The sequence below is a fragment of the Passer domesticus genome, chromosome W (genome assembly GCF_036417665.1).
Source record: "Passer domesticus isolate bPasDom1 chromosome W, bPasDom1.hap1, whole genome shotgun sequence".
In the NCBI taxonomy this organism is placed as follows: domain Eukaryota; kingdom Metazoa; phylum Chordata; class Aves; order Passeriformes; family Passeridae; genus Passer; species Passer domesticus.
The window spans coordinates 36,015,582-36,085,983 of NC_087511.1; positions in this window are offsets into that span (position 1 = coordinate 36,015,582).

Sequence of the window (70,402 nt, forward strand, 5' to 3'; positions counted from 1 at the left end):
GTGCCACCACAGGCAACTGTGGCTGGTTTCACAGTGCCAAGTGCCACCTGCAAACTGACATCAGGAACCTGGCCTGGTGAGTTTTGTTTCTCTGGGGAAAGGCCATGGTTCATGTCCAGGTCCCGGTGGCCCGGAGTGGCCAGCTGCATGCTGAAATTCCGCACGGATCAGGATACCTCCCACACGCAAGGTGCCCCCACAGGCAACTGTGGCTGGTTTGACAGTGCCAAGTGCCTCCTGCAAACTGACATCAGGAACCTGGCCGTGTGAGTTTTGTTTCTCTGTGGAATGGCCATCGTTCATGTCCAGGGCCCGGTGGCCCGGAGTGGCCGGCTGCCTGCTGAAATTCCGCACGGATCCGGATGCCGCCGAGATGCAAGGTGCCCCCACAGGCAACTGTGGCTGTTTTGACAGTGCCAAGTGCCTCCTGCAAACTGACATCAGGAACCTGACCTCGTGAGGTTTTTTTCTCTGGGGAAAGGCCTTAGTTCACAGCGACGGCTCGATGGCCGGAGTGGCCGGCTGCCTGCTGAAGTTCCACACGCAGCAGGATACGACCCAGAGGCAAGGTGCCCCTTCAAGCAACTGTGGCTGGTTTGACAGTGCCAAGCGCCTCCTGCAACCTGACATCAGGAACCTGGCCTGGAGTCTCCTGTTTCTGTGGGGAAAGGCCATCGTTCGTGTTTAGGGCCCGGTGGCCCAAAGTGGCCGGCTGCCTGCTGAAATTCCTCACCGATTAGGATTCCTCCCACACGCAAGGTGCCCCCACAGGCAACTGTGGCTGGTTTGACCGTGCCAAGTGCCTCCTGCAAACTGACATCAGGAACCTGGCCTGGTGAGTTTTGTTTCTCTGTGGAATGGCCATCGTTCGTCTCCAGGGCCTGTTGGACCGGAGTGGCCGGCTGCCTGCTGAAATTCCGCGCGGATCAGTATGCCGCCGAGATGCAAGGTGCCCCCACAGGCAACTGTGGCTGGTTTGACAGTGCCGAGTGTCTCCTGCAAACTGACATCAGGAACCTGGCCTGGTGAGTTTTGTTTCTCTGGGGAAAGGCCATCGTTCGCGTTTAGGGCCCGGTGGCCCAAAGTGGCTGGCTGCCTGCTGAAATTCCGCACGGACCAGGATGCCGCCGAGATGCAAGGAGCCCCCACAGGCAACTGTGGCTGGTTTGTCAGTGCCAAGTGCCTCCTGCAAACTGACATCAGGAACCTGGCCTGGTGACTTTTGTTTCTCTGGGGAAAGGTGAGTGTTGATAGCCAGGTCCCGGTGGCCCGGAATGGCTGGCTGCCTGCTGAAATTCCTCACCGATCGGGATGCCTCCCAGAGGCAAGGTGCCCCCACAGGCAACTGTGGCTGGTTTGACAGTGCCAAGTGCCGCCTGCAAACTGACATCAGGAACCTGGCCTGTTGAGTTTTGTTTCTCTAGGCAAAGGCCATCCTTCGTCTCCAGGGCCTGTTGGACCGGAGTGGCGGGCTGCCGGCTGAAATCCCGCACGGATCAGGATACGTCCCAGATGCAAGGTGCCCCCACAGGCAACTGTGGCTGGTTTGACAGTGCCAAGTGCCTCCTGCAAACTGACATCAGGAACCTGGCCTGCTGAGTTTTGTTTCTCAGGGGAAAGGCCATCCTTCGTGTCCAGGGCCCGGTGGCCCGGAGTGGCCGGCTGCCTGCTGAAATCCCGCACGGATCAGGATACCTCCCAGATGCAAGGTGCCCCCACAGGCAACTGTGGCTGGTTTGACAGCGCCAAGTGCCTCCTGCAAACTGACATCAGGAACCTGGCCGGGTGAGTTTTGTTTCTCTGTGGAATGGCCATCGTTCGTGTCCAGGGCCCGGTGGCCCGGAGTGGCCGGTTGCCTGCTGAAATTCCACACGGATCAGGATGCCTCCCAGATGAAAGGTGCCCCCACAGGCAACTGTGGCTGGTTTGACAGTGCCAAGTGCTTCCTGCAAACTGACATCAGGATCCTGGCCTGGTGAGTTTTGTTTCTCAGGAGAAAGACCATCGTTCGTGTCCAGGGCGCGGTGGCCCGGAGTGGCCGGGTGCCCGCTGAAATTCCGCACGGATCAGGATACCTCCCAGCTGCAAGGTGCCCCCACAGGCAACTGTGGCTGGCTTCACAGTGCCAAGTGCCTCCTGCAAACTGACATCAGGAACCTGGCCTGGTGACATTTGTTTCTCAGGGGAAAGACCATTATTTTTGTAGCAGGGCGTGGTGGCCCGGAGTGGCCGGCTGCCTGCTGAAATTCTGCACGGATGAGGATGGCGCCCAGATGCAAGGTGCCCGCACAGGCAATGTGACTGGTTTGAGAGAGCCAAGTGCCTCCTGCAAACTGACATCAGGAACCTGGCCTGGTGACTTTTGTTTCTCTGGGGAAATGACATCCTTCTTCTCCAGGGCCCGTTGGCCCGGAGTGGCCGGCTGCCTGTTGAAATTCCGCACGGATCAGGATGCCGCCCAGATGCAAGGTGCCCCCTCAAGCAAGTCTGGTTGGTTTGACAGCGCCAAGTGCCTCCTGCAAACTGACATCAGGAACCTGGCCTGGTGACTTTTTTTTCTCTGGGGAAAGTCCGTGGTTCATATCCAGGGCCCGGTGGCCTGGAGAGGCCGGCTGCCTGCAAAAATTCCGCACGGATCAGGATACCTCCCAGATGCAAGGTGCCCCCTCAAGCAACTGTGGCTGGTTTGACAGTGCCAAGTGCCTCCTTCAAACTGACATCAGGAACCTGGCCTGTCGACTTTTGTTTCTCTGGCGAAAGGCCATGGTTCATAGCCAGGGCCCGGTGGCCCGGATAGGCCGTCTGCCTGCGGAAATTCCGCACAGATCAGGCTGCCGCCCCGATGAAAGGTGCCCCCTCAAGCAACTGTGGCTGGTTTGACAGTGCCATGTGCCTCCTGCCAACTGACATCAGGAACCTGGCCTGGTGACTTTTGTTTCTCTGGCTAAAGGCCATGGTTCATAGCCAGGGCCCGGTGGCCCGGAGAGGCCGGCTGCCTGCTCAAATTCCGCACGGATCAGGATGCCGCCACGATGAAAGGTGCCCCCTCCAGCAACTGTGGCTGGTTTGACAGTGCCATGTGCCTCCTGCAAACTGACATCAGGAACCTGGCCTGTTGACTTTTGTTTCTCTGGGGAAAGGCCATGGTTCATAGCCAGGGCCCGGTGGCCCGGAGAGGCCGCCTGCCTGCTCAAATTCCGCACGGATCAGGATGCCGGCCCAATACATGGTGCCCCCACAGGCAACTGTGGCTGGTTTGACAGTGCCAAGTGCCGCCTGCAAACTGACATCAGGAATCTGGCCTGGTGACTTTTGTTTCTCTGGGGAAAGGCCATCGTTCGTGTCCAGGGCCCTGTGGCCAGGAGTGGCCGGGTGCCTGCTGAAATTCCGCACGGATCAGGATACCTCCCAGATGCAAGGTGCCCCCACAGGCAGCTGTGGCTGGTTTGACAGTGCCAAGTGCCTCCTGCAAACTGACATCAGGAACCTGGCCGGGTGACTTTTGTTTCTCTGTGGAATGGCCATCGTTCCTCTCCAGGGCCTGTTGGACCGGAGTGGCGGGCTGCCTACTGAAATCCTGCACGGATCAGGATACGTCCCAGATGCAAGGTGCCCCCACAGGCAACTGTGGCTGGTTTGACAGTGCCAAGTGCCTCCAGCAAACTGACATCAGGAACCTGGCCTGGTGCCTTTTTTTTCTCTGGGGAAAGGCCATGGTTCATAGACAGGCCCGGTGGCCCGGAGTGGCCGGCTGCCTGCTGAAATTCCGCGCGGATCAGGATACCTCCCAGATGCAAGGTGCCCCCTCAAGGAACTGTGGCTGGTTTGACAGTGCCAAGTGCCTCCTTCAAAATGACATCAGGAACCTGGCCTGTCGACTTTTGTTTCTCTGGCGAAAGGCCATGGTTCATAGCCAGGGCCCGGTGGTTCGGATAGGCCGTCTGCCTGCGGAAATTCCGCACAGATCAGGCTGCCGCCCCGATGAAAGGTGCCCCCTCAAGCAACTGTGGCTGGTTTGACAGTGCCATGTGCCTCCTGCCAACTGACATCAGGAACCTGGCCTGGTGACTTTTGTTTCTCTGGCTAAAGGCCATGGTTCATAGCCAGGGCCCGGTGGCCCGGAGAGGCCGGCTGCCTGCTCAAATTCCGCACGGATCAGGATGCCGCCACGATGAAAGGTGCCCCCTCCAGCAACTGTGGCTGGTTTGACAGTGCCATGTGCCTCCTGCAAACTGACATCAGGAACCTGGCCTGTTGACTTTTGTTTCTCTGGGGAAAGGCCATGGTTCATAGCCAGGGCCCGGTGGCCCGGAGAGGCCGCCTGCCTGCGGAAATTCCGCACAGATCAGGCTGCCGCCCCGATGAAAGGTGCCCCCTCAAGCAACTGTGGCTGGTTTGACAGTGCCATGTGCCTCCTGCCAACTGACATCAGGAACCTGGCCTGGTGACTTTTGTTTCTCTGGCTAAAGGCCATGGTTCATAGCCAGGGCCCGGTGGCCCGGAGAGGCCGGCTGCCTGCTCAAATTCCGCACGGATCAGGATGCCGCCACGATGAAAGGTGCCCCCTCCAGCAACTGTGGCTGGTTTGACAGTGCCATGTGCCTCCTGCAAACTGACATCAGGAACCTGGCCTGTTGACTTTTGTTTCTCTGGGGAAAGGCCATGGTTCATAGCCAGGGCCCGGTGGCCCGGAGAGGCCGCCTGCCTGCTCAAATTCCGCACGGATCAGGATGCCGGCCCAATACATGGTGCCCCCACAGGCAACTGTGGCTGGTTTGACAGTGCCAAGTGCCGCCTGCAAACTGACATCAGGAATCTGGCCTGGTGACTTTTGTTTCTCTGGGGAAAGGCCATCGTTCGTGTCCAGGGCCCCGTGGCCAGGAGTGGCCGGGTGCCTGCTGAAATTCCGCACGGATCAGGATACCTCCCAGATGCAAGGTGCCCCCACAGGCAGCTGTGGCTGGTTTGACAGTGCCAAGTGCCTCCTGCAAACTGACATCAGGAACCTGGCCGGGTGACTTTTGTTTCTCTGTGGAATGGCCATCGTTCGTCTCCAGGGCCTGTTGGACCGGAGTGGCGGGCTGCCTACTGAAATCCTGCACGGATCAGGATACGTCCCAGATGCAAGGTGCCCCCACAGGCAACTGTGGCTGGTTTGACAGTGCCAAGTGCCTCCAGCAAACTGACATCAGGAACCTGGCCTGGTGCCTTTTTTTTCTCTGGGGAAAGGCCATGGTTCATAGACAGGCCCGGTGGCCCGGAGTGGCCGGCTGCCTGCTGAAATTCCGCGCGGATCAGTATGCCGCCGAGATGCAAGGTGCCCCCACAGGCAACTGTGGCTGGTTTGACAGTGCCAAGTGCCTCCTGCAAACTGACATCAGGAACCTGGCCTGGTGAGTTTTGTTTCTCTGGGGAAAGGCCATCGTTCGCGTTTAGGGCCCGGTGGCCCAAAGTGGCTGGCTGCCTGCTGAAATTCCGCACGGATCAGGATGCCGCCGAGATGCAAGGAGCCCCCACAGGCAACTGTGGCTGGTTTGTCAGTGCCAAGTGCCTCCTGCAAACTGACATCAGGAACCTGGCCTGGTGACTTTTGTTTCTCTGGGGAAAGGCGATTGTTGATAGCCAGGCCCCGGTGGCCCGGAGTGGATGGCTGCCTGCTGAAATTCCTCACCGATCGGGATGCCTCCCAGAGGCAAGGTGCCCCCACAGGCAACTGTGGCTGGTTTGACAGTGCCAAGTGCCACCTGCAAACTGACATCAGGAACCTGGCCTGTTGAGTTTTGTTTCTCTAGGCAAAGGCCATGGTTCTTAGCCAGGGCCCGTTGGCCCGGAATGGCCGGCTGCCTGCTGAAATTCCGCACGGATCAGGATGCCGCCCTGATGAAAGTGGCCCCCGCAAGGACCTGTGGCTGATTTGACAATGCCGAGTGCCTCCTGCAAACTGACATCAGGAACCGGGCCTCGTGACTTTTTTTTCTCTGGCGAAAGGCCATGGTTCATATCCAGGGCCCGGTGGCCCGGAGTGGACAGCTGCCTGCTGAAATTCCGCACGGATCAGGATGCCGCCCCGATGAAAGGTGCCCCCTCAAGCAACTGTGGCTGGTTTGACAGAGCCAAGTGCCTCCTGCAAACTGACATCAGGAACCTGGCCGCGTGAGTTTTGTTTCTCTGTGGAATGGCCATCGTTCGTGTCCAGGTCCCGGTGGCCCAGATTGGCCGGTTGCCTGCTGAAATTCCGCACGGATCCGGATGCCGCCGAGATGCAAGGTGCCCCCACAGGCAACTGTGGCTGGTTTGACAGTGCCAAGTGCCTCCTGCAAACTGACATCAGGAACCTGGCCTGGTGAGTTTTGTTTCTCTGGGGAAAGGCCATCGTTCGTGTCCAGGGCCCGGTGGCCCGGAGTGGCCGGCTGCCTGCTGAAATCCCTCACGGATCAGGATACGTCCCAGATGCAAGGTGCCCCCACAGGCAACTGTGGCTGGTTTGACAGTGCCAAGTGCCTCCTGCAAATTGACATCAGGAACCGGTCCGGGTGAGTTTTGTTTCTCTGTGGAATGGCCATCGTTCGTGTCCAGGGCCCGGTGGCCCGGAGTGGCTGGTTGCCTGCTGAAATTCCACACGGATCAGGATGCCTCCCAGATGAAAGGTGCCCCCACAGGCAACTGTGGCTGGTTTGACAGTGCCAAGTGCCTCCTGCAAACTGACATCAGGAACCTGGCCTGGTGAGTTTTGTTTCTCAGGTGAAAGACCATCGTTCGTGTCCAGGGCGCGGTGGCCCAGAGTGGCCGGGTGCCCGCTGAAATTCCGCACGGATCAGGATACCTCCCAGCTGCAAGGTGCCCCCACAGGCAACTGTGGCTGGTTTCACAGTGCCAAGTGCCACCTGCAAACTGACATCAGGAACCTGGCCTGGTGAGTTTTGTTTCTCTGGGGAAAGGCCATGGTTCATGTCCAGGTCCCGGTGGCCCGGAGTGGCCAGCTGCATGCTGAAATTCCGCACGGATCAGGATACCTCCCACACGCAAGGTGCCCCCACAGGCAACTGTGGCTGGTTTGACAGTGCCAAGTGCCTCCTGCAAACTGACATCAGGAACCTGGCCTGGTGACTTTTGTTTCTCTGGGGAAAGGTGAGTGTTGATAGCCAGGTCCCGGTGGCCCGGAGTGGCCGGCTGCCTGCTGAAATTCTGCACGGATCAGGATGCCGCCCAGATGCAAGGTGTCCCCAGAGGCAACTGTGGCTGGTTTGACAGTGCCAAGTGCCGCCTGCAAACTGACATCAGGAACCTGGCCTGTTGAGTTTTGTTTCTCTAGGCAAAGGCCATCCTTCGTCTCCAGGGCCTGTTGGACCGGAGTGGCGGGCTGCCGGCTGAAATCCCGCACGGATCAGGATACGTCCCAGATGCAAGGTGCCCCCACAGGCAACTGTGGCTGGTTTGACAGTGCCAAGTGCCTCCTGCAAACTGACATCAGGAACCTGGCCTGCTGAGTTTTGTTTCTCAGGGGAAAGGCCATCCTTCGTGTCCAGGGCCCGGTGGCCCGGAGTGGCCGGCTGCCTGCTGAAATCCCGCACGGATCAGGATACCTCCCAGATGCAAGGTGCCCCCACAGGCAACTGTGGCTGGTTTGACAGCGCCAAGTGCCTCCTGCAAACTGACATCAGGAACCTGGCCGGGTGAGTTTTGTTTCTCTGTGGAATGGCCATCGTTCGTGTCCAGGGCCCGGTGGCCCGGAGTGGCCGGTTGCCTGCTGAAATTCCACACGGATCAGGATGCCTCCCAGATGAAAGGTGCCCCCACAGGCAACTGTGGCTGGTTTGACAGTGCCAAGTGCTTCCTGCAAACTGACATCAGGATCCTGGCCTGGTGAGTTTTGTTTCTCAGGAGAAAGACCATCGTTCGTGTCCAGGGCGCGGTGGCCCGGAGTGGCCGGGTGCCCGCTGAAATTCCGCACGGATCAGGATACCTCCCAGCTGCAAGGTGCCCCCACAGGCAACTGTGGCTGGTTTCACAGTGCCAAGTGCCTCCTGCAAACTGACATCAGGAACCTGGCCTGGTGAGTTTTGTTTCTCTGGGGAAAGGCCATGGTTCATATCCAGGGCCCGGTGGCCCGGAGTGGCCGGCTGCCTGCTGAAATCCCTCACGGATCAGGATACGTCCCAGATGAAAGGTGCCCCAACAGGCAACTGTGGCTGGTTTGACAGTGCCAAGTGCCTCCTGCAAACTGACATCAGGAACCTGGCCTGGTGACATTTGTTTCTCAGGGGACAGGCCATTGTTTTTTGTAGCAGGGCGTGGTGGCCCGGAGTGGCCGGCTGCCTGCTGAAATTCCGCACGGATGAGGATGGCGCCCAGATGCAAGGTGCCCGCACAGGCAACTGTGACTGGTTTGAGAGAGCCAAGTGCCTCCTGCAAACTGACATCAGGAACCTGGCCTGGTGACTTTTGTTTCTCTGGGGAAATGACATCCTTCTTCTCCAGGGCCCGTTGGCCCGTGAAGGAGTGTAGGGGGATGCCCCCAATGAGAGAGGGACAAACTAGCCTTTGTCCCCCAAAAAAGGAAGAAAGCCCAGAAGTTTCTCCCAACGATCAGGTGAAAAGCCACCTTATAGGACCCCAGAGACTTCACTAAAACCTTGGGGTCACCTAATTGGATGAGAGCCAAAAGATCCCGCCTGGGCCATCAGGTAGAAAAAGAGAAGACAAAAGAATGACGAGGCTTTTGTGAAGGTGTTTTACCAGGAGCAGACCTCTGTACCTGGATCGGATTTTCTGTTTATTGTTTTTCCTTTTATTAAACAGTTTGGTTTCCAACACTGCAGCAGAAGCCATCCTGCTCATTATTTGCCTCCAAAGGTAATAGCTGAGCTATCCTTTGTGTGTATTAAGTTTTCTTTTAAAGGCTCATAAAACCCTGGCCCGACGAAACAAAACTTAATACGTGGCACCTGGACAGAATTTCTCATATTGAGGAAGATGGTCTAGGAATTTTTGATTACCTCAATCAAAATAGGACAATTTTCCTTGGTATTTGCGTTTTTGGGGAAGCAGGCCTGCACCTGAGTTTTTTGTCGCGTTAAAAAAGAAAACTCAGAAGAAGAGATTTGGGGTTTAGAGGGAATCCCAAATCGAAGCCTCATACCGGTGAAGAAGAGGCTATAATTCAGACGGGACGGGAGCAAACGGCGCACACCCTCAGAGGATACTGTGAATCGGCTAAGCTGAAACTGTTGCACCCAGGACCCGGGAAAAAGTCTATACCAAGAAGGACGACCAGAAGACTCGGTGAGTTTCACCATGGGGAATCGGTTGTCAGTAGCTGAGCAGGAATTTTTTTCGTATTTTAACTATAAGTTGGAAATCCAAGATATTCAGTTTGACAAAAAACAGCTTAAAAAGCTTGTAAAATGGGTCTTACAAGAGTTTCCAAACTCAGACATGTCTCAGAAACTCGATCCAGACTTCTGGGATTCAGTTGGACTGAAATTATATAACACAGAAAAGAACAAGAAGTCCAACTTAAAGCTGCGTCCAATATTCAGGACGGTATTGAAATTTGTAATAATGGAAAATGAAAAGCAAGCAAAGACCAGGGAGAGAGCAGAATGCAGGCAGGACAGAGAAGACAGGAGAAAGCGAAGTTCTGAGGGGACCCAAAAACCTTCCTTTATCCCAGCCGAGAAACCCCGGTGGAGAGGCCGGGAGGCAGCCAGGCCAGCTGCCCCCCCGCCTGCCCCACCGACCCCATCCCGAGACAGGGGGGAGCAGACCAGCCCTGGCCAGGCTTGTCTGCAAAACCCGTCTTCCAAAAACCCTACCAGAGCAAAGTCCTCTCTATCTCCTCTCAAAACCTTGCTTTGGCGTTCAAAATCGGTGAATTTTGACAGTAAAACTGGAAAAAGCCGAGCCGATAGAATCCAGTCTGAGAACAATAGAGCACGTGGCAATCGCCATTATAGCCCCGAGCCCAGCTCTGTCCTTCGTGGGCGTGGCTCGCCATCCTCGTCGGACTCCCAGCAGTCCCTGGGTGGCTGCTCCCTGAGCTCCTGTCCATCGGAACAGGGACGCACCCCTTTTGTAGGCGGTGCCCGGTCGGTGTCCCTGCCCCTGCTCCCCGCCCACAGCCCGGGACGGCACACCCCCTCTCTGCCGAGCGTGGGAACCGGAAGTGATGCGCCGGAACTGACCCTGTCCAAAATGGCGGCGCCCATGTCCGATAACTTACCGGAACAAAAAACAAACTATTCCTATGCTCCACAATGTAATTTCAAACAATCTAAGGAAGAGTTTAACACACAGGGAGTCACAGATACCTGGCAGAGGATAAGAAAGGATGCAGTTCAGGAAGGAGAGTGGGAAATTGCATCGAAATTGAAGGTTTTTCCTGTGAAATACACTGCAGGTCCGGGACCCAGGGCTACATGGCAACAAATTAACTTTGCTGAGTTAAAAGAGATTTGCAAAGCCTCTCGTCTGTATGGTAGAGATTCTGCCTATTTCAGAAGCCTATTACAGGCCACCTTCACAGCAAACATATTCACTCCACATGATCTAAAACAGCTTTGCACATCCCTGCTATCTCCAACAGAATTTTCTTTGTGGGAACTAGCATGGAAACGTTTGTTAAACGACCTTTTAAGAGGTTATGCAGGAACTCCAGCTACTGCAAATTTGACTATAGATCAGCTCTCAGGTGAAGGAGCTCATACAGATCCTCAAATACAAGCCCGAACTCTTAGTAGACAAGTATTGCAGGATGTCAAAGAAGCAGCAAAAACAGCTTTGTTACAAGTCCCTGATGGCAACAAGCCAGAACTAGATTTCACAGAAATAAAACAGGGCATAGATGAGCCTTATATTAAGTTTTTGGACCGTTTAAAAATGGCATTAGAAAAGCAGATTCCAATAGATCGAGCCAGACAAGAGTTATTAAAACGGCTTGCAATTTCTAATGCAAACCCAACCTGTAAAAAGGCATTACGTACATTACCACAGGATCCTGAGCCCACCCTGACACAGCTAGTAGATGCTTGCAACCGCCTGAGCACCCCTGAGCATGCAGCAGCCATGCAGGCAGAAGTATTGGCCAGTGCCATCACAACAGCTCAAGAAAACACCCTAAAGCAGCAGGAAAAAGCAGTAGAAAGGCAAACACAAACCCTAGCAGAAGCTTTAATAGCATTCAAAGGTGCAATTGAGAACCAACAAATTCCAAGGGACTCGTGCCATTCGTGTGGTCAGAGAGGTCATTTTAAAAGGGGATGTCCTAGGACCCGCAGAAGGCCATTGCCAAGAAACAGTGGATGCAGAGGTTTCTGTCACAATACTAACAGCTTTTACCCAGCACAGGGTTTTTCGTACCATCTGCCGGGAAACGTGCAGTCCAGCACGGGGCAGTGGCGTGCAATGATACAAAAACCACTGCACCAGAGGCCAGAGACCACCACAGGCCACCAAGTTCAGAACTGCAACACATCCTTGCAGGACTTCCGACCACAATGTCCCCAGGTACCAGACTGGAGCTGTCTACAGCCCAGCCAGTGATGCTAACCAATGCTGTTGCTTACACAGTGTCTACAGGACAGCTGGGACCTGAATCACAACCACGTCAGTTCTTAATAGTGGGAGTGAGCAGATCCCATGCAGAAGGTTTTTATGTCATTCCAACTGTGCTGTCTGTCACCTGTTCACAGGAAATTACAGTCTTAGCTTTGTGTCTAGACCCTCCATGTTTTTTACCCAAAGGGTTAACCATAGCGCAAGCTTTCCTCCTACCAGAGTCACAGAACAACACAGCTGTCATCGCTTGGACCAGGCTCATCAGCCGCGGGCGGCCTCAGCTCACCTGTGTCCTGAAGCACCTCGGGCAAGCCATCACCCTCACTGGCCTGATAGATACCGGAGCAGACGTCACTCTGATATCGAGATCGAAATGGCCACAGGACTGGACCGTCGTGCCTACGCTGGATCAGCTGGCAGGTATTGGTGGTCACTGTGAGAGCTTTCGAAGCTCGCACGCAGTCACATTTGAGGGGCCTGAAGGTCGTGTTGCCACCACAAGACCATTCATTGTAGGAGCTGATATAGTTCTTTGGGGACGGGACATTTTATCACAATGGCATCTCAGGTTAGAAACTGGATTTTAACAAAAGCTGTTGATGGACATAACACTTTAAAACTTACATGGACATCTAACACACCCATTTGGGTCAGCCAGTGGCCCTTACCTGAAGAGAAACTTGCTGCTTTAGAGCAGTTAGTGCAGGAACAATTAACCAAAGGTCATTTAACTCCAACTACTAGTCCCTGGAACACTCCAGTTTTTGTAATCAAAAAGCCAAACAGTGGGAAATGGAGGTTGTTACAGGATCTCAGAAAAATTAACGAAGTAATTCAAGAAATGGGTTCTTTACAACCAGGTTTACCCTCTCCTGTTATGATTCCAAAAGATTGGAAGCTAACTGTTATTGATTTAAAAGACTGTTTTTTCAATATTCCCTTGCACCCAGACGATGCACCAAGATTTGCATTTTCCATCCCATCCATAAATCAGCAAGCACCTTTGAAAAGATATCATTGGCTCGTTCTTCCACAAGGAATGCGCAACTCGCCGACTATATGTCAGTGGTATGTTGCAAAAATACTTTCCTCAGTTCGTGCACAATATCCAAATTCTCTCATATTACATTACATGGATGATATCTTAGTAGCAGCAAAGGACCAAGCATCAATGCAGGAGACAACAGATCAGGTCATCTCAGCAGTAGAGAAAGCAGGACTCACTGTAGCAAAAGAAAAAATACAGACACTTCCTCCCTGGAAATATTTAGGATACAGGATCACAGAACAAACGGTAACTCCGCAGCCACTCCAGCTAAGGACAAATCCAAAGACCTTGAATGAAGTGCAGCAGCTTGTAGGCACTCTGAACTGGCTTCGTCCACTACTAGGCCTTTCAAATCAGGACTTGGCTCCTCTGGCAGATTTGTTAAGAGGAGACACAGCCTTAAACTCACCGCGAGAATTCAACAAAGAAGCTCAAAATGCTTTAGAGAAAGTGATGAGAGCCATCCAGTCACGTCAGGCTCATCGGTATAATCCTAACCTGTCTTTTTTGTTTGCAGTTTTAGGGGAGAGTCCACAACTTCATGGTTTGATATTCCAGTGGGATCTAGAGAAGAAGGACCATCTGATAATCTTAGAGTGGGTTTTCCTATCGCGTCAATTGGGTAAAACTATAACAACTTGCCCTGAAATTATTTCACAATTGATTATCAAGGCTAGATCTCGAATGCTTTCCCTTGCAGGAAGAGATTTTGCAGAAATCTTTCTGCCTGTCACAACCATCTACTTAGAATGGTTAATTCAAAATTCAGAAGTTATGCAATTTGCTTTGGAAAATTTTGCAGGAAAAATTTCAGTCAATTGTCCCAAACATGAGCTATTAAGTTCATCTTTAAAATTAATTCATAAGCCTTTAAGAAGTAATGTACCCCTTGAGGCAATCACATTTTTTACAGACGGTTCTGGGAAGTCTAAAAAATCTGTGATTGCTTGGCAGAATTCAGAGACAAAAAAATGGGAATCAGATATTGAGGAAGTAGATGGTTCTGCACAGATTACAGAGTTGGCAGCAGTTGTACGGGTCTTTTCAAAATTCACATTTCCTTTTAATTTAGTAACAGATTCAATTTACGTTGCAGGTGTGGTGGAAAGAGCAGAAGGATCTCTGCTAAAAGAAGTTGCTAATGATCAGTTATATAGTTTGCTCAAACAGTTAATCTTACTTCTTTCCATTCGACAAGAACCTTACTTTGTAATGCACATTCGCTCACATTCTTCTCTTCCAGGTTTTTTAGCAGAGGGAAATGCCATGGCTGATTTGTTAGCCATGCCAATCCAGCACACACTTCCTAATGTTATTGAACAAGCAAGAATGAGCCATGCTTTCTATCACCAAAATGCACCTGCTTTAGTAAGAATGTTTAACATCTCTCAGAATCAGGCAAAAGCAATTGTTCAGTCATGTCCAGATTGCCAGAAATTAGCTATACCAGCAATAGCAACAGGAGTTAACCCTCGAGGCTTAAATAGCCTGCAGATATGGCAAACAGACATCACTCAATATCAGTCATTTGCAAGGTTCAAACATATACATGTATCAATAGATACCTTCTCAGGAGCAATTTTTGCTTCTGCACATCAAGGAGAAAAAAGTAGAGATGTGATTAAACATTTCTTACAAGCATTTGCATCCCTAGGTATTCCTCAAGAAGTCAAAACTGACAACGGACCAGCCTACATTTCTAATAAATTGCAAGAGTTTTTCAAAACTTGGGGTATCAAACATACCACAGGTATTCCACATTCTTCCACAGGCCAGTCTATTGTAGAAAGAGCACACAGGTCATTGAAAATGATACTAGAAAGACAGAAAGGGGGGACAGAAGTGCTTTCTACAATAGAGAGGCTGAATAAAGCTGTATATGTTTTTAACTTCTTAAACAATTCCTTTATGGAGCAGGTACCACCAATTTTCAGGCATTTCAGCAATACCAGTCAAGCAAAGCTCAAGGAAAGACCACCAGTCTTCATCAAGGATCCAGAGACAGGACAGATTTCAGGACCCCATCCTCTTGTAACATGGGGCCGAGGGTTTGCATGCATTTCTACAAACACAGGTCTTCGATGGATCCCTGCAAAGAATGTCAAGCCACAAGTGCAGCCGATCCGAGAGCAGCAGACGGCACCAGAAGAAGAATGCACAAACAACTGAGCCACGGATAGAAGCAAAGACTGTTTTCTAAGTTTGCATTAGTTAAAATTGTTTACAAGAAAGTTTTGCATTGAAAAAGTTTTGTAGTTATTGTTGTGATAAAAAAGTTGTTAAACCTACCTCTATGTAAAAGTCACACATATAGCCAGAAATTTGAAGCCTACCTGGAAAAACACTTCACCAAAGTTAAGATAGAGAATTGGCAGCAAAAATTATTAGCATTCTAATCTATACTCCTTTCTCCTCTTTCTTTCTAAATGTATAGTAAAGGGTGAGATGAAGGAGTGTAGGGGGATGCCCCCAATGAGAGAGGGACAAACTAGCCTTTGTCCCCCAAAAAAGGAAGAAAGCCCAGAAGTTTCTCCCAACGATCAGGTGAAAAGCCACCTTATAGGACCCCAGAGACTTCACTAAAACCTTGGGGTCACCTAATTGGATGAGAGCCAAAAGATCCCGCCTGGGCCATCAGGTAGAAAAAGAGAAGACAAAAGAATGACGAGGCTTTTGTGAAGGTGTTTTACCAGGAGCAGACCTCTGTACCTGGATCGGATTTTCTGTTTATTGTTTTTCCTTTTATTAAACAGTTTGGTTTCCAACACTGCAGCAGAAGCCATCCTGCTCATTATTTGCCTCCAAAGGTAATAGCTGAGCTATCCTTTGTGTGTATTAAGTTTTCTTTTAAAGGCTCATAAAACCCTGGCCCGACGAAACAAAACTTAATAGGCCCGGAGTGGCCGGCTGCCTGTTGAAATTCCGCACGGATCAGGATGCCGCCCAGATGCAAGGTGCCCCCTCAAGCAAGTGTGGTTGGTTTGACAGCGCCAAGTGCCTCCTGCAAACTGACATCAGGAACCTGGCCTGGTGACTTTTGTTTCTCTGGGGAAAGTCCGTGGTTCATATCCAGCGCCCGGTGGCCTGGAGAGGCCGGCTGCCTGCGGAAATTCCGCACGGATCAGGATACCTCCCAGATGCAAGGTGCCCCCTCAAGCAACTGTGGCTGGTTTGACAGTGCCAAGTGCCTCCTTCAAACTGACATCAGGAACCTGGCCTGTCGACTTTTGTTTCTCTGGTGAAAGGCCATGGTTCATATCCAGGGCCCGGTGGCCCGGAGTGGCAGGCTGCCTGCTGAGATTCCGCACGGATCAGGATGCCGCCCCGATGAAAGGTGCGCCCTCAAGCAAGTGTGGCTGATTTGACAGTGCCAAGTGCCTCCTGCAAACTGACATCAGGAACCTGGCCTGGTGACTTCTGTTTCTCTGGGGAAAGGCCATGGTTCATAGCCAGGGCACGGTGGCCCGGAGAGGCCGTCTGCCTGCGGAAATTCCGCACAGATCAGGCTGCCGCCCCGATGAAAGGTGCCCCCTCAAGCAACTGTGGCTGGTTTGACAGTGCCATGTGCCTCCTGCCAACTGACATCAGGAACCTGGCCTGGTGACATTTGTTTCTCAGGGGAAAGACCATTGTTTTTTGTAGCAGGGCGTGGTGGCCCGGAGTGGCCGGCTGCCTGCTGAAATTCCGCACGGATGAGGATGGCGCCCAGATGCAAGGTGCCCGCACAGGCAACTGTGACTGGTTTGAGAGAGCCAAGTGCCTCCTGCAAACTGACATCAGGAACCTGGCCTGGTGACTTATGTTTCTCTGGGGAAATGACATCCTTCTTCTCCAGGGCCCGTTGGCCCGGAGTGGCCGGCTGCCTGTTGAAATTCCGCACGGATCAGGATGCCGCCCAGATGCAAGGTGCCCCCTCAAGCAAGTGTGGTTGGTTTGACAGCGCCAAGTGCCTCCTGCAAACTGACATCAGGAACCTGGCCTGGTGACTTTTTTTTCTCTGGGGAAAGTCCGTGGTTCATATCCAGGGCCCGGTGGCCTGGAGAGGCCGGCTGCCTGCGGAAATTCCGCACGGATCAGGATACCTCCCAGATGCAAGGTGCCCCCTCAAGCAACTGTGGCTGGTTTGACAGTGCCAAGTGCCTCCTTAAAACTGACATCAGGAACCTGGCCTGTCGACTTTTGTTTCTCTGGCGAAAGGCCATGGTTCATATCCAGGGCCCGGTGGCCCGGAGTGGCAGGCTGCCTGCTGAGATTCCGCACAGATCAGGATGCCGCCCAGATGCAAGGTGCGCCCTCAAGCAAGTGTGGCTGATTTGACAGTGCCAAGTGCCTCCTGCAAACTGACATCAGGAACCTGGCCTGGTGGCTTCTGTTTCTCTGGGGAAAGGCCATGGTTCATAGCCAGGGCACGGTGGCCCGGAGAGGCCGTCTGCCTGCGGAAATTCCGCACAGATCAGGCTGCCGCCCCGATGAAAGGTGCCCCCTCAAGCAACTGTGGCGGGTTTGACAGTGCCATGTGCCTCCTGCCAACTGACATCAGGAACCTGGCCTGGTGACTTTTGTTTCTCTGGCTAAAGGCCATGGTTCATAGCCAGGGCCCGGTGGCCGGGAGAGGCCGGCTGCCTGCTCAAATTCCGCACGGATCAGGATGCCGCCCCGAAGAAAGGTGCCCCCTCAAGCAACTGTGGCTGGTTTGACAGTGCCAAGTGACTCCTGCAAACTGACATCAGGAACCTGGCCTGGTGACTTTTGTTTCTCTAGCGAAAGGCCACGGTTCATATCCCGGGCCCGGTGGCCCGGACAGGCCGGCTGCCTGCTGAAATTCCGCACAGATCAGGATGCCGCCCCGATGAAAGGTGCCCCCTCCAGCAACTGTGGCTGGTTTGACAGTGCCATGTGCCTCCTGCAAACTGACATCAGGAACCTGGCCTGTTGACTTTTGTTTCTCTGGGGAAAGGCCATGGTTCATAGCCAGGGCCCGGTGGCCCGGAGAGGCCGCCTGCCTGCTCAAATTCCGCACGGATCAGGATGCCGGCCCAATACATGGTGCCCCCACAGGCAACTGTGGCTGGTTTGACAGTGCCAAGTGCCTCCTGCAAACTGACATCAGGAACTTGGCCTGGTGCCTTTTGATTCTCGGGCGAAAGGCCATGGTTGATAGCCAGGGCCCGCTGGCCCGGAGAGGCCGGCTGCCTGCGGAAATTCCACACAGATCAGTCTGCCGCCCCGATGAAAGGTGCCCCCTCAAGCAACTGTGGCTGAATTGACAGTGCCTAGTGCCTCCTGCAAACTGACATCAGGAACCTGGCCTGTTGACTTTTGTTTCTCTGGGGAAAGGCCATGGTTCATAGCCAGGGCCCGGTGGCCCGGAGAGGCCGGCTGCCTGCTCAAATTCCGCACGGATCAGGATGCCGCCTCGAAGAAAGGTGCCCCCTCAAGCAACTGTGGCTGGTTTGACAGTGCCAAGTGCCTCCTGCAAACTGACATCAGGAACCTGGCCTGGTGACTTTTGTTTCTCTAGCGAAAGGCCACGGTTCATATCCAGGGCCCGGTGGCCCGGACAGGCCGGCTGCCTGCTGAAATTCCGCACAGATCAGGATGCCGCCCCGATGAAAGGTGCCCCCTCCAGCAACTGTGGCTGGTTTGACAGTGCCATGTGCCTCCTGCAAACTGACATCCGGAACCTGGCCTGTTGACTTTTGTTTCTCTGGGGAAAGGCCATGGTTCATAGCCAGGGCCCGGTGGCCCGGAGAGGCCGGCTGCCTGCTCAAATTCCGCACGGATCAGGATGCCGGCCCAATACATGGTGCCCCCACAGGCAACTGTGGCTGGTTTGACAGTGCGAAGTGCCTCCAGCAAACTGACATCAGGAACCTGGCCTGGTGACTTTTGATTCTCGGGCGAAAGGCCATGGTTCATAGCCAGGGCCCGGTGGCCCGGAGAGGCCGGCTGCCTGTTGAAATTCCGCACGGATCAGGATGCCGCCCAGATGCAAGGTGCCCCCTCAAGCAAGTGTGGTTGGTTTGACAGCGCCAAGTGCCTCCTGCAAACTGACATCAGGAACCTGGCCTGTTGACTTTTGTTTCTCTGGGGAAAGTCCGTGGTTCATAGCCGGGGCCCGGTGGCACGGAGTGGCCGGCTGCCTGCGGAAATTCCGCACGGATCAGGATACCTCCCAGACGCAAGGTGCCCCCTCAAGCAAGTGTGGCTGATTTGACAGTGCCAAGTGCCTCCTGCAAACTGACATCAGGAACCTGGCCTGGTGACTACTGTTTCTCTGGGGAAAGGCAATGGTTCATAGCCAGGGCCCGGTGGCCCGGAGAGGCCGTCTGCCAGTTGAAATTCCGCACAGATCAGGCTGCCGCCCCGATGAAAGGCGCCCCCTCAAGCAACTGTGGCTGGTTTGACAGTGCCATGTGCCTCCTGCAAACTGACATCAGGAACCTGGCCTGGTGACTTTTGTTTCTCAGGGGAAAGACCATTGTTTTTTCTAGCTGTGGGCGGTGGCCCGGAGCGGACGGCTGCCTGCTGAAATTCCGCACGGATCAGGATACCTCCCAGATGTAAGGTGCCCCCACAGGCAACTGTGGCTGGTGTGACAGTGCCAAGTGCCTCCTGCAAACTGACATCAGGAACCTGGCCTGGTGACATTTGTTTCACGGGGGACAGGCCATCGCTCTTCTCCAGGGCCCGTTGGCCCGGAGCGGCTGGCTGCCTGCTGAAATTCCACAGAGATCAGGATACCTCCGAGACGCAAGGTGCCCCCACAGGCAACTGTGGCTGGTTTGACCGTGCCAAGTGCCTCCTGCAAACTGACATCAGAAACCTGGCCTGTCGACTTTTGTTTCTCTGGGGAAAGGCCGTGGTTCATAGCCGGGGCCCGGTGGCACGGAGTGGCCGGCTGCCGGCTGAAATTCCGCACGGATCAGGATGCCGCCCAGATGCAAGGTGCCCCCTCAAGCAAGTGTGGTTGGTTTGACAGTGCCAAGTGCCTCCTGCAAACTGACATCAGGAACCTGGCCTGGTGACTTTTGTTTCTCTAGCGAAAGGCCATGGTTCATATCCAGGGCCCGGTGGCCCGGACAGGCCGGCTGCCTGCTGAAATTCCGCACAGATCAGGATGCCGCCCCGATGAAAGGTGCCCCCTCCAGCAACTGTGGCTGGTTTGACAGTGCCATGTGCCTCCTGCAAACTGACATCAGGAACCTGGCCTGTTGACTTTTGTTTCTCTGGGGAAAGCCCATGGTTCATATCCAGGGCCCGGTGGCCCGGAGAGGCCGGCTGCCTGCTCAAATTCCGCACGGATCAGGATGCCGGCCCAATACATGGTGCCCCCACAGGCAACTGTGGCTGGTTTGACAGTGCCAAGTGCCTCCTGCAAACTGACATCAGGAACCTGGCCTGGTGACTTTTGATTCTCGGGCGAAAGGCCATGGTTCATAGCCAGGGCCCGGTGGCCCGGAGAGGCCGGCTGCCTGCGGAAATTTCGCTCCGATCAGGATGCCGCCCCGATGAAAGGTGCCCCCTCAAGCAACTGTGGCTGGTTTGACAGTGCCATGTGCCTCCTGCAAACTGACATCAGGAACCTGGCCTGTTGACTTTTGTTTCTCTGGCGAAAGGCCATGGTTCATAGCCAGGGCCCGCTGGCCCAGAGAGGCCGGCTGCCTGCGGAAATTCCACACAGATCAGGATGCCGCCCCGATGAAAGGTGCCCCCTCAAGCAACTGTGGCTGGTTTGACAGTGCCAAGTGCCTCCTGCAAACTGACATCAGGAACTTGGCCTGGTGACTTTTGATTCTCGGGCGAAAGGCCATGGTTCATATCCAGGGACCGGTGGCCCGGAGTGGCCGGCTGCCTGCTGAAATTCCGCACAGATCAGGATGCCGCCCCGATGAAAGGTGCCCCCTCAAGGACCTGTGGCTGGTTTGACAGTGCCAAGTGCCTCCTGCAAACTGACATCAGGAACCTGGCCTGGTGACTTTTGTTTCTCTGGGGAAAGGCCATGGTTCTTAGCCAGGACCCGGTGGCCCGGAGAGGCCGGCTGCCTTAGGAAATTACGCACAGATCAGGATGCCGCCCAGATGAAAGGTGCCCCCTCAAGCAACTGTGGCTGGTTTGACAGTGCCAAGTGCCTCCTGCAAACTGACATCAGGAACCTGGCCTGGTGACTTCTGTTTCTCTGGGGAAAGGCCATGGTTCATAGCCAGGGCCCGGTGGCCCGGAGAGGCCGTCTGCCTGCTGAAATTCCGCACAGATCAGTCTGCCGCCCTGATGAAAGGTGCCCCCTCAAGCAACTGTGGCTGAATTGACAGTGCCTAGTGCCTCCTGCAAACTGACATCAGGAACCTGGCCTGTTGACTTTTGTTTCTCTGGGGAAAGGCCATGGTTCATAGCCAGGGCCCGGTGGCCCGGAGAGGCCGGCTGCCTGCTCAAATTCCGCACGGATCAGGATGCCGCCCCGAAGAAAGGTGCCCCCTCAAGCAACTGTGGCTGGTTTGACAGTGCCAAGTGCCTCCTGCAAACTGACATCAGGAACCTGGCCTGGTGACTTTTGTTTCTCTAGCGAAAGGCCACGGTTCATATCCAGGGCGCGGTGGCCCGGACAGGCCGGGTGCCTGCTGAAATTCCGCACGGATCAGGATGCCGCCCCGATGAAAGGTGCCCCCTCCAGCAACTGTGGCTGGTTTGACAGTGCCATGTGCCTCCTGCAAACTGACATCAGGAACCTGGCCTGTTGACTTTTGTTTCTCTGGGGAAAGGCCATGGTTCATAGCCAGGGCCCGGTGGCCCGGCGAGGCCGGCTGCCTGCTCAAATTCCGCACGGATCAGGATGCCGGCCCAATACATGGTGCCCCCACAGGCAACTGTGGCTGGTTTGACAGAGCCAAGTGCCTCCTGCAAACTGACATCAGGAACCTGGCCTGGTGACTTTTGATTCTCGGGCGAAAGGCCATGGTTCATAGCCAGGGCCCGGTGGCCCGGAGAGGCCGGCTGCCTGCTGAAATTCCGCACGGATCAGGATGCCGCCCAGATGCAAGGTGCCCCCTCAAGCAAGTGTGGTTGGTTTGACAGCGCCAAGTGCCTCCTGCAAACTGACATCAGGAACCTGGCCTGTTGACTTTTGTTTCTCTGGGGAAAGTCCGTGGTTCATAGCCGGGGCCCGGTGGCACGGAGTGGCCGGCTGCCTGCGGAAATTCCGCACGGATCAGGATACCTCCCAGACGCAAGGTGCCCCCTCCAGCAAGTGTGGCTGATTTGACAGTGCCAAGTGCCTCCTGCAAACTGACATCAGGAACCTGGCCTGGTGACTACTGTTTCTCTGGGGAAAGGCCATGGTTCATAGCCAGGGCCCGGTGGCCAGGAGAGGCCGTCTGCCTGTTGAAATTCCGCACAGATCAGGCTGCCGCCCGGATGAAAGGTGCCCCCTCAAGCAACTGTGGCTGGTTTGACAGTGCCGTGTGCCTCCTGCAAACTGACATCAGGAACCTGGCCTGGTGACTTTTGTTTCTCTGGCTAAAGGCCATGGTTCATAGCCAGGGCCCGGTGGCCCGGAGAGGCCGGCTGCCTGCTCAAATTCCGCACGGATCAGGATGCCGACCCAATGCACGGTGCCCCCACAGGCAACTGTGGCTGGTTTGACAGTGCCAAGTGCCTCCTGCAAAATGACATCAGGAACCTGGCCTGGTGACTTTTGTTTCTCTGGGGAAATGCCATCCTTCTTCTCCAGGGCCCGTTGGCCCAGAGTGGCCGGCGGCCTGCTGAAATTCCGCACGGATAAGGATACCGCCCCGATGAAAGGTGCCCCCTCAAGCAACTGTGGCTGGTTTGACAGTGCCAAGTGCCTCCTGCAAACTGACATCAGGAACCTGGCCTGGTGACTTTTGTTTCTCTGGCTAAAGGCCATGGTTCATAGCCAGGGCCCGGTATCCCGGAGAGGCCGGCTGCCTGCTGAAATTCCGCACGGATCACGATGCCGCCCAGATGCAAGGTGCCCCCACAGGCAACTGTGGCTGGTTTGACAGTGCCAAGTGCCTCCTGCAAACTGACATCAGGAACCTGTCCGGGTGACTTCTGCTTCTCTGGGGAAAGGCCATGGTTCATAGCCAGGGCCCGTTGGCCCAGAGTGTCCGGCTGCCTGCTGAAATTTCGCTCCGATCCGGATGCCGCCCCGATGAAAGGTGCCCCCTCAAGCAACTGTGGCTGGTTTGACCGTGCCAAGTGCCTACTGCAAACTGACATCAGGAAACGGGCCTCGTGAGTTTTGTTTCTCTGGCGAAAGGCCATGGTTCATGTCCACGGCCCGGTGGCCCGGAGTGGCCGGCTGCCTGCTGAAATTCTGCACGGATCAGGATGACGCCCAGATGCAAGGTGTCCCCACAGGCAACTGTGGCTGTTTTGACAGTGCCAAGTGCCTCCTGCAAACTGACATCAGGAACCTGGCCTGGTGACTTTTGTTTCTCTGGCGAAAGGCCATGGTTCATATCCAGGGCCCGGTGGCCCGGAGTGGACAGCTGCCTGCTGAAATTACGCACGGATCAGGATGACGCCCCGATGAAAGGTGCCCCCTCAAGCAACTGTGGCTGGTTTGACAGAGCCAAGTGCCTCCTGCAAACTGACATCAGGAACCTGGCCTGGTGACTTTTGATTCTCGGGCGAAAGGCCATGGTTCATAGCCAGGGCCCGGTGGCCCGGAGAGGCCGGCTGCCTGCGGAAATTCCGCACAGATCAGGATGCCGCCCCGATGAAAGGTGCCCCCTCAAGCAAGTGTGGTTGGTTTGACAGTGCCAAGTGCCTCCTGCAAACTGACATCAGGAACCTGGCCTGGTGACTTTTGTTTCTCTAGCGAAAGGCCATGGTTCATATCCAGGGCCCGGTGGCCCGGACAGGCCGGCTGCCTGCTGAAATTCCGCACAGATCAGGATGCCGCCCCGATGAAAGGTGCCCCCTCCAGCAACTGTGGCTGGTTTGACAGTGCCATGTGCCTCCAGCAAACTGACATCAGGAACCTGGCCTGTTGACTTTTGTTTCTCTGGGGAAAGGCCATGGTTCATAGCCAGGGCCCGGTGGCCCGGAGAGGCCGGCTGCCTGCTCAAATTCCGCACGGATCAGGATGCCGGCCCAATACATGGTGCACCCACAGGCAACTGTGGCTGGTTTGACAGTGCCAAGTGCCTCCTGCAAACTGACATCAGGAACCTGGCCTGGTGACTTTTGATTCTCGGGCGAAAGGCCATGGTTCATAGCCAGGTCCCCGTGGCCCGGAGAGCCCGGCTGCCTGCGGAAATTCCGCACAGATCAGGATGCCGCCCCGATGAAAGGTGCCCCCTCAAGCAAGTGTGGTTGGTTTGACAGCGCCAAGTGCCTCCTGCAAACTGACATCAGGAACCTGGCCTGTTGACTTTTGTTTCTCTGGGGAAAGTCCGTGGTTCATAGCCGGGGCCCGGTGGCCCGGAGAGGCCGGCTGCCTGCTGAAATTCCGCACGGATCAGGATGCCGGCCCAATGCACGGTGGCTCCACAGGCAACAGTGGCTGATTTGACAGTGCCAAGTGCCTCCTGCAAACTGACATCAGGAACCTGGCCTGGTGACTTTTGATTCTGGGGCGAAAGGCCATGGTTCATAGCCAGGGCCCGCTGGCCCGGAGAGGCCGCCTGCCTGCTCAAATTCCGCACGGATCAGGATTCCTCCGAGATGCAAGGTGCCCCCACAGGCAACTGTGGCTGGTTTGACCGTGCCAAGTGCCTCCTGCAAACTGACATCAGGAACCTGGCCTGGTGACTTTTGTTTCTCAGGGGAAAGACCATTGTTTTTTGTAGCAGGGCGTGGTGGCCCGGAGTGGCCGGCTGCCTGCTGAAATTCCGCACGGATCAGGATTCCGCCCAGATGCAAGGTGCCCCCTCAAGCAAGTGTGGTTGGTTTGACAGCGCCAAGTGCCTCCTGCAAACTGACATCAGGAACCTGGCCTGTTGACTTTTGTTTCTCTGGGGAAAGTCCGTGGTTCATAGCCGGGGCCCGGTGGCACGGAGTGGCCGGCTGCCTGCTGAAATTCCGCATGGATCAGGATGCCGCCCAGATGCAAGGTGCCCCCTCAAGCAAGTGTGGTTGGTTTGACAGCGCAAAGTGCCTCCTGCAAACTGACATCAGGAACCTGGCCTGGTGACTTTTTTTTCTCTGGGGAAAGTCCGTGGTTGATATCCAGGGCCCGGTGGCCTGGAGAGGCCGGCTGCCTGCGGAAATTCCGCACGGGTCAGGATGCCGACCCAATGCACGGTGGCCCCTCAAGCAAGTGTGGCTGATTTGACAGTGCCAAGTGCCTCCTGCAAACTGACATCAGGAACCTGGCCTGTTGACTTTTGTTTCTCTGGGGAAAGGCCATGGTTCATAGCCAGGGCCCGGTGGCCCGGAGAGGCCGGCTGCCTGCTCAAATTCCGCACGGATCAGGATGCCGCCTCGAAGAAAGGTGCCCCCTCAAGCAACTGTGGCTGGTTTGACAGTGCCAAGTGCCTCCTGCAAACTGACATCAGGAACCTGGCCTGGTGACTTTTGTTTCTCTAGCGAAAGGCCACGGTTCATATCCAGGGCCCGGTGGCCCGGACAGGCCGGCTGCCTGCTGAAATTCCGCACAGATCAGGATGCCGCCCCGATGAAAGGTGCCCCCTCCAGCAACTGTGGCTGGTTTGACAGTGCCATGTGCCTCCTGCAAACTGACATCCGGAACCTGGCCTGTTGACTTTTGTTTCTCTGGGGAAAGGCCATGGTTCATAGCCAGGGCCCGGTGGCCCGGAGAGGCCGGCTGCCTGCTCAAATTCCGCACGGATCAGGATGCCGGCCCAATACATGGTGCCCCCACAGGCAACTGTGGCTGGTTTGAGAGTGCCAAGTGCCTCCAGCAAACTGACATCAGGAACCTGGCCTGGTGACTTTTGATTCTCGGGCGAAAGGCCATGGTTCATAGCCAGGGCCCGGTGGCCCGGAGAGGCCGGCTGCCTGTTGAAATTCCGCACGGATCAGGATGCCGCCCAGATGCAAGGTGCCCCCTCAAGCAAGTGTGGTTGGTTTGACAGCGCCAAGTGCCTCCTGCAAACTGACATCAGGAACCTGGCCTGGTGACTACTGTTTCTCTGGGGAAAGGCAATGGTTCATAGCCAGGGCCCGGTGGCCCGGAGAGGCCGTCTGCCTGTTGAAATTCCGCACAGATCAGGCTGCCGCCCCGATGAAAGGTGCCCCCTCAAGCAACTGTGGCTGGTTTGACAGTGCCATGTGCCTCCTGCAAACTGACATCAGGAACCTGGCCTGGTGACTTTTGTTTCTCTGGCTAAAGGCCATGGTTCATAGCCAGGGCCCGGTGGCCCGGAGAGGCCGGCTGCCTGCTCAAATTCCGCACGGATCAGGATGCCGACCCAATGCACGGTGCCCCCACAGGCAACTGTGGCTGGTTTGACAGTGCCAAGTGCCTCCTGCAAACTGACATCAGGAACCTGTCCGGGTGACTTCTGCTTCTCTGGGGAAAGGCCATGGTTCATAGCCAGGGCCCGTTGGCCCAGAGTGGCCGGCTGCCTGCTGAAATTTCGCTCCGATCAGGATGCCGCCCCGATGAAAGTTGCCCCCTCGAGCAACTGTGGCTGGTTTGACCGTGCCAAGTGCCTCCTGCAAACTGACATCAGGAACCTGGCCTGGTGACTTCTGTTTCTCTGGGGAAAGGCCATGGTTCATAGCCAGGGCCCGGTGGCCCGGAGAGGCCGTCTGCCTGCGGAAATTCCGCACAGATCAGGCTGCCGCCCCGATGAAATGTGCCCCCTCAAGCAACTGTGGCTGGTTTGACAGTGCCATGTGCCTCCTGCAAACTGACATCAGGAACCTGGCCTGGTGACTTTTGTTTCTCTGGCTAAAGGCCATGGTTCATAGCCAGGGCCCGGTGGCCCGGAGTGGCCGGCTGCCTGCTGAAATTCTGCACGGATCAGGATGCCGCCCAGATGCAAGGTGTCCCCAGAGGCAACTGTGGCTGTTTTGACAGTGCCAAGTGCCTCCTGCAAACTGACATCAGGGACCTGGCCTGGTGACTTTTGTTTCTCAGGGGAAAGACCATTGTTTTTTCTAGCAGTGCGCGGTGGCCCGGAGCGGACGGCTGCCTGCTGAAATTCCGCACGGATCAGGATACCTCCCAGATGTAAGGTGCCCCCACAGGCAACTGTGGCTGGTGTGACAGTGCCAAGTGCCTCCTGCAAACTGACATCAGGAACCTGGCCTGGTGACATTTGTTTCTCGGGGGACAGGCCATCGCTCTTCTCCAGGGCCCGTTGGCCCGGAGCGGCTGGCTGCCTGCTGAAATTCCACAGAGATCAGGATACCTCCGAGACTCAAGGTGCCCCCACAGGCAACTGTGGCTGGTTTGACCGTGCCAAGTGCCTCCTGCAAACTGACATCAGAAACCTGGCCTGTCGACTTTTGTTTCTCTGGGGAAAGGCCGTGGTTCATAGCCGGGGCCCGGTGGCACGGAGTGGCCGGCTGCCGGCTGAAATTCCGCACGGATCAGGATGCCGCCCAGATGCAAGGTGCCCCCTCAAGCAAGTGTGGTTGGTTTGACAGTGCCAAGTGCCTCCTGCAAACTGACATCAGGAACCTGGCCTGGTGACTTTTGTTTCTCTAGCGAAAGGCCATGGTTCATATCCAGGGCCCGGTGGCCCGGACAGGCCGGCTGCCTGCTGAAATTCCGCACAGATCAGGATGCCGCCCCGATGAAAGGTGCCCCCTCCAGCAACTGTGGCTGGTTTGACAGTGCCATGTGCCTCCTGCAAACTGACATCAGGAACCTGGCCTGTTGACTTTTGTTTCTCTGGGGAAAGCCCATGGTTCATATCCAGGGCCCGGTGGCCCGGAGAGGCCGGCTGCCTGCTCAAATTCCGCACGGATCAGGATGCCGGCCCAATACATGGTGCCCCCACAGGCAACTGTGGCTGGTTTGACAGTGCCAAGTGCCTCCTGCAAACTGACATCAGGAACCTGGCCTGGTGACTTTTGATTCTCGGGCGAAAGGCCATGGTTCATAGCCAGGGCCCGGTGGCCTGGAGAGGCCGGCTGCCTGCGGAAATTTCGCTCCGATCAGGATGCCGCCCCGATGAAAGGTGCCCCCTCAAGCAACTGTGGCTGGTTTGACAGTGCCATGTGCCTCCTGCAAACTGACATCAGGAACCTGGCCTGTTGACTTTTGTTTCTCTGGCGAAAGGCCATGGTTCATAGCCAGGGCCCGCTGGCCCAGAGAGGCCGGCTGCCTGCGGAAATTCCACACAGATCAGGATGCCGCCCCGATGAAAGGTGCCCCCTCAAGCAACTGTGGCTGGTTTGACAGTGCCAAGTGCCTCCTGCAAACTGACATCAGGAACTTGGCCTGGTGACTTTTGATTCTCGGGCGAAAGGCCATGGTTCATATCCAGGGACCGGTGGCCCGGAGTGGCCGGCTGCCTGCTGAAATTCCGCACAGATCAGGATGCCGCCCCGATGAAAGGTGCCCCCTCAAGGACCTGTGGCTGGTTTGACAGTGCCAAGTGCCTCCTGCAAACTGACATCAGGAACCTGGCCTGGTGACTTTTGTTTCTCTGGGGAAAGGCCATGGTTCTTAGCCAGGACCCGGTGGCCCGGAGAGGCCGGCTGCCTTAGGAAATTACGCACAGATCAGGATGCCGCCCAGATGAAAGGTGCCCCCTCAAGCAACTGTGGCTGGTTTGACAGTGCCAAGTGCCTCCTGCAAACTGACATCAGGAACCTGGCCTGGTGACTTCTGTTTCTCTGGGGAAAGGCCATGGTTCATAGCCAGGGCCCGGTGGCCCGGAGAGGCCGTCTGCCTGCTGAAATTCCGCACAGATCAGGATGCCGACCCAATGCACGGTGCCCCCTCAAGCAACTGTGGCTGAAGTGACAGTGCCTAGTGCCTCCTGCAAACTGACATCAGGAACCTGGCCTGTTGACTTTTGTTTCTCTGGGGAAAGGCCATGGTTCATAGCCAGGGCCCGGTGGCCCGGAGAGGCCGGCTGCCTGCTCAAATTCCGCACGGATCAGGATGCCGCCCCGAAGAAAGGTGCCCCCTCAAGCAACTGTGGCTGGTTTGACAGTGCCAAGTGCCTCCTGCAAACTGACATCAGGAACCTGGCCTGGTGACTTTTGTTTCTCTAGCGAAAGGCCACGGTTCATATCCAGGGCGCGGTGGCCCGGAGTGGCCGGCTGCCTGCTGAAATTCCGCACGGATCAGGATGCCGCCCCGATGAAAGGTGCCCCCTCCAGCAACTGTGGCTGGTTTGACAGTGCCATGTGCCTCCTGCAAACTGACATCAGGAACTTGGCCTGTTGACTTTTGTTTCTCTGGGGAAAGGCCATGGTTCATAGCCAGGGCCCGGTGGCCCGGAGAGGCCGGCTGCCTGCTCAAATTCCGCACGGATCAGGATGCCGGCCCAATACATGGTGCCCCCACAGGCAACTGTGGCTGGTTTGACAGAGCCAAGTGCCTCCTGCAAACTGACATCAGGAACCTGGCCTGGTGACTTTTGATTCTCGGGCGAAAGGCCATGGTTCATAGCCAGGGCCCGGTGGTCCGGAGAGGCCGGCTGCCTGTTGAAATTCCGCACGGATCAGGATGCCGCCCAGATGCAAGGTGCCCCCTCAAGCAAGTGTGGTTGGTTTGACAGCGCCAAGTGCCTCCTGCAAACTGACATCAGGAACCTGGCCTGTTGACTTTTGTTTCTCTGGGGAAAGTCCGTGGTTCATAGCCGGGGCCTGGTGGCACGGAGTGGCCGGCTGCCTGCGGAAATTCCGCACGGATCAGGATACCTCCCAGACGCAAGGTGCCCCCTCAAGCAAGTGTGGTTGGTTTGACAGTGCCAAGTGCCTCCTGCAAACTGACATCAGGAACCTGGCCTGGTGACTTTTGTTTCTCTAGCGAAAGGCCATGGTTCATATCCAGGGCCCGGTGGCCCGGACAGGCCGGCTGCCTGCTGAAATTCCGCACAGATCAGGATGCCGCCCCGATGAAAGGTGCCCCCTCCAGCAACTGTGGCTGGTTTGACAGTGCCATGTGCCTCCTGCAAACTGACATCAGGAACCTGGCCTGTTGACTTTTGTTTCTCTGGGGAAAGCCCATGGTTCATATCCAGGGCCCGGTGGCCCGGAGAGGCCGGCTGCCTGCTCAAATTCCGCACGGATCAGGATGCCGGCCCAATACATGGTGCCCCCACAGGCAACTGTGGCTGGTTTGACAGTGCCAAGTGCCTCCTGCAAACTGACATCAGGAACCTGGCCTGGTGACTTTTGATTCTCGGGCGAAAGGCCATGGTTCATAGCCAGGGCCCGGTGGCCTGGAGAGGCCGGCTGCCTGCGGAAATTTCGCTCCGATCAGGATGCCGCCCCGATGAAAGGTGCCCCCTCAAGCAACTGTGGCTGGTTTGACAGTGCCATGTGCCTCCTGCAAACTGACATCAGGAACCTGGCCTGTTGACTTTTGTTTCTCTGGCGAAAGGCCATGGTTCATAGCCAGGGCCCGGTGGCCCAGAGAGGCCGGCTGCCTGCGGAAATTCCACACAGATCAGGATGCCGCCCCGATGAAAGGTGCCCCCTCAAGCAACTGTGGCTGGTTTGACAGTGCCAAGTGCCTCCTGCAAACTGACATCAGGAACTTGGCCTGGTGACTTTTGATTCTCGGGCGAAAGGCCATGGTTCATATCCAGGGACCGGTGGCCCGGAGTGGCCGGCTGCCTGCTGAAATTCCGCACAGATCAGGATGCCGCCCCGATGAAAGGTGCCCCCTCAAGGACCTGTGGCTGGTTTGACAGTGCCAAGTGCCTCCTGCAAACTGACATCAGGAACCTGGCCTGGTGACTTTTGTTTCTCTGGGGAAAGGCCATGGTTCTTAGCCAGGACCCGGTGGCCCGGAGAGGCCGGCTGCCTTAGGAAATTACGCACAGATCAGGATGCCGCCCAGATGAAAGGTGCCACCTCAAGCAACTGTGGCTGGTTTGACAGTGCCAAGTGCCTCCTGCAAACTGACATCAGGAACCTGGCCTGGTGACTTCTGTTTCTCTGGGGAAAGGCCATGGTTCATAGCCAGGGCCCGGTGGCCCGGAGAGGCCGTCTGCCTGCTGAAATTCCGCACAGATCAGGATGCCGACCCAATGCACGGTGCCCCCTCAAGCAACTGTGGCTGAAGTGACAGTGCCTAGTGCCTCCTGCAAACTGACATCAGGAACCTGGCCTGTTGACTTTTGTTTCTCTGGGGAAAGGCCATGGTTCATAGCCAGGGCCCGGTGGCCCGGAGAGGCCGGCTGCCTGCTCAAATTCCGCACGGATCAGGATGCCGCCCCGAAGAAAGGTGCCCCCTCAAGCAACTGTGGCTGGTTTGACAGTGCCAAGTGCCTCCTGCAAACTGACATCAGGAACCTGGCCTGGTGACTTTTGTTTCTCTAGCGAAAGGCCACGGTTCATATCCAGGGCGCGGTGGCCCGGAGTGGCCGGCTGCCTGCTGAAATTCCGCACGGATCAGGATGCCGCCCCGATGAAAGGTGCCCCCTCCAGCAACTGTGGCTGGTTTGACAGTGCCATGTGCCTCCTGCAAACTGACATCAGGAACCTGGCCTGTTGACTTTTGTTTCTCTGGGGAAAGGCCATGGTTCATAGCCAGGGCCCGGTGGCCCGGAGAGGCCGGCTGCCTGCTCAAATTCCGCACGGATCAGGATGCCGGCCCAATACATGGTGCCCCCACAGGCAACTGTGGCTGGTTTGACAGAGCCAAGTGCCTCCTGCAAACTGACATCAGGAACCTGGCCTGGTGACTTTTGATTCTCGGGCGAAAGGCCATGGTTCATAGCCAGGGCCCGGTGGCCCGGAGAGGCCGGCTGCCTGTTGAAATTCCGCACGGATCAGGATGCCGCCCAGATGCAAGGTGCCCCCTCAAGCAAGTGTGGTTGGTTTGACAGCGCCAAGTGCCTCCTGCAAACTGACATCAGGAACCTGGCCTGTTGACTTTTGTTTCTCTGGGGAAAGTCCGTGGTTCATAGCCGGGGCCTGGTGGCACGGAGTGGCCGGCTGCCTGCGGAAATTCCGCACGGATCAGGATACCTCCCAGACGCAAGGTGCCCCCTCCAGCAAGTGTGGCTGATTTGACAGTGCCAAGTGCCTCCTGCAAACTGACATCAGGAACCTGGCCTGGTGACTACTGTTTCTCTGGGGAAAGGCCATGGTTCATAGCCAGGGCCCGGTGGCCCGGAGAGGCCGTCTGCCTGTTGAAATTCCGCACAGATCAGGCTGCCGCCCGGATGAAAGGTGCCCCCTCAAGCAACTGTGGCTGGTTTGACAGTGCCATGTGCCTCCTGCAAACTGACATCAGGAACCTGGCCTGGTGACTTTTGTTTCTCTGGCTAAAGGCCATGGTTCATAGCCAGGGCCCGGTGGCCCGGAGAGGCCGGCTGCCTGCTCAAATTCCGCACGGATCAGGATGCCGACCCAATGCACGGTGCCCCCACAGGCAACTGTGGCTGGTTTGACAGTGCCAAGTGCCTCCTGCAAACTGACATCAGGAACCTGGCCTGGTGACTTTTGATTCTCGGGCGAAAGACCATGGTTCATATCCAGGGCCCGGTGGCCCGGAGTGGCCGGCTGCCTGCTGAAATTCCGCACGGATCAGGATGCCGCCCCGAAGAAAGGTGCCCCCTCAAGCAACTGTGGCTGGTTTGACAGTGCCAAGTGCCTCCTGCAAACTGACATCAGGAACCTGTCCGGGTGACTTCTGCTTCTCTGGGGAAAGGCCATGGTTCATAGCCAGGGCCCGTTGGCCCAGAGTGTCCGGCTGCCTGCTGAAATTTCGCTCCGATCAGGATGCCGCCCCGATGAAAGGTGCCCCCTCAAGCAACTGTGGCTGGTTTGACCGTGCCAAGTGCCTACTGCAAACTGACATCAGGAAACGGGCCTGGTGAGTTTTGTTTCTCTGGCGAAAGGCCATGGTTCATGTCCACGGCCCGGTGGCCCGGAGAGGCCGGCTGCCTGCTGAAATTCTGCACGGATCAGGATGACGCCCAGATGCAAGGTGTCCCCACAGGCAACTGCGGCTGTTTTGACAGTGCCAAGTGCCTCCTGCAAACTGACATCAGGAACCTGGCCTGGTGACTTTTGTTTCTCTGGCGAAAGGCCATGGTTCATATCCAGGGCCCGGTGGCCCGGAGTGGACAGCTGCCTGCTGAAATTACGCACGGATCAGGATGACGCCCCGATGAAAGGTGCCCCCTCAAGCAACTGTGGCTGGTTTGACAGAGCCAAGTGCCTCCTGCAAACTGACATCAGGAACCTGGCCTGGTGACTTTTGATTCTCGGGAGAAAGGCCATGGTTCATAGCCAGGGCCCGGTGGCCCGGAGAGGCCGGCTGCCTGCGGAAATTCCGCACAGATCAGGATGCCGCCCCGATGAAAGGTGCCCCCTCAAGCAAGTGTGGTTGGTTTGACAGTGCCAAGTGCCTCCTGCAAACTGACATCAGGAACCTGGCCTGGTGACTTTTGTTTCTCTAGCGAAAGGCCATGGTTCATATCCAGGGCCCGGTGGCCCGGACAGGCCGGCTGCCTGCTGAAATTCCGCACAGATCAGGATGCCGCCCCGATGAAAGGTGCCCCCTCCAGCAACTGTGGCTGGTTTGACAGTGCCATGTGCCTCCAGCAAACTGACATCAGGAACCTGGCCTGTTGACTTTTGTTTCTCTGGGGAAAGGCCATGGTTCATAGCCAGGGCCCGGTGGCCCGGAGAGGCCGGCTGCCTGCTCAAATTCCGCACGGATCAGGATGCCGGCCCAATTCATGGTGCACCCACAGGCAACTGTGGCTGGTTTGACAGTGCCAAGTGCCTCCTGCAAACTGACATCAGGAACCTGGCCTGGTGACTTTTGATTCTCGGGCGAAAGGCCATGGTTCATAGCCAGGTCCCCGTGGCCCGGAGAGCCCGGCTGCCTGCGGAAATTCCGCACAGATCAGGATGCCGCCCCGATGAAAGGTGCCCCCTCAAGCAAGTGTGGCTGGTTTGACAGTGCCATGTGCCTCCTGCAAACTGACATCAGGAACCTGGCCTGTTGACTTTTGTTTCTCTGGGGAAAGGCCGTGGTTCATAGCCGGGGCCCGGTGGCCCAGAGAGGCCGGCTGCCTGCGGAAATTCCGCACGGATCGGGATGCCGCCCCGATGAAAGGTGCCCCCTCAAGCAACTGTGGCTGGTTTGACAGTGCCAAGTGCCTCCTGCAAACTGACATCAGGAACTTGGCCTGGTGACTTTTGTTTCTCAGGGGAAAGGCCATAGTACTTACACAGGGCCCGGTGGCCCGGAGTGGCAGGCTGCCTGCTGAAATTCCGCACGGATCAGGATGCCGGCCCAATGCACGGTGCCCCCACAGGCAACAGTGGCTGGCTTGACAGTGCCAAGTGCCTCCTGCAAACTGACATCAGGAACCTGGCCTGGTGACTTTTGATTCTGGGGCGAAAGGCCATGGTTCATAGCCAGGGCCCGCTGGCCCGGAGAGGCCGGCTGCCTGCTGAAATTCCGCACGGATCAGGATTCCTCCGAGATGCAAGGTGCCCCCACAGGCAACTGTGGCTGGTTTGACCGTGCCAAGTGCCTCCTGCAAACTGACATCAGGAACCTGGCCTGGTGACTTTTGTTTCTCAGGGGAAAGACCATTGTTTTTTGTAGCAGGGCGTGGTGGCCCGGAGTGGCCGGCTGCCTGCTGAAATTCCGCACGGATCAGGATGCCGCCCAGATGCAAGGTGCCCCCTCAAGCAAGTGTGGTTGGTTTGACAGCGCCAAGTGCCTCCTGCAAACTGACATCAGGAACCTGGCCTGTTGACTTTTGTTTCTCTGGGGAAAGTCCGTGGTTCATAGCCGGGGCCCGGTGGCCCGGAGTGGCCGGCTGCCTGCTGAAATTCCGCATGGATCAGGATGCCGCCCAGATGCAAGGTGCCCCCTCAAGCAAGTGTGGTTGGTTTGACAGCGCAAAGTGCCTCCTGCAAACTGACATCAGGAACCTGGCCTGGTGACTTTTTTTTCTCTGGGGAAAGTCCGTGGTTGATATCCAGGGCCCGGTGGCCTGGAGAGGCCGGCTGCCTGCGGAAATTCCGCACGGATCAGGATGCCGACCCAATGCACGGTGCCCCCTCAAGCAAGTGTGGCTGATTTGACAGTGCCAAGTGCCTCCTGCAAACTGACATCAGGAACCTGGCCTGGTGACTCCTGTTTCTCTGGGGAAAGGCCATTGTTCATAGCCAGGGCCCGGTGGCCCGGAGAGGCCGTCTGCCTGCGGAAATTCCGCACAGATCAGGCTGCCGCCCCGATGAAATGTGCCCCCTCAAGCAACTGTGGCTGGTTTGACAGTGCCATGTGCCTCCTGCAAACTGACATCAGGAACCTGGCCTGGTGACTTTTGTTTCTCTGGCTAAAGGCCATGGTTCATAGCCAGGGCCCGGTGGCCCGGAGAGGCCGGCTGCCTGCTCAAATTCCGCACGGATCAGGATGCCGACCCAATGCACGGTGCCCCCACAGGCAACTGTGGCTGGTTTGACAGTGCCAAGTGCCTCCTGCAAACTGACATCAGGAACCTGGCCTGGTGACTGTTGTTTCTCAGGGGAAAGACCATTGTTTTTTGTAGCAGGGCGTGGTGGCCCGGAGTGGCCGGCTGCCTGCTCAAATTCCGCACGGATCAGAATGGCGCAGAGATGCAAGGTGCCCGCAGAGGCAACTGTGACTGGTTTGACAGTGCCAAGTGCCTCCTGCAAATTGACATCAGGAACCTGGCCTGGTGACTTTTGTTTCTCTGGCTAAAGTCCATGGTTCATAGCCAGGGCCCAGTGGCCCGGAGAGGCCGGCTGCCTGTTGAAATTCCGCACGGATCAGGATGCCGCCCAGATGCAAGGTGCCCCCTCAAGCAAGTGTGGTTGGTTTGACAGCGCCAAGTGCCTCCTGCAAACTGACATCAGGAAGCTGGCCTGTTGACTTTTGTTTCTCTGGGGAAAGTCCGTGGTTCATAGCCCGGGCCCGGTGGCACGGAGTGGCCAGCTGCCTGCTGAAATTCCGCATGGATCAGGATGCCGCCCAGATGCAAGGTGCCCCCTCAAGCAAGTGTGATTGGTTTGACAGCGCAAAGTGCCTCCTGCAAACTGACATCAGGAACCTGGCCTGGTGACTTTTTTTTCTCTGGGGAAAGTCCGTGGTTGATATCCAGGGCCCGGTGGCCTGGAGAGGCCGGCTGCCTGCGGAAATTCCGCACGGATCAGGATACCTCCCAGACGCAAGGTGCCCCCTCAAGCAAGTGTGGCTGATTTGACAGTGCCAAGTGCCTCCTGCAAACTGACATCAGGAACCTGGCCTGGTGACTTCTGTTTCTCTGGGGAAAGGCCATGGTTCATAGCCAGGGCCCGGTGGCCCGGAGAGGCCATCTGCCTGCGGAAATTCCGCACGGATCAGGCTGCCGCCCCGATGAAAGGTGCCCCCTCAAGCAACTGTGGCTGGTTTGACAGTGCCATGTTCCTCCTGCAAACTGACCTCAGGAACCCGGCCTGGTGACTTTTGTTTCTCTGGCTAAAGGCCATGGTTCATAGCCAGGGCCAGGTGGCCCGGAGAGGCCGGCTGCCTGCGGAAATTCCTCACAGATCAGGATGCCGACCCAATGCAAGGTGCCCCCACAGGCAACTGTGGCTGGTTTGACAGTGCCAAGTGCCTCCTGCAAACTGACATCAGGAACCTGTCCGGGTGACTTCTGCTTCTCTGGGGAAAGGCCATGGTTCATAGCCAGGGCCCGTTGGCCCAGAGTGGCCGGCTGCCTGCTGAAATTTCGCTCCGATGAGGATGCCGCCCCGATGAAAGTTGCCCCCTCAAGGACCTGTGGCTGGTTTGACAGTGCCGAGTGCCTCCTGCAAACTGACATCAGGAACCGGGCCTCGTGACTTTTTTTTCTCTGGCGAAAGGCCATGGTTCATATCCAGTGCCCGGTGGCCCGGAGTGGACAGCTGCCTGCTGAAATTCCGCGCGGATCAGGATGCCGCCCAGATGAAAGGTGCCCCCTCAAGCAACTGTGGCTGGTTTGACAGAGCCAAGTGCCTCCTGCAAATTGACATCAGGAACCTGGCCTGGTGACTTTTGTTTCTCTGGGGAAAGGCCGTAGTACATAGCCGGGGCCCGTTGTCCCGGAGTGGCCGGCTGCCTGCTGAAATTCCGCACGGATCAGGATGCCGCCCAGATGCAAGGTGCCCCCTCAAGCAACAGTGTCTGATTTGACAGTGCCAAGTGCCTCCTGCAAACTGACATCAGGAACCTGGCCTGGTGACTTTTGTTTCTCAGGGGAAAGACCATTGTTTTTTCTAGCAGTGCGCGGTGGCCCGGAGCGGACGGCTGCCTGCTGAAATTCCGCACGGATCAGGATACCTCCCAGACGTAAGGTGCCCCCACAGGCAACTGTGGCTGGTGTGACAGTGCCAAGTGCCTCCTGCAAACTGACATCAGGAACCTGGCCTGTTGACTTTTGTTTCTCTGGGGAAAGTCCGTGGTTCATAGCCCGGGCCCGGTGGCACGGAGTGGCCGGCTGCCTGCTGAAATTCCGCATGGATCAGGATGCCGCCCAGATGCAAGGTGCCCCCTCAAGCAAGTGTGGTTGGTTGGACAGCGCAAAGTGCCTCCTGCAAACTGACATCAGGAACCTGGCCTGGTGACTTTTTTTTCTCTGGGGAAAGTCCGTGGTTGATATCCAGGGCCCGGTGGCCTGGAGAGGCCGGCTGACTGCGGAAATTCCGCACGGATCAGGATACCTCCAAGACGCAAGGTGCCCCCTCAAGCAAGTGTGGCTGATTTGACAGTGCCAAGTGCCTCCTGCACACTGACATCAGGAACCTGGCCTGGTGACTTCTGTTTCTCTGGGGAAAGGCCATGGTTCATAGCCAGGGCCCGGTGGCCCGGAGAGGCCATCTGCCTGCGGAAATTCCGCACGGATCAGGCTGCCGCCCCGATGAAAGGTGCCCCCTCAAGCAACTGTGGCTGGTTTGACAGTGCCATGTGCCTCCGGCAAACTGACATCAGGAACCCGGCCTGGTGACTTTTGTTTCTCTGGCTAAAGGCCATGGTTCATAGCCAGGGCCCGGTGGCCCGGAGAGGCCGGCTGCCTGCGGAAATTACTCACAGATCAGGATGCCGACCCAATGCAAGGTGCCCCCACAGGCAACTGTGGCTGGTTTGACAGTGCCAAGTGCCTCCTGCAAACTGACATCAGGAACCTGTCCGGGTGACTTCTGCTTCTCTGGGGAAAGGCCATGGTTCATAGCCAGGGCCCGTTGGCCCAGAGTGGCCGGCTGCCTGCTGAAATTTCGCTCCGATCAGGATGCCGCCCCGATGAAAGTTGCCCCCTCAAGCAACTGTGGCTGGTTTGACCGTGCCAAGTGCCTCCTGCAAACTGACATCAGGAACCTGGCCTGGTGACTTCTGTTTCTCTGGGGAAAGGCCATGGTTCATAGCCAGGGCCCGGTGGCCCGGAGAGGCCGTCTGCCTGCGGAAATTCCGCACAGATCAGGCTGCCGCCCCGATGAAATGTGCCCCCTCAAGCAACTGTGGCTGGTTTGACAGTGCCATGTGCCTCCTGCAAACTGACATCAGGAACCTGGCCTGGTGACTTTTGTTTCTCTGGCTAAAGGCCATGGTTCATAGCCAGGGCCCGGTGGCCCGGAGAGGCCGGCTGCCTGCTCAAATTCCGCACGGATCAGGATGCCGACCCAATGCACGGTGCCCCCACAGGCAACTGTGGCTGGTTTGACAGTGCCAAGTGCCTCCTGCAAACTGACATCCGGAACCTGGCCTGGTGACTGTTGTTTCTCAGGGGAAAGACCATTGTTTTTTGTAGCAGGGCGTGGTGGCCCGGAGTGGCCGGCTGCCTGCTGAAATTGGGCACGGATCAGAATGGCGCAGAGATGCAAGGTGCCCGCACAGGCAACTGTGACTGGTTTGACAGTGCCAAGTGCCTCCTGCAAATTGACATCAGGAACCTGGCCTGGTGACTTTTGTTTCTCTGGCTAAAGTCCATGGTTCATAGCCAGGGCCCAGTGGCCCGGAGAGGCCGGCTGCCTGTTGAAATTCCGCACGGATCAGGATGCCGCCCAGATGCAAGGTGCCCCCTCAAGCAAGTGTGGTTGGTTTGACAGCGCCAAGTGCCTCCTGCAAACTGACATCAGGAAGCTGGCCTGTTGACTTTTGTTTCTCTGGGGAAAGTCCGTGGTTCATAGCCCGGGCCCGGTGGCACGGAGTGGCCAGCTGCCTGCTGAAATTCCGCATGGATCAGGATGCCGCCCAGATGCAAGGTGCCCCCTCAAGCAAGTTTGATTGGTTTGACAGCGCAAAGTGCCTCCTGCAAACTGACATCAGGAACCTGGCCTGGTGACTTTTTTTTCTCTGGGGAAAGTCCGTGGTTGATATCCAGGGCCCGGTGGCCTGGAGAGGCCGGCTGCCTGCGGAAATTCCGCACGGATCAGGATGCCGCCCATATGCAAGGTGCCCCCTCAAGCATCTGTGTCTGATTTGACAGTGCCGAGTGCCTCCTGCAAACTGACATCAGGAACCGGGCCTCGTGACTTTTTTTTCTCTGGCGAAAGGCCATGGTTCATATCCAGGGCCCGGTGGCCCGGAGTGGACAGCTGCCTGCTGAAATTCCGCATGGATCAGGATGCCGCCCAGATGCAAGGTGCCCCCTCAAGCAAGTGTGATTGGTTTGACAGCGCAAAGTGCCTCCTGCAAACTGACATCAGGAACCTGGCCTGGTGACTTTTTTTTCTCTGGGGAAAGTCCGTGGTTGATATCCAGGGCCCGGTGGCCTGGAGAGGCCGGCTGCCTGCGGAAATTCCGCACGGATCAGGATACCTCCCAGACGCAAGGTGCCCCCTCAAGCAAGTGTGGCTGATTTGACAGTGCCAAGTGCCTCCTGCAAACTGACATCAGGAACCTGGCCTGGTGACTTCTGTTTCTCTGGGGAAAGGCCATGGTTCATAGCCAGGGCCCGGTGGCCCGGAGAGGCCGTCTGCCTGCGGAAATTCCGCACAGATCAGGCTGCCGCCCCGATGAAAGGTGCCCCCTCAAGCAACTGTGGCTGGTTTGACAGTGCCATGTGCCTCCTGCAAACTGACATCAGGAACCTGGCCTGGTGACTTTTGTTTCTCTGGCTAAAGGCCATGGTTCATAGCCAGGGCCCGGTGGCCCGGAGAGGCCGGCTGCCTGCGGAAATTCCTCACAGATCAGGATGCCGACCCAATGCAAGGTGCCCCCACAGGCAACTGTGGCTGGTTTGACAGTGCCAAGTGCCTCCTGCAAACTGACATCAGGAACCTGTCCGGGTGACTTCTGCTTCTCTGGGGAAAGGCCATGGTTCATAGCCAGGGCCCGTTGGCCCAGAGTGGCCGGCTGCCTGCTGAAATTTCGCTCCGATCAGGATGCCGCCCCGATGAAAGTTGCCCCCTCAAGCAACTGTGGCTGGTTTGACCGTGCCAAGTGCCTACTGCAAACTGACATCAGGAACCGGGCCTCGTGACTTTTTTTTCTCTGGCGAAAGGCCATGGTTCATATCCAGGGCCCGGTGGCCCGGAGTGGACAGCTGCCTGCTGAAATTCCGCACGGATCAGGATGCCGCCCAGATGAAAGGTGCCCCCTCAAGCAACTGCGGCTGGTTTGACAGAGCCAAGTGCCTCCTGCAAATTGACATCAGGAACCTGGCCTGGTGACTTTTGTTTCTCTGGGGAAAGGCCGTAGTACATAGCCGGGGCCCGTTGTCCCGGAGTGGCTGGCTGCCTGCTGAAATTCCGCACGGATCAGGATGCCGCCCAGATGCAAGGTGCCCCCTCAAGCAACAGTGTCTGATTTGACAGTGCCAAGTGCCTCCTGCAAACTGACATCAGGAACCTGGCCTGGTGACTTTTGTTTCTCAGGGGAAAGACCATTGTTTTTTCTAGCAGTGCGCGGTGGCCCGGAGCGGACGGCTGCCTGCTGAAATTCCGCACGGATCAGGATACCTCCCAGACGTAAGGTGCCCCCACAGGCAACTGTGGCTGGTGTGACAGTGCCAAGTGCCTCCTGCAAACTGACATCAGGAACCTGGCCTGTTGACTTTTGTTTCTCTGGGGAAAGTCCGTGGTTCATAGCCCGGGCCCGGTGGCACGGAGTGGCCGGCTGCCTGCTGAAATTCCGCATGGATCAGGATGCCGCCCAGATGCAAGGTGCCCCCTCAAGCAAGTGTGGTTGGTTTGACAGCGCAAAGTGCCTCCTGCAAACTGACATCAGGAACCTGGCCTGGTGACTTTTTTTTCTCTGGGGAAAGTCCGTGGTTGATATCCAGGGCCCGGTGGCCTGGAGAGGCCGGCTGACTGCGGAAATTCCGCACGGATCAGGATACCTCCAAGACGCAAGGTGCCCCCTCAAGCAAGTGTGGCTGATTTGACAGTGCCAAGTGCCTCCTGCACACTGACATCAGGAACCTGGCCTGGTGACTTCTGTTTCTCTGGGGAAAGGCCATGGTTCATAGCCAGGGCCCGGTGGCCCGGAGAGGCCATCTGCCTGCGGAAATTCCGCACGGATCAGGCTGCCGCCCCGATGAAAGGTGCCCCCTCAAGCAACTGTGGCTGGTTTGACAGTGCCATGTGCCTCCTGCAAACTGACATCAGGAACCCGGCCTGGTGACTTTTGTTTCTCGGGCGAAAGGCCATGGTTCATGTCCAGGGCCCGTTGGCCCGGAGTGGCCGGCTGCCTGCGGAAATTCCTCACAGATCAGGATGCCGACCCAATGCAAGGTGCCCCCACAGGCAACTGTGGCTGGTTTGACAGTGCCAAGTGCCTCCTGCAAACTGACATCAGGAACCTGTCCGGGTGACTTCTGCTTCTCTGGGGAAAGGCCGTGGTTCATAGCCGGGGCCCGGTGGCACGGAGTGGCCGGCTGCCTGCTGAAATTCCGCATGGATCAGGATGCCGCCCATATGCAAGGTGCCCCCTCAAGCATCTGTGTCTGATTTGACAGTGCCGAGTGCCTCCTGCAAACTGACATCAGGAACCGGGCCTCGTGACTTTTTTTTCTCTGGCGAAAGGCCATGGTTCATATCCAGGGCCCGGTGGCCCGGAGTGGACAGCTGCCTGCTGAAATTCCGCACGGATCAGGATGCCGCCCAGATGCAAGGTGCCCCCTCAAGCAACTGTGTCTGATTTGACCGTGCCAAGTGCCTCCTGCAAACTGACATCAGGAACCTGGCCTGGTGACTTTTGTTTCTCAGGGGAAAGACCATTGTTTTTTCTAGAAGTGCGCGGTGGCCCGGAGCGGACGGCTGCCTGCTGAAATTCCGCACGGATCAGGATGCCGCCCAGATGCAAGGTGCCCCCTCAAGCAAGTGTGGTTGGTTTGACCGTGCCAAGTGCCTCCTGCAAAATGACATCAGGAACCTGGCCTGTCGACTTTTGTTTCTCTGGGGAAAGGCCGTGGTTCATAGCCGGGGCCCGGTGGCACGGAGTGGCCGGCTGCCGGCTGAAATTCCGCACGGATCAGGATGCCGCCCAGATGCAAGGTGCCCCCTCAAGCAAGTGTGGTTGGTTTGACAGTGCCAAGTGCCTCCTGCAAACTGACATCAGGAACCTGGCCTGGTGACTTTTGATTCTCGGGCGAAAGGCCATGGTTCATATCCCGGGCCCGGTGGCCCGGAGAGGCCGGCTGCCTGCGGAAATTCCGCACAGATCAGGATGCCGCCCCGATGAAAGGTGCCCCCTCCAGCAACTGTGGCTGGTTTGACAGTGCCATGTGCCTCCTGCAAACTGACATCAGGAACCTGGCCTGGTGACTTTTGTTTCTCTGGCTAAAGGCCATGGTTCATAGCCAGGGCCCGGTGGCCCGGAGAGGCCGGCTGCCTGCGGAAATTCCTCACAGATCAGGATGCCGACCCAATGCAAGGTGCCCCCACAGGCAACTGTGGCTGGTTTGACAGTGCCAAGTGCCTCCTGCAAACTGACATCAGGAACCTGTCCGGGTGACTTCTGCTTCTCTGGGGAAAGGCCATGGTTCATAGCCAGGGCCCGTTGGCCCAGAGTGGCCGGCTGCCTGCTGAAATTTCGCTCCGATCAGGATGCCGCCCCGATGAAAGTTGCCCCCTCAAGGACCTGTGGCTGGTTTGACAGTGCCGAGTGCCTCCTGCAAACTGACATCAGGAACCGGGCCTCGTGACTTTTTTTTCTCTGGCGAAAGGCCATGGTTCATATCCAGGGCCCGGTGGCCCGGAGTGGACAGCTGCCTGCTGAAATTCCGCACGGATCAGGATGCCGCCCAGATGAAAGGTGCCCCCTCAAGCAACTGTGGCTGGTTTGACAGTGCCAAGTGCCTCCTGCAAACTGACATCCGGAACCTGGCCTGGTGACTTTTGTTTCTCAGGGGAAAGACCATTGTTTTTTCTAGCAGTGCGCGGTGGCCCGGAGCGGACGGCTGCCTGCTGAAATTCCGCACGGATCAGGATACCTCCCAGACGTAAGGTGCCCCCACAGGCAACTGTGGCTGGTGTGACAGTGCCAAGTGCCTCCTGCAAACTGACATCAGGAACCTGGCCTGTTGACTTTTGTTTCTCTGGGGAAAGTCCGTGGTTCATAGCCCGGGCCCGGTGGCACGGAGTGGCCGGCTGCCTGCTGAAATTCCGCATGGATCAGGATGCCGCCCAGATGCAAGGTGCCCCCTCAAGCAAGTGTGGTTGGTTTGACAGCGCAAAGTGCCTCCTGCAAACTGACATCAGGAACCTGGCCTGGTGACTTTTTTTTCTCTGGGGAAAGTCCGTGGTTGATATCCAGGGCCCGGTGGCCTGGAGAGGCCGGCTGACTGCGGAAATTCCGCACGGATCAGGATACCTCCAAGACGCAAGGTGCCCCCTCAAGCAAGTGTGGCTGATTTGACAGTGCCAAGTGCCTCCTGCACACTGACATCAGGAACCTGGCCTGGTGACTTCTGTTTCTCTGGGGAAAGGCCATGGTTCATAGCCAGGGCCCGGTGGCCCGGAGAGGCCATCTGCCTGCGGAAATTCCGCACGGATCAGGCTGCCGCCCCGATGAAAGGTGCCCCCTCAAGCAACTGTGGCTGGTTTGACAGTGCCATGTGCCTCCTGCAAACTGACATCAGGAACCCGGCCTGGTGACTTTTGTTTCTCTGGCTAAAGGCCATGGTTCATAGCCAGGGCCCGGTGGCCCGGAGAGGCCGGCTGCCTGCGGAAATTCCTCACAGATCAGGATGCCGACCCAATGCAAGGTGCCCCCACAGGCAACTGTGGCTGGTTTGACAGTGCCAAGTGCCTCCTGCAAACTGACATCAGGAACCTGTCCGGGTGACTTCTGCTTCTCTGGGGAAAGGCCATGGTTCATAGCCAGGGCCCGTTGGCCCAGAGTGGCCGGCTGCCTGCTGAAATTTCGCTCCGATCAGGATGCCGCCCCGAAGAAAGTTGCCCCCTCAAGCAACTGTGGCTGGTTTGACCGCGCCAAGTGCCTACTGCAAACTGACATCAGGAAACGGGCCTCGTGACTTTTGTTTCTCGGGCGAAAGGCCATGGTTCATGTCCAGGGCCCGTTGGCCCGGAGTGGCCGGCTGCCTGCTGAAATTCCGTACGGATCAGGATTCCTCCCAGATGTAAGGTGCCCCCACAGGCAACTGTGGCTGGTGTGACAGTGCCAAGTGCCTCCTGCAAACTGACACCAGGAACCTGGCCTGCTGACATTTGTTTCTCGCGGGACAGGCCATCGCTCTTCTCCAGGGCCCGTTGGCCCGGAGCGGCTGGCTGCCTGCTGAAATTCCACAGAGATCAGGATACCTCCGAGACGCAAGGTGCCCCCACAGGCAACTGTGGCTGGTTTGACCGTGCCAAGTGCCTCCTGCAAAATGACATCAGGAACCTGGCCTGTCGACTTTTGTTTCTCTGGGGAAAGGCCGTGGTTCATAGCCGGGGCCCGGTGGCACGGAGTGGCCGGCTGCCGGCTGAAATTCCGCACGGATCAGGATGCCGCCCAGATGCAAGGTGCCCCCTCAAGCAAGTGTGGTTGGTTTGACAGTGCCAAGTGCCTCCTGCAAACTGACATCAGGAACCTGGCCTGGTGACTTTTGATTCTCGGGCGAAAGGCCATGGTTCATATCCCGGGCCCGGTGGCCCGGAGAGGCCGGCTGCCTGCGGAAATTACGCACAGATCAGGATGCCGCCCCGATGAAAGGTGCCCCCTCCAGCAACTGTGGCTGGTTTGACAGTGCCATGTGCCTCCTGCAAACTGACATCAGGAACCTGGCCAGTTGACTTCTGTTTCTCTGGGGAAAGGCCATGGTACATAGCCAGGGCCCGGTGGCCCGGAGAGGCCGGCTGCCTGCTCAAATACCGCACGGATCAGGATGCCGGCCCAATATATGGTCCCCCCACAGGCAACTGTGGCTGGTTTGACAGTGCCAAGTGCCTCCTGCAAACTGACATCAGGAACCTGGCCTGGTGACTTTTGATTCTCGGGCGAAAGGCCATGGTTCATAGCCAGGGCCCGCTGGCCCGGAGAGGCCGGCTGCCTGCGGAAATTCCGCACGGATCAGGATGCCGCCCCGATGAAAGGTGCCCCCTCAAGCAACTGTGGCTGGTTTGACAGTGCCATGTGCCTCCTGCTAACTGACATCAGGAACCTGGCCTGTTGACTTTTGTTTCTCTGGCGAAAGGCCATGGTTCATAGCCAGGGCCCGCTGGCCCAGAGAGGCCGGCTGCCTGCGGAAATTCCGCACAGATCAGGATGCCGCCCCGATGAAAGGTGCCCCCTCAAGCAACTGTGGCTGGTTTGACAGTGCCAAGTGCCTCCTGCAAACTGACATCAGGAACTTGGCCTGTTGACTTTTGATTCTCGGGCGAAAGGCCATGGTTCATATCCAGGGCCCGGTGGCCCGGAGTGGCCGGCTGCCTGTTGAAATTTCGCACAGATCAGGATGCCGCCCCGATGAAAGGTGCCCCCTCAAGGACCTGTGGCTGGTTTGACAGTGCCAAGTGCCTCCTGCAAACTGACATCAGGAACCTGGCCTGGTGACTTTTGTTTCTCTGGGGAAAGGCCATGGTTCTTAGCCAGGGCCCGGTAACCAAGAGTGCACGGCTGCCTGCTGAAATTCCGCACGGATCAGGATGCCGCCCAGATGCAAGGTGCCCCCTCAAGCAAGTGTGGTTGGTTTTACAGCGTCAAGTGCCTCCTGCAAACCGACATCAGGAACCTGGCCTGGTGACTTTTGTTTCTCTGGGGAAAGACCATTGTTTTTTGTAGCAGGGCGCGGTGGCCCGGAGTGGCCGGCTGCCTGCTGAAATTCCGCACGGATCAGGATGCCGCCCAGATGCAAGGTGCCCGCACAGGCAACTGTGACTGGTTTGACAGAGCCAAGTGCCTCCTGCAAACTGACATCAGGAACCTGGCCAGTTGACTTTTGTTTCTCTGGGGAAAGGCCGTGGTTCATAGCCGGGGCCCGGTGGCAAGGAGTGGCCGGCTGCCTGCTGAAATTCTGCACGGATGAGGATGCCGCCCAGATGCAAGGTGTCCCCACAGGCAACTGTGGCTGGTTTGACAGTGCCAAGTGCCTCCTGCAAACTGACATCAGGAACCTGGCCTGGTGACTTTTGTTTCTCTGGCGAAAGGCCATTGTTCTTAGCCAGGGCCCGTTGGTCCGGAGTGGCTGGCTGCCTGCGGAAATTCCGCACAGATCAGGATGCCGCCCCGATGAAAGGTGCCCCCTCAAGGACCTGTGGCTGGTTTGACAGTGCCAAGTGCCTCCTGCAAACTGACATCAGGAACCTGGCCTGGTGACTTTTGTTTCTCTGGGGAAAGGCCATGGTTCTTAGCCAGGGCCCGGTAACCAAGAGTGCACGGCTGCCTGCTGAAATTCCGCACGGATCAGGATGCCGCCCAGATGCAAGGTGCCCCCTCAAGCAAGTGTGGTTGGTTTTACAGCGCCAAGTGCCTCCTGCAAACTGACAGCAGGAACCTGGCCTGGTGACTTTTGTTTCTCTGGGGAAAGACCATTGTTTTTTGTAGCAGGGCGCGGTGGCCCGGAGTGGCCGGCTGCCTGCTGAAATTCCGCACGGATGAGGATGGCGCCCAGATGCAAGGTGCCCGCACAGGCAACTGTGACTGGTTTGACAGAGCCAAGTGCCTCCTGCAAACTGACATCAGGAACCTGGCCTGTTGACTTTTGTTTCTCTGGGGAAAGGCCGTGGTTCATAGCCGGGGCCCGTTGGCCCGGAGTGGCCGGCTGCCTGCTGAAATTCTGCACGGATCAGGATGCCGCCCAGATGCAAGGTGTCCCCACAGGCAACTGTGGCTGGTTTGACAGTGCCAAGTGCCTCCTGCAAACTGACATCAGGAACCTGGCCTGGTGACTTTTGTTTCTCTGGCGAAAGGCCATTGTTCTTAGCCAGGGCCCGTTGGTCCTGAGTGGCTGGCTGCCTGCTCAAATTCCGCACGGATCAGGATGCCGCCCCGATGAAAGTTGCCGCCTCAAGGACCTGTGGCTGGTTTGACAGTGCCGAGTGCCTCCTGCAAACTGACATCAGGACCCTGGCCTGGTGACTTTTGTTTCGCTGGGGAAAGGCCGTAGTACATAGCCGGGGCCCGTTGTCCCGGAGTGGCCGGCTGCCTGCTGAAATTCCGCACGGATCAGGATGCCGCCCAGATGCAAGGTGCCCCCTCAAGCAACTGTGTCTGATTTGACCGTGCCAAGTGCCTCCTGCAAACTGACATCAGGAACCGGGCCTCGTGACTTTTTTTTCTCAGGGGAAAGACCATTGTTTTTTCTAGCAGTGCGCGGTTGCCCTGAGCGGACGGCTGCCTGCTGAAATTCCGCACGGATCAGGATGCCTCCCAGATGTAAGGTGCCCCCACAGGCAACTGTGGCTGGTGTGACAGTGCCAAGTGCCTCCTGCAAACTGACATCAGGAACCTGGCCTGCTGACTTTTGTTTCTCGGGGGACAGGCCATCGCTCTTCTCCAGGGCCCGTTGGCCCGGAGCGGCCGCCTGCCTGCTGAAATTCCACAGAGATCAGGATACCTCCGAGACGCAAGGTGCCCCCACAGGCGACTGTGGCTGGTTTGACCGTGCCAAGTGCCTCCTGCAAACTGACATCAGGAACCTGGCCTGTCGACTTTTGTTTCTCTAGGGAAAGGCCGTGGTTCATAGCCGGGGCCCGGTGGCACGGAGTGGCCGGCTGCCGGCTGAAATTCCGCACGGATCAGGATGCCGCCCAGATGCAAGGTGCCCCCTCAAGCAAGTGTGGTTGGTTTGACAGTGCCAAGTGCCTCCTGCAAACTGACATCAGGAACCTGGCCTGGTGACTTTTGATTCTCGGGCGAAAGGCCATGGTTCATAGCCAGGGCCCGCTGGCCCGGAGAGGCCGGCTGCCTGCGGAAATTCCGCACAGATCAGGATGCCGCCCCGATGAAAGGTGCCCCCTCAAGCAACTGTGGCTGGTTTGACAGTGCCATGTGCCTCCGGCAAACTGGCATCAGGAACCTGGCCTGTTGACTTTTGTTTCTCTGGAGAAAGGCCATGGTTCATAGCCAGGGCCCGCTGGCCCGGAGAGGCCGGCTGCCTGCGGAAATTCCGCACAGATCAGGATGCCGCCCCGATGAAAGGTGCCCCCTCAAGCAACTGCGGCTGGTTTGACAGTGCCAAGTGCCTCCTGCAAACTGACATCAGGAACCTGGCCTGGTGACTTTTGATTCTCGGGCGAAAGGCCGTGGTTCATATCCAGGGCCCGATGGCCCGGAGTGGCCGGCTGCCTGCTGAAATTCCGCACGGATCAGGATCCCGCCCCGATGAAAGGTGCCCCCTCAAGGACCTGTGGCTGGTTTGACAGTGCCAAGTGCCTCCTGCAAACTGACATCAGGAACCTGGCCTGGTGACTTTTGTTTCTCTGGGGAAAGGCCATGGTTCTTAGCCAGCGCCCGGTAACCAAGAGTGGACGGCTGCCTGCTGAAATTCCGCACGGATCAGGATGCCGCCCAGATGCAAGGTGCCCCCTCAAGCAAGTGTGGTTGGTTTTACAGCGCCAAGTGCCTCCTGCAAACTGACATCAGGAACCTGGCCTGGTGACTTTTATTTCTCTGGGGAAAGACCATTGTTTTTTGTAGCAGGGCGCGGTGGCCCGGAGTGGCCGGCTGCCTGCTGAAATTCCGCACGGATGAGGATGGCGCCCAGATGCAAGGTGCCCGCACAGGCAACTGTGACTGGTTTGACAGTGCCAAGTGCCTCCTGCAAACTGACATCAGGAACCTGGCCTGGTGACTTTTGTTTCTCTGGCTAAAGGCCATGGTTCATAGCCAGGGCCCGGTGGCCCGGAGAGGCCGGCTGCCTGCGGAAATTCCTCACAGATCAGGATGCCGACCCAATGCAAGGTGCCCCCACAGGCAACTGTGGCTGGTTTGACAGTGCCAAGTGCCTCCTGCAAACTGACATCAGGAACCTGTCCGGGTGACTTCTGCTTCTCTGGGGAAAGGCCATGGTTCATAGCCAGGGCCCGTTGGCCCAGAGTGGCCGGCTGCCTGCTGAAATTTCGCTCCGATCAGGATGCCGCCCCGATGAAAGTTGCCCCCTCAAGCAACTGTGGCTGGTTTGACCGTGCCAAGTGCCTCCTGCAAACTGACATCAGGAAACGGGCCTCGTGACTTTTGTTTCTCGGGCGAAAGGCCATGGTTCATGTCCAGGGCCCGTTGGCCCGGAGTGGCCGGCTGCCTGCTGAAATTCCGCACGGATCAGGATACCTCCCAGATGCAAGGTGCCCCCACAGGCAACTGTGGCTGGTTTGACAGTGCCAAGTGCCTCCGGCAAACTGACATCAGGAACCTGGCCTGTTGACTTTTGTTTCTCTGGGGAAAGGCCGTGGTTCATAGCCGGGGCCCGGTGGCACGGAGTGGCCGGCTGCCTGCTGAAATTCTGCACGGATCAGGATGCCGCCCAGATGCAACGTGTCCCCACAGGCAACTGTGGCTGGTTTGACAGTGCCAAGTGCCTCCTGCAAACTGACATCAGGAACCTGGCCTGGTGACTTTTTTTTCTCTGGCGAAAGGCCATGGTTCTTAGCCAGGGCCCGTTGGCCCGGAGTGGCTGGCTGCCTGCTGAAATTCCGCATGGATCAGGATGCCGCCCAGATGCAAGGTGCCCCCTCAAGCATCTGTGTCTGATTTGACAGTGCCGAGTGCCTCCTGCAAACTGACATCAGGAACCGGGCCTCGTGACTTTTTTTTCTCTGGCGAAAGGCCATGGTTCATATCCAGGGCCTGGTGGCCCGGAGTGGACAGCTGCCTGCTGAAATTCCGCACGGATCAGGATGCCGCCCAGATGAAAGGTGCCCCCTCAAGCAACTGTGTCTGATTTGACAGTGCCAAGTGCCTCCTGCAAACTGACATCAGGAACCTGGCCTGGTGACTTTTGTTTCTCAGGGGAAAGACCATTGTTTTTTCTAGCAGTGCGCGGTGGCCCGGAGCGGACGGCTGCCTGCTGAAATTCCGCACGGATCAGGATACCTCCCAGATGTAAGGTGCCCCCACAGGCAACTGTGGCTGGTGTGACAGTGCCAAGTGCCTCCTGCAAACTGACACCAGGAACCTGGCCTGCTGACATTTGTTTCTCGGGGGACAGGCCATCGCTCTTCTCCAGGGCCCGTTGGCCCGGAGCGGCTGGCTGCCTGCTGAAATTCCACAGAGATCAGGATACCTCCGAGACGCAAGGTGCCCCCACAGGCAACTGTGGCTGGTTTGACCGTGCCAAGTGCCTCCTGCAAAATGACATCAGGAACCTGGCCTGTCGACTTTTGTTTCTCTGGGGAAAGGCCGTGGTTCATAGCCGGGGCCCGGTGGCACGGAGTGGCCGGCTGCCTGCTGAAATTCCGCACGGATCAGGATGCCGCCCAGATGCAAGGTGCCCCCTCAAGCAAGTGTGGTTGGTTTGACAGTGCCAAGTGCCTCCTGCAAACTGACATCAGGAACCTGGCCTGGTGACTTTTGATTCTCGGGCGAAAGGCCATGGTTCATATCCCGGGCCCGGTGGCCCGGAGAGGCCGGCTGCCTGCGGAAATTCCGCACAGATCAGGATGCCGCCCCGATGAAAGGTGCCCCCTCAAGCAACTGTGGCTGGTTTGACAGTGCCATGTGCCTCCTGCAAACTGACATCAGGAACCTGGCCAGTTGACTTCTGTTTCTCTGGGGAAAGGCCATGGTTCATAGCCAGGGCCCGCTGGCCCGGAGAGGCCGGCTGCCTGCTCAAATTCCGCACGGATCAGGATGCCGGCCCAATACATGGTGCCCCCACAGGTAACTGTGGCTGGTTTGACAGTGCCAAGTGCCTCCTGCAAACTGACATCAGGAACCTGGCCTGTTGACTTTTGATTCTCGGGCGAAAGGCCATGGTTCATATCCAGGGCCCGGTGGCCAGGAGTGGCCGGCTGCCTGCGGAAATTCCGCACAGATCAGGATGCCGCCCCGATGAAAGGTGCCCCCTCAAGCAACTGTGGCTGGTTTGACAGTGCCAAGTGCCTCCTGCAAACTGACATCAGGAACTTGGCCTGGTGACTTTTGATTCTCGGGCGAAAGGCCATGGTTCATATCCAGGGCCCGGTGGCCCGGAGTGGCCGGCTGCCTGTTGAAATTCCGCACAGATCAGGATGCCGCCCCGATGAAAGGTGCCCCCTCAAGCAAGTGTGGTTGGTTTTACAGCGCCAAGTGCCTCCTGCAAACTGACATCAGGAACCTGGCCTGGTGACTTTTGTTTCTCTGGGGAAAGACCATTTTTTTTTGTAGCAGGGCGCGGTGGCCCGGAGTGGCCGGCTGCCTGCTGAAATTCTGCACGGATCAGGATGCCGCCCAGATGCAAGGTGTCCCCACAGGCAACTGTGGCTGGTTTGACAGTGCCAAGCGCCTCCTGCAAACTGACATCAGGAACCTGGCCTGGTGACTTTTGTTTCTCTGGCGAAAGGCCATTGTTCTTAGCCAGGGCCCGTTGGTCCGGAGTGGCTGGCTGCCTGCTCAAATTCCGCACGGATCAGGATGCCGCCCCGATGAAAGTTGCCGCCTCAAGGACCTGTGGCTGGTTTGACAGTGCCGAGTGCCTCCTGCAAACTGACATCAGGACCCTGGCCTGGTGACTTTTGTTTCTCTGGGGAAAGGCCGTAGTACATAGCCGGGGCCCGTTGTCCCGGAGTGGCCAGCTGCCTGCTGAAATTCCGCACGGATCAGGATGCCGCCCAGATGCAAGGTGCCCCCTCAAGCAACTGTGTCTGATTTGACAGTGCCAAGTGCCTCCTGCAAACTGACATCAGGAACCGGGCCTCGTGACTTTTTTTTCTCAGGGGAAAGACCATTGTTTTTTCTAGCAGTGCGCGGTGGCCCGGAGCGGACGGCTGCCTGCTGAAATTCCGCACGGATCAGGATACCTCCCAGATGTAAGGTGCCCCCACAGGCAACTGTGGCTGGTGTGACAGTGCCAAGTGCCTCCTGCAAACTGACATCAGGAACCTGGCCTGCTGACATTTGTTTCTCGGGGGACAGGCCATCGCTCTTCTCCAGGGCCCGTTGGCCCGGAGCGGCTGGCTGCCTGCTGAAATTCCACAGAGATCAGGATACCTCCGAGACGCAAGGTGCCCCCACAGGCGACTGTGGCTGGTTTGACCGTGCCAAGTGCCTCCTGCAAACTGACATCAGGAACCTGGCCTGTCGACTTTTGTTTCTCTAGGGAAAGGCCGTGGTTCATAGCCGGGGCCCGGTGGCACGGAGTGGCCAGCTGCCGGCTGAAATTCCGCACGGATCAGGATGCCGCCCAGATGCAAGGTGCCCCCTCAAGCAAGTGTGGTTGGTTTGACAGTGCCAAGTGCCTCCTGCAAACTGACATCAGGAACCTGGCCTGGTGAGTTTTGTTTCTCTAGCGAAAGGCCATGGTTCATATCCAGGGCCCGTTGGCCCGGAGAGGCCGGCTGCCTACTCAAATTCCGCCCGGATCAGGATGCCGGCCCAATACATGGTGCCCCCACAGGCAACTGTGGCTGGTCTGACAGTGCCAAGTGCCTCCTGCAAACTGACATCAGGAACCTGGCCTGGTGACTTTTGATTCTCGGGCGAAAGGCCATGGTTCATAGCCAGGGCCCGCTGGCCCGGAGAGGCCGGCTGCCTGCGGAAATTCCGCACAGATCAGGATGCCGCCCCGATGAAAGGTGCCCCCTCAAGCAACTGTGGCTGGTTTGACAGTGCCATGTGCCTCCGGCAAAATGACATCAGGAACCTGGCCTGTTGACTTTTGTTTCTCTGGAGAAAGGCCATGGTTCATAGCCAGGGCCCGCTGGCCCGGAGAGGCCGGCTGCCTGCGGAAATTCCGCACAGATCAGGATGCCGCCCCGATGAAAGGTGCCCCCTCAAGCAACTGTGGCTGGTTTGACAGTGCCAAGTGCCTCCTGCAAACTGACATCAGGAACCTGGCCTGGTGACTTTTGATTCTCGGGCGAAAGGCCGTGGTTCATAGCCGGGGCCCGGTGGCACGGAGTGGCCGGCTGCCTGCTGAAATTCTGCACGGATCAGGATGCCGCCCAGATGCAACGAGTCCCCACAGGCAACTGTGACTGGTTTGACAGTGCCACGTGCCTCCTGCAAACTGACATCAGGAACCTGGCCTGGTGACTTTTGTTTCTCTGGGGAAATGCCATCCTTCTTCTCCAGGGCCCGTTGTCCCGGAGTGGCCGGCAGCCTGCTGAAATTCCGCACGGATCAGGATATCTCCCAGATGCAAGGTGCCCCCACAGGCAACTGTGGCTGGTTTGACAGTGCCAAGTGCCTCCTGCAAACTGACATCAGGAACCTGGCCTGTTGACTTTTGTTTCTCTGGGGAAAGGCCGTGGTTCATAGCCGGGGCCCGGTGGCACGGAGTGGCCGGCTGCCTGCTGAAATTCTGCACGGATCAGGATGCCGCCCAGATGCAACGTGTCCCCACAGGCAACTGTGGCTGGTTTGACAGTGCCAAGTGCCTCCTGCAAACTGACATCAGGAACCTGGCCTGGTGACTTTTGTTTCTCTGGCGAAAGGCCATGGTTCTTAGCCAGGGCCCGTTGGCGCGGAGTGGCTGGCTGCCTGCGGAAATTCCGCACGGATCAGGATGCTGCCCCGATGAAAGTTGCCCCCTCAAGGACCTGTGGCTGGTTTGACAGTGCCGAGTGCCTCCTGCAAACTGACATCAGGAACCGGGCCTCGTGACTTTTTTTTCTCTGGCGAAAGGCCATGGTTCATATCCAGGGCCCGGTGGCCCGGAGTGGACAGCTGCCTGCTGAAATTCCGCACGGATCAGGATGCCGCCCCGATGAAAGGTGCCCCCTCAAGTAACTGTGGCTGGTTTGACAGAGCCAAGTGCCTCCTGCAAATTGACATCAGGAACCTGGCCTGGTGACTTTTGTTTCTCCGCCGAAAGACCATTGTTTTTTCTAGGAGTGCGCGGTGGCCCGGAGCGGACGGCTGACTGCTGAAATTCCGCACGGATCAGGATACCTCCCAGATGTAAGGTGCCCCCACAGGCAACTGTGGCTGGTTTGACCGTGCCAAGTGCCTCCTGCAAACTGACATCAGGAACCTGGCCTGTCGACTTTTGTTTCTCTGGGGAAAGGCCGTGGTTCATATCCAGGGCCCGGTGGCCCGGAGAGGCCGGCTGCCTGCGGAAATTCCGCACGGATCAGGATGCCGCCCAGATGCAAGGTGCCCCCTCAAGCAAGTGTGGTTGATTTGACAGTGCCATGTGCCTCCTGCAAACTGACATCAGGAACCTGGCCTGGTGACTTTTGTTTGTCTAGCGAAAGGCCATGGTTCATATCCAGGGCCCGATGGCCCGGAGAGGCCGGCTGCCTGCGGAAATTCCGCACAGATCAGGATGCCGCCCCGATGAAAGGTGCCCCCTCCAGCAACTGTGGCTGGTTTGACAGTGCCATGTGCCTCCTGCAAACTGACATCAGGAACCTGGCCTGTTGACTTTTGTTTCTCTGGGGAAAGGCCATGTTTCATAGCCAGGGCCCAGTGGCCCGGAGAGGCCGGCTGCCTGCTCAAATTCCGCACGGATCAGAATGCCGGCCCAATACATGGTGCCCCCATAGGCAACTGTGGCTGGTTTGACAGTGCCAAGTGCCTCCTGCAAACTGACATCAGGAACCTGGCCTGGTGACTTTTGATTCTCGGGCGAAAGGCCATGGTTCATAGCCAGGGCCCGCTGGCCCGGAGAGGCCGGCTGCCTGCGGAAATTCCGCACAGATCAGGATGCCGCCCCGATGAAAGGTGCCCCCTCAAGCAAGTGTGGGTGGTTTGACAGTGCCATGTGCCTCCTGCAAACTGACATCAGGAACCTGGCCTGTTGACTTTTGTTTCTCTAGCGAAAGGCCATGGTTCATAGCCAGGGCCCGGTGGCCCGGAGTGGACAGCTGCCTGCTGAAATTCTGCACGGATCAGGATGCCGCCCTGATGAAAGGTGCCCCCTCAAGCAACTGTGGCTGGTTTGACAGAGCCAAGTGCCTCCTGCAAATTGACATCAGGAACCTGGCCTGTTGACTTTTGTTTCTCAGGGGAAAGACCATTGTTTTTTCTAGCAGTGCGCGGTGGCCCGGAGCGGACGGCTGCCTGCTGAAATTCCGCACGGATCAGGATACCTCCCAGATGTAAGGTGCCCCCACAGGCAACTGTGGCTGGTGTGATAGTGCCAAGTGCCTCCTGCAAACTGACATCAGGAACCTGGCCTGCTGACATTTGTTTCTCGGGGGACAGGCCATCGCTCTTCTCCAGGGCCCGTTGGCCCGGAGCGGCTGGCTGCCTGCTGAAATTCCACAGAGATCAGGATACCTCCGAGACGCAAGGTGCCCCCACAGGCAACTGTGGCTGGTTTGACCGTGCCAAGTGCCTCCTGCAAACTGACATCAGGAACCTGGCCTGTCGACTTTTGTTTCTCTGGGGAAAGGCCGTGGTTCATATCCAGGGCCCGGTGGCCCTCAGAGGCCGGCTGCCTGCGGAAATTCCGCACGGATCAGGATGCCGGCCTGATGCAAGGTGCCCCCTCAAGCAAGTATGGTTGGTTTGACAGTGCCAAGTGCCTCCTGCAAACTGACATCAGGAACCTGGCCTGGTGACTTTTGTTTCTCTAGCGAAAGGCCATGGTTCATATCCAGGGCCCGGTGGCCCGGAGAGGCCGGCTGCCTGCGGAAATTCCGCACAGATCAGGATGCCGCCCCGATGAAAGGTGCCCCCTCAAGCAAGTGTGGCTGGTTTGACAGTGCCATGTGCCTCCTGCAAACTGACATCAGGAACCTGGCCTGTTGACTTTCGATTCTCGGGCGAAAGGCCATGGTTCATAGCCAGGGCCCGCTGGCCCGGAGAGGCCGGCTGCCTGCGGAAATTACGCACAGATCAGGATGCCGCCCAGATGCAAGGTGCCTCCACAAGCAAGTCTGGCTGCTTTGACAGTGCCAAGTGCCTCCTTCAAACTGACATCAAGAACCTGGCCTGGTGCCTTTTGTTTCTCTGGGAAAAGTCCGTGGTTCATAGCCGGGGCCCGGTGGCACGGAGTGGCCGGCTGCCTGCTGAAATTCCGCACGGATCAGGATGCCGCCCAGATGCAAGGTGCCCCCTCAAGCAAGTGTGGTTGGTTTTACAGCGCCAAGTGCCTCTTGCAATCTTACATCAGGAACCTGGCCTGGTGCCTTTTGTTTCTCTGGGGAAAGGCCATGGTTCATAGCCAGGGCCCAGTGGCCCGGAGTGGCCGGCTGCCTGCTGAAATTCCGCACGGATCAGGATACCGCCCCGATGAAAGGTGCCCCCTCAAGCAACTGTGGCTGTTTTGACAGTGCCAAGTGCCTCCTGCAAACTGACATCAGGAACCTGGCCTGGTGACTTTTGATTCTGGGGCGAAAGGCCATGGTTCATAGCCAGGGCCCGCTGGCCCGGAGAGGCCGGCTGCCTGCTGAAATTCGGCACAGATCAGGATACCTCCGAGATGCAAGGTGCCCCCACAGGCAACTGTGGCTGGTTTGACCGTGCCAAGTGCCTCCTGCAAACTGACATCAGGAACCTGGCCTGGTGACTTTTGTTTCTCAGGGGAAAGACCATTGTTTTTTGTAGCAGGGCGTGGTGGCCCGGAGTGGCCGGCTGCCTGCTGAAATTCCGCACGGATCAGAATGGCGCCCAGATGCAAGGTGCCCGCACAGGCAACTGTGACTGGTTTGACAGAGCCAAGTGCCTCCTGCAAACTGGCATCAGGAACCTGGCCTGGTGACTTTTGTTTCTCTGGGGAAATGACATCCTCCTTCTACAGGGCCCGTTGGCCCAGAGTGGCCGGCTGCCTGCTGAAATTCCGCACGGATCAGTATGCCACCCAGATGCAAGGTGCCTCCTCAAGCAAGTGTGGCTGGTTTGACAGTGCCAAGTGCCTCCTGCAATCTGACATCAGGAACCTGGCCTGGTGACTTTTTTTTCTCTGGCTAAAGCCCATGGTTCATAGCCAGGGCCCGGTGGCCCGGAGAGGCCGGCTGCCTGTTGAAATTCCGCACGGATCAGGATGCCGCCCAGATGCAAGGTGCCCCCTCAAGCAAGTGTGGTTGGTTTGACAGCGCCAAGTGCCTCCTGCAAACTGACATCAGGAACCTGGCCTGTTGACTTTTGTTTCTCTGGGGAAAGTCCGTGGTTCATAGCCGGGGCCCGGTGGCACGGAGTGGCCAGCTGCCTGCTGAAATTCCGCATGGATCAGGATGCCGCCCAGATGCAAGGTGCCCCCTCAAGCAAGTGTGGTTGGTTTGACCGTGCCAAGTGCCTCCTGCAAACTGACATCAGGAACCTGGCCTGGTGACTTCTGTTTCTCTGGGGAAAGGCCATGTTTCATAGCCAGGGCCCGGTGTCCCGGAGAGGCCCGCTGCCTGCGGAAATTCCGCACAGATCAGGCTGCCACCCCGATGAAAGGTGCCCCCTCAAGCAACTGTGGCTGGTTTGACAGTGCCAAGTGCCTCCTGCAATCTGACATCAGGAACCTGGCCTGGTGACTTTTGATTCTCGGGCTAAAGTCCATGGTTCATAGCCAGGGCCTGGTGGCCCGGAGAGGCCGGCTGCCTGTTGAAATTCCGCACGGATCAGGATGCCGCCCAGATGCAAGGTGCCCCCTCAAGCAAGTGTGGTTGGTTTGACAGCGCCAAGTGCCTCCTGCAAACTGACATCAGGAACCTGGCCTGGTGACTTTTGATTCTCGGGCGAAAGGCCATGGTTCATATCCCGGGCCCGGTGGCCCGGAGAGGCCGGCTGCCTGCGGAAATTCCGCACAGATCAGGATGCCGCCCCGATGAAAGGTGCCCCCTCAAGCAACTGTGGCTGGTTTGACAGTGCCATGTGCCTCCTGCAAACTGACATCAGGAACCTGGCCAGTTGACTTCTGTTTCTCTGGGGAAAGGCCATGGTTCATAGCCAGGGCCCGGTGGCCCGGAGAGGCCGGCTGCCTGCTCAAATTCCGCACGGATCAGGATGCCGGCCCAATACATGGTGCCCCCACAGGCAACTGTGGCTGGTTTGACAGTGCCAAGTGCCTCCTGCAAACTGACATCAGGAACCTGGCCTGGTGACTTTTGATTCTCGGGCGAAAGGCCATGGTTCATATCCAGGGCCCGGTGGCCCGGAGAGGCCGGCTGCCTGCGGAAATTCCGCACGGATCAGGATGCCGCCCCGATGAAAGGTGCCCCCTCAAGCAACTGTGGCTGGTTTGACAGTGCCATGTGCCTCCTGCAAACTGACATCAGGAACCTGGCCTGTTGACTTTTGTTTCTCTGGCGAAAGGCCATGGTTCATAGCCAGGGCCCGCTGGCCCAGAGAGGCCGGCTGCCTGTGGAAATTCCGCACAGATCAGGATGCCGCCCCGATGAAAGGTGCCCCCTCAAGCAACTGTGGCTGGTTTGACAGTGCCAAGTGCCTCCTGCAAACTGACATCAGGAACTTGGCCTGGTGACTTTTGATTCTCGGGCGAAAGGCCATGGTTCATATCCAGGGCCCGGTGGCCCGGAGTGGCCGGCTGCCTGTTGAAATTCCGCACAGATCAGGATGCCGCCCCGATGAAAGGTGCCCCCTCAAGCAAGTGTGGTTGGTTTTACAGCGCCAAGTGCCTCCTGCAAACTGACATCAGGAACCTGGCCTGGTGACTTTTGTTTCTCTGGGGAAAGACCATTGTTTTTTGTAGCAGGGCGCGGTGGCCCGGAGTGGCCGGCTGCCTGCTGAAATTCTGCACGGATCAGGATGCCGCCCAGATGCAAGGTGTCCCCACAGGCAACTGTGGCTGGTTTGACAGTGCCAAGCGCCTCCTGCAAACTGACATCAGGAACCTGGCCTGGTGACTTTTGTTTCTCTGGCGAAAGGCCATTGTTCTTAGCCAGGGCCCGTTGGTCCGGAGTGGCTGGCTGCCTGCTCAAATTCCGCACGGATCAGGATGCCGCCCCGATGAAAGTTGCCGCCTCAAGGACCTGTGGCTGGTTTGACAGTGCCGAGTGCCTCCTGCAAACTGACATCAGGACCCTGGCCTGGTGACTTTTGTTTCTCTGGGGAAAGGCCGTAGTACATAGCCGGGGCCCGTTGTCCAGGAGTGGCCGGCTGCCTGCTGAAATTCCGCACGGATCAGGATGCCGCCCAGATGCAAGGTGCCCCCTCAAGCAACTGTGTCTGATTTGACAGTGCCAAGTGCCTCCTTCAAACTGACATCAGGAACCGGGCCTCGTGACTTTTTTTTCTCATGGGAAAGACCATTGTTTTTTCTAGCAGTGCGCGGTGGCCCGGAGCGGACGGCTGCCTGCTGAAATTCCGCACGGATCAGGATACCTCCCAGATGTAAGGTGCCCCCACAGGCAACTGTGGCTGGTGTGACAGTGCCAAGTGCCTCCTGCAAACTGACATCAGGAACCTGGCCTGCTGACATTTGTTTCTCGGGGGATGTCCATCGCTCTTCTCCAGGGCCCGTTGGCCCGGAGTGGCCGGCTGCCTGCTGAAATTCCACAGAGATCAGGATACCTCCGAGACGCAAGGTGCCCCCACAGGCGACTGTGGCTGGTTTGACCGTGCCAAGTGCCTCCTGCAAACTGACATCAGGAACCTGGCCTGTCGACTTTTGTTTCTCTAGGGAAAGGCCGTGGTTCATAGCCGGGGCCCGGTGGCACGGAGTGGCCGGCTGCCGGCTGAAATTCCGCACGGATCAGGATGCCGCCCAGATGCAAGGTGCCCCCTCAAGCAAGTGTGGTTGGTTTGACAGTGCCAAGTGCCTCCTGCAAACTGACATCAGGAACCTGGCCTGGTGACTTCTGTTTCTCTAGCGAAAGGCCATGGTTCATATCCAGGGCCCGTTGGCCCGGAGAGGCCGGCTGCCTACTGAAATTCCGCCCGGATCAGGATGCCGGCCCAATACATGGTGCCCCCACAGGCAACTGTGGCTGGTCTGACAGCGCCAAGTGCCTCCTGCAAACTGACATCAGGAACCTGGCCTGGTGACTTTTGATTCTCGGGCGAAAGGCCATGGTTCATAGCCAGGGCCCGCTGGCCCGGAGAGACCGGCTGCCTGCGGAAATTCCGCACAGATCAGGATGCCGCCCCGATGAAAGGTGCCCCCTCAAGCAACTGTGGCTGGTTTGACAGTGCCATGCGCCTCCGGCAAAATGACATCAGGAACCTGGCCTGTTGACTTTTGTTTCTCTGGAGAAAGGCCATGGTTCATAGCCAGGGCCCGCTGGCCCGGAGAGGCCGGCTGCCTGCGGAAATTCCGCACAGATCAGGATGCCGCCCCGATGAAAGGTGCCCCCTCAAGCAACTGTGGCTGGTTTGACAGTGCCAAGTGCCTCCTGCAAACTGACATCAGGAACCTGGCCTGGTGACTTTTGATTCTCGGGCGAAAGGCCGTGGTTCATAGCCGGGGCCCGGTGGCCCGGAGTGGCCGGCTGCCTGCTGAAATTCTGCACGGATCAGGATGCCGCCCAGATGCAACGAGTCCCCACAGGCAACTGTGACTGGTTTGACAGTGCCAAGTGCCTCCTGCAAACTGACATCAGGAACCTGGCCTGGTGACTTTTGTTTCTCTGGGGAAATGCCATCCTTCTTCTCCAGGGCCCGTTGGCCCGGAGTGGCCGGCAGCCTGCTGAAATTCCGCACGGATCAGGATATCTCCCAGATGCAAGGTGCCCCCACAGGCAACTGTGGCTGGTTTGACAGTGCCAAGTGCCTCCTGCAAACTGACATCAGGAACCTGGCCTGTTGACTTTTGTTTCTCTGGGGAAAGGCCGTGGTTCATAGCCGGGGCCCGGTGGCACGGAGTGGCCGGCTGCCTGCTGAAATTCTGCACGGATCAGGATGCCGCCCAGATGCAACGTGTCCCCACAGGCAACTGTGGCTGGTTTGACAGTGCCAAGTGCCTCCTGCAAACTGACATCAGGAACCGGGCCTCGTGACTTTTTTTTCTCTGGCGAAAGGCCATGGTTCATATCCAGGGCCCGGTGGCCCGGAGTGGACAGCTGCCTGCTGAAATTCCGCACGGATCAGGATGCCGCCCCGATGAAAGGTGCCCCCTGAAGCAACTGTGGCTGGTTTGACAGAGCCAAGTGCCTCCTGCAAATTGACATCAGGAACCTGGCCTGGTGACTTTTGTTTCTCAGCCGAAAGACCATTGTTTTTTCTAGGAGTGCGCGGTGGCCCGGAGCGGACGGCTGACTGCTGAAATTCCGCACGGATCAGGATACCTCCCAGATGTAAGGTGCCCCCACAGGCAACTGTGGCTGGTTTGACCGTGCCAAGTGCCTCCTGCAAACTGACATCAGGAACCTGGCCTGTCGACTTTTGTTTCTCTGGGGAAAGGCCGTGGTTCATATCCAGGGCCCGGTGGCCCGGAGAGGCCGGCTGCCTGCGGAAATTCCGCACGGATCAGGATGCCGCCCAGATGCAAGGTGCCCCCTCAAGCAAGTGTGGTTGATTTGACCGTGCCAAGTGCCTCCTGCAAACTGACATCAGGAACCTGGCCTGGTGACTTTTGTTTCTCTAGCGAAAGGCCATGGTTCATATCCAGGGCCCGATGGCCCGGTGAGGCCGGCTGCCTGCGGAAATTCCGCACAGATCAGGATGCCGCCCCGATGAAAGGTGCCCCCTCCAGCAACTGTGGCTGGTTTGACAGTGCCATGTGCCTCCTGCAAACTGGCATCAGGAACCTGGCCTGTTGACTTTTGTTTCTCTGGGGAAAGGCCATGTTTCATAGCCAGGGCCCAGTGGCCCGGAGAGGCCGGCTGCCTGCTCAAATTCCGCACGAATCAGAATGCCGGCCCAATACATGGTGCCTCCTCAAGCAAGTGTGGCTGGTTTGACAGTGCCAAGTGCCTCCTGCAAACTGACATCAGGAACCTGGCCTGGTGACTTTTGATTCTCGGGCGAAAGGCCATGGTTCATAGCCAGGGCCCGCTGGCCCGGAGAGGCCGGCTGCCTGCGGAAATACCACACAGATCAGGATGCCGCCCCGATGAAAGGTGCCCCCTCAAGCAAGTGTGGCTGGTTTGACAGTGCCATGTGCCTCCTGCAAACTGACATCAGGAACCTGGCCTGTTGACTTTTGTTTCTCTAGCGAAAGGCCATGGTTCATAGCCAGGGCCCGGTGGCCCGGAGTGGACAGCTGCCTGCTGAAATTCCGCACGGATCAGGATGCCGCCCCGATGAAAGGTGCCCCCTCAAGCAACTGTGGCTGGTTTGACAGAGCCAAGTGCCTCCTGCAAATTGACATCAGGAACCTGGCCTGTTGACTTTTGTTTCTCAGGGGAAAGACCATTGTTTTTTCTAGCAGTGCGCGGTGGCACGGAGCGGACGGCTGCCTGCTGAAATTCCGCACGGATCAGGATACCTCCCAGATGTAAGGTGCCCCCACAGGCAACTGTGGCTGGTGTGATAGTGCCAAGTGCCTCCTGCAAACTGACATCAGGAACCTGGCCTGCTGACATTTGTTTCTCGGGGGACAGGCCATCGCTCTTCTCCAGGGCCCGTTGGCCCGGAGCGGCTGGCTGCCTGCTGAAATTCCACAGAGATCAGGATACCTCCGAGACGCAAGGTGCCCCCACAGGCAACTGTGGCTGGTTTGACCGTGCCAAGTGCCTCCTGCAAACTGACATCAGGAACCTGGCCTGTCGACTTTTGTTTCTCTGGGGAAAGGCCGTGGTTCATATCCAGGGCCCGGTGGCCCGGAGAGGCCGGCTGCCTGCGGAAATTCCGCACGGATCAGGATGCCGGCCTGATGCAAGGTGCCCCCTCAAGCAAGTATGGTTGGTTTGACAGTGCCAAGTGCCTCCTGCAAACTGACATCAGGAACCTGGCCTGGTGACTTTTGTTTCTCTAGCGAAAGGCCATGGTTCATATCCAGGGCCCGGTGGCCCGGAGAGGCCGGCTGCCTGCGGAAATTCCGCACAGATCAGGATGCCGCCCCGATGAAAGGTGCCCCCTCAAGCAAGTGTGGCTGGTTTGACAGTGCCATGTGCCTCCTGCAAACTGACATCAGGAACCTGGCCTGTTGACTTTTGATTCTCGGGCGAAAGGCCATGGTTCATAGCCAGGGCCCGCTGGCCCGGAGAGGCCGGCTGCCTGCGGAAATTACGCACAGATCAGGATGCCGCCCAGATGCAAGGTGCCTCCACAAGCAAGTCTGGCTGCTTTGACAGTGCCAAGTGCCTCCTTCAAACTGACATCAGGAACCTGGCCTGGTGCCTTTTGTTTCTCTGGGAAAAGTCCGTGGTTCATAGCCGGGGCCCGGTGGCAGGGAGTGGCCGGCTGCCTGCTGAAATTCCGCACGGATCAGGATGCCGCCCAGATGCAAGGTGCCCCCTCAAGCAAGAGTGGTTGGTTTTACAGCGCCAAGTGCCTCTTGCAATCTTACATCAGGAACCTGGCCTGGTGCCTTTTGTTTCTCTGGGGAAAGGCCATGGTTCATAGCCAGGGCCCAGTGGCCCGGAGTGGCCGGCTGCCTGCTGAAATTCCGCACGGATCAGGATACCGCCCCGATGAAAGGTGCCCCCTCAAGCAACTGTGGCTGTTTTGACAGTGCCAAGTGCCTCCTGCAAACTGACATCAGGAACCTGGCCTGGTGACTTTTGATTCTGGGGCGAAAGCCATGGTTCATAGCCAGGGCCCGCTGGCCCGGAGAGGCCGGCTGCCTGCTGAAATTCGGCACAGATCAGGATACCTCCGAGATGCAAGGTGCCCCCACAGGCAACTGTGGCTGGTTTGACCGTGCCAAGTGCCTCCTGCAAACTGACATCAGGAACCTGGCCTGGTGACTTTTTTTTCTCTGGCTAAAGTCCATGGTTCATAGCCAGGGCCCGGTGGCCCGGAGAGGCCGGCTGCCTGTTGAAATTCCGCACGGATCAGGATGCCGCCCAGATGCAAGGTGCCCCCTCAAGCAAGTGTGGTTGGTTTGACAGCGCCAAGTGCCTCCTGCAAACTGACATCAGGAACCTGGCCTGTTGACTTTTGTTTCTCTGGGGAAAGTCCGTGGTTCATAGCCGGGGCCCGGTGGCACGGAGTGGCCGGCTGCCTGCTGAAATTCCGCATGGATCAGGATGCCGCCCAGATGCAAGGTGCCCCCTCAAGCAAGTGTGGTTGGTTTGACCGTGCCAAGTGCCTCCTGCAAACTGACATCAGGAACCTGGCCTGGTGACTTTTTTTTCTCTGGGGAAAGTCCGTGGTTGCTATCCAGGGCCCGGTGGCCCGGAGTGGCCGGCTGCCTGCGGAAATTCCGCACGGATCAGGATACCTCCCAGACGCAAGGTGCCCCCTCAAGCAAGTGTGGCTGATTTGACAGTGCCAAGTGCCTCCTGCAAACTGACATCAGGAACCTGGCCTGGTGACTTTTGTTTCTCTGGCTAAAGGCCATGGTTCATATCCAGGGCCCGGTGGCCCGGAGAGGCCGGCTGCCTGCTCAAATTCCGCACGGATCAGGATGCCGACCCAATGCACAGTGCCCCCACAGGCAACTGTGGCTGGTTTGACAGTGCCAAGTGCCTCCTTCAAACTGACATCAGGAACCTGGCCTGGTGCCTTTTGTTTCTCTGGGGAAAGTCCGTGGTTCATAGCCGGGGCCCGGTGGCACGGAGTGGCCGGCTGCCTGCGGAAATTCCGCACAGATCAGGATGCCGCCCAGATGCAAGGTGCCCCCTCAAGCAAGTGTGGTTGGTTTGACAGCGCCAAGTGCCTCTTGCAAACTGACATCAGGAACCTGGCCTGGTGCCTTTTGTTTCTCTGGGGAAAGGCCATGGTTCATAGCCAGGACCCAGTGGCCCGGAGTGGCCGGCTGCCTGCTGAAATTCCGCACGGATCAGGATACCGCCCCGATGAAAGGTGCCCCCTCAAGCAACTGTGGCTGTTTTGACAGTGCCAAGTGCCTCCTGCAGACTGACATCAGGAACCTGGCCTGGTGACTTTTGTTTCTCTGGGGAAAGGCCATAGTACTTACACAGGGCCCGGTGGCCCGGAGTGGCAGGCTGCCTGCTGAAATTCCGCACGGATCAGGATGCCGGCCCAATGCACGGTGCCCCCACAGGCAACTGTGGCTGGTTTGACAGTGCCAAGTGCCTCCTCCAAACTGACATCAGGAACCTGGCCTGGTGACTTTTGATTCTGGGGCGAAAGGCCATGGTTCATAGCCAGGGCCCGATCGCCCGGAGAGGCCGGCTGCCTGCTGTAATTCGGCACAGATCAGGATATCTCCCAGATGCAAGGTGCCCCCACAGGCAACTGTGGCTGGTTTGACAGTGCCAAGTGCCTCCTGCAAACTGACATCAGGAACCTGGCCTGTTGACTTTTGTTTCTCTGGGGAAAGGCCGTGGTTCATAGCCGGGGCCCGGTGGCACGGAGTGGCCGGCTGCCTGCTGAAATTCTGCACGGATCAGGATGCCGCCCAGATGCAACGTGTCCCCACAGGCAACTGTGGCTGGTTTGACAGTGCCAAGTGCCTCCTGCAAACTGACATCAGGAACCGGGCCTCGTGACATTTTTTTCTCTGGCGAAAGGCCATGGTTCATATCCAGGGCCCGGTGGCCCGGAGTGGACAGCTGCCTGCTGAAATTCCGCACGGATCAGGATGCCGCCCCGATGAAAGGTGCCCCCTGAAGCAACTGTGGCTGGTTTGACAGAGCCAAGTGCCTCCTGCAAATTGACATCAGGAACCTGGCCTGGTGACTTTTGTTTCTCAGCCGAAAGACCATTGTTTTTTCTAGGAGTGCGCGGTGGCCCGGAGCGGACGGCTGACTGCTGAAATTCCGCACGGATCAGGATACCTCCCAGATGTAAGGTGCCCCCACAGGCAACTGTGGCTGGTTTGACCGTGCCAAGTGCCTCCTGCAAACTGACATCAGGAACCTGGCCTGTCGACTTTTGTTTCTCTGGGGAAAGGCCGTGGTTCATATCCAGGGCCCGGTGGCCCGGAGAGGCCGGCTGCCTGCGGAAATTCCGCACGGATCAGGATGCCGCCCAGATGCAAGGTGCCCCCTCAAGCAAGTGTAGTTGATTTGACAGTGCCAAGTGCCTCCTGCAAACTGACATCAGGAACCTGGCCTGGTGACTTTTGTTTGTCTAGCGAAAGGCCATGGTTCATATCCAGGGCCCGATGGCCCGGTGAGGCCGGCTGCCTGCGGAAATTCCGCACAGATCAGGATGCCGCCCCGATGAAAGGTGCCCCCTCCAGCAACTGTGGCTGGTTTGACAGTGCCATGTGCCTCCTGCAAACTGGCATCAGGAACCTGGCCTGTTGACTTTTGTTTCTCTGGGGAAAGGCCATGTTTCATAGCCAGGGCCCAGTGGCCCGGAGAGGCCGGCTGCCTGCTCAAATTCCGCACGAATCAGAATGCCGGCCCAATACATGGTGCCTCCTCAAGCAAGTGTGGCTGGTTTGACAGTGCCAAGTGCCTCCTGCAAACTGACATCAGGAACCTGGCCTGGTGACTTTTGATTCTCGGGCGAAAGGCCATGGTTCATAGCCAGGGCCCGCTGGCCCGGAGAGGCCGGCTGCCTGCGGAAATACCACACAGATCAGGATGCCGCCCCGATGAAAGGTGCCCCCTCAAGCAAGTGTGGCTGGTTTGACAGTGCCATGTGCCTCCTGCAAACTGACATCAGGAACCTGGCCTGTTGACTTTTGTTTCTCTAGCGAAAGGCCATGGTTCATAGCCAGGGCCCGGTGGCCCGGAGTGGACAGCTGCCTGCTGAAATTCCGCACGGATCAGGATGCCGCCCCGATGAAAGGTGCCCCCTCAAGCAACTGTGGCTGGTTTGACAGAGCCAAGTGCCTCCTGCAAATTGACATCAGGAACCTGGCCTGTTGACTTTTGTTTCTCAGGGGAAAGACCATTGTTTTTTCTAGCAGTGCGCGGTGGCACGGAGCGGACGGCTGCCTGCTGAAATTCCGCACGGATCAGGATACCTCCCAGATGTAAGGTGCCCCCACAGGCAACTGTGGCTGGTGTGATAGTGCCAAGTGCCTCCTGCAAACTGACATCAGGAACCTGGCCTGCTGACATTTGTTTCTCGGGGGACAGGCCATCGCTCTTCTCCAGGGCCCGTTGGCCCGGAGCGGCTGGCTGCCTGCTGAAATTCCACAGAGATCAGGATACCTCCGAGACGCAAGGTGCCCCCACAGGCAACTGTGGCTGGTTTGACCGTGCCAAGTGCCTCCTGCAAACTGACATCAGGAACCTGGCCTGTCGACTTTTGTTTCTCTGGGGAAAGGCCGTGGTTCATATCCAGGGCCCGGTGGCCCGGAGAGGCCGGCTGCCTGCGGAAATTCCGCACGGATCAGGATGCCGGCCTGATGCAAGGTGCCCCCTCAAGCAAGTATGGTTGGTTTGACAGTGCCAAGTGCCTCCTGCAAACTGACATCAGGAACCTGGCCTGGTGACTTTTGTTTCTCTAGCGAAAGGCCATGGTTCATATCCAGGGCCCGGTGGCCCGGAGAGGCCGGCTGCCTGCGGAAATTCCGCACAGATCAGGATGCCGCCCCGATGAAAGGTGCCCCCTCAAGCAAGTGTGGCTGGTTTGACAGTGCCATGTGCCTCCTGCAAACTGACATCAGGAACCTGGCCTGTTGACTTTTGATTCTCGGGCGAAAGGCCATGGTTCATAGCCAGGGCCCGGTGGCCCGGAGAGGCCGGCTGCCTGCGGAAATTACGCACAGATCAGGATGCCGCCCAGATGCAAGGTGCCTCCACAAGCAAGAGTGGTTGGTTTTACAGCGCCAAGTGCCTCTTGCAATCTTACATCAGGAACCTGGCCTGGTGCCTTTTGTTTCTCTGGGGAAAGGCCATGGTTCATAGCCAGGGCCCAGTGGCCCGGAGTGGCCGGCTGCCTGCTGAAATTCCGCACGGATCAGGATACCGCCCCGATGAAAGGTGCCCCCTCAAGCAACTGTGGCTGTTTTGACAGTGCCAAGTGCCTCCTGCAAACTGACATCAGGAACCTGGCCTGGTGACTTTTGATTCTGGGGCGAAAGCCATGGTTCATAGCCAGGGCCCGCTGGCCCGGAGAGGCCGGCTGCCTGCTGAAATTCGGCACAGATCAGGATACCTCCGAGATGCAAGGTGCCCCCACAGGCAACTGTGGCTGGTTTGACCGTGCCAAGTGCCTCCTGCAAACTGACATCAGGAACCTGGCCTGGTGACTTTTTTTTCTCTGGCTAAAGTCCATGGTTCATAGCCAGGGCCCGGTGGCCCGGAGAGGCCGGCTGCCTGTTGAAATTCCGCACGGATCAGGATGCCGCCCAGATGCAAGGTGCCCCCTCAAGCAAGTGTGGTTGGTTTGACAGCGCCAAGTGCCTCTTGCAAACTGACATCAGGAACCTGGCCTGTTGACTTTTGTTTCTCTGGGGAAAGTCCGTGGTTCATAGCCGGGGCCCGGTGGCACGGAGTGGCCGGCTGCCTGCTGAAATTCCGCATGGATCAGGATGCCGCCCAGATGCAAGGTGCCCCCTCAAGCAAGTGTGGTTGGTTTGACCGTGCCAAGTGCCTCCTGCAAACTGACATCAGGAACCTGGCCTGGTGACTTTTTTTTCTCTGGGGAAAGTCCGTGGTTGCTATCCAGGGCCCGGTGGCCCGGAGTGGCCGGCTGCCTGCGGAAATTCCGCACGGATCAGGATACCTCCCAGACGCAAGGTGCCCCCTCAAGCAAGTGTGGCTGATTTGACAGTGCCAAGTGCCTCCTGCAAACTGACATCAGGAACCTGGCCTGGTGACTTTTGTTTCTCTGGCTAAAGGCCATGGTTCATATCCAGGGCCCGGTGGCCCGGAGAGGCCGGCTGCCTGCTCAAATTCCGCACGGATCAGGATGCCGACCCAATGCACAGTGCCCCCACAGGCAACTGTGGCTGGTTTGACAGTGCCAAGTGCCTCCTTCAAACTGACATCAGGAACCTGGCCTGGTGCCTTTTGTTTCTCTGGGGAAAGTCCGTGGTTCATAGCCGGGGCCCGGTGGCACGGAGTGGCCGGCTGCCTGCGGAAATTCCGCACAGATCAGGATGCCGCCCAGATGCAAGGTGCCCCCTCAAGCAAGTGTGGTTGGTTTGACAGCGCCAAGTGCCTCTTGCAAACTGACATCAGGAACCTGGCCTGGTGCCTTTTGTTTCTCTGGGGAAAGGCCATGGTTCATAGCCAGGACCCAGTGGCCCGGAGTGGCCGGCTGCCTGCTGAAATTCCGCACGGATCAGGATACCGCCCCGATGAAAGGTGCCCCCTCAAGCAACTGTGGCTGTTTTGACAGTGCCAAGTGCCTCCTGCAGACTGACATCAGGAACCTGGCCTGGTGACTTTTGTTTCTCTGGGGAAAGGCCATAGTACTTACACAGGGCCCGGTGGCCCGGAGTGGCAGGCTGCCTGCTGAAATTCCGCACGGATCAGGATGCCGGGCCAATGCACGGTGCCCCCACAGGCAACTGTGGCTGGTTTGACAGTGCCAAGTGCCTCCTCCAAACTGACATCAGGAACCTGGCCTGGTGACTTTTGATTCTGGGGCGAAAGGCCATGGTTCATAGCCAGGGCCCGATCGCCCGGAGAGGCCGGCTGCCTGCTGTAATTCGGCACAGATCAGGATACCTCCGAGATGCAAGGTGCCCCCACAGGCAACTGTGGCTGGTTTGACCGTGCCAAGTGCCTCCTGCAAACTGACATCAGGAACCTGGCCTGGTGACTTTTGTTTCTCTGGGGAAATGACATCCTCCTTCTACAGGGCCCGTTGGCCCAGAGTGGCCGGCTGCCTGCTGAAATTCCGCACGGATCAGGATGCCGCCCAGATGCAAGGTGCCCCCTCAAGCAAGTGTGGTTGGTTTGACCGTGCCAAGTGCCTCCTGCAAACTGACATCAGGAACCTGGCCTGGTGACTTTTTTTTCTCTGGGGAAAGTCCGTGGTTGCTATCCAGGGCCCGGTGGCCCGGAGTGGCCGGCTGCCTGCGGAAATTCCGCACGGATCAGGATACCTCCCAGATGCAAGGTGCCCCCTCAAGCAAGTGTGGCTGATTTGACAGTGCCAAGTGCCTCCTGCAAACTGACATCAAGAACCTGGCCTGGTGACTTCTGTTTCTCTGGGGAAAGGCCATGGTTCATAGCCAGGGCCCGGTGTCCCGGAGAGGCCCGCTGCCTGCGGAAATTCCGCACAGATCAGGCTGCCGCCCCGATGAAAGGTGCCCCCTCAAGCAACTGTGGCTGGTTTGACAGTGCCAAGTGCCTCCTGCAATCTGACATCAGGAACCTGGC